The 72089-nt window shown below is 29.3% G+C and overlaps 1 pseudogene; it reads right to left on the minus strand.

Annotated features, from left to right (window-relative positions):
* Positions 1-3549: 3549 nt before the first annotated feature.
* On the minus strand, positions 3550-15667 carry LOC149516424 (uncharacterized; annotated as a pseudogene).
* Positions 15668-72089: the final 56422 nt, after the last annotated feature.

A 72089-nucleotide genomic window follows, 5' to 3' on the forward strand; every position in this document is an offset into this window, starting at 1 on the left:
GTCTATGTACCTATTTCAAAAAAAAAAAAGGATTATCTATAAGTCATCTTGTGCTAATACTCCATATCATAATGGAGTGACAAAGAGGAAAAATAGCCATTTACTAGCCACAAGCCGAGCCTTCTTTTTTCAAGCAAATGTACCCAAATGAAGAAGTTGTTCTTACTGCCGCACACATTATAAATAGGTTACCTTCAAGGTTTTGGGATTTAAAATTCTTATAGAACTACTCTCACAATTCTATCCCAACTTTAATACCACAAATAACCTCACACCTAGGATATTTGGTTGTATATCATTTGTTCATGTTCATAGTCATAATAGGGGAAAGTTGAATCCAAGAGCAATTAAGTGTATCTTTATGGGGTATTCATCAACTCAAAAAAGGTATAAGAGCTATCATCCTCTTACAAAAAAAATTTATGTGTCTACAGATGTCCCTTTTGAAAAAAATAAACTATTTTTTACTCAACCTTATCTTCAGAGGGAGACATCATTTATGAAAGATAAGGATAAAGACTTTTTTTTGCTTGACTTGTCCTCTTCCAAGACAATTTCATCCATCAATTCTTTCGAGTCTAAACCTATTTCTTCTGAGTCCAAGTCAAACAATGAATCTAAGTCTAAAACCATTCCAAACACAAAAGCTATGACTAAGGATAATACTATTCTTGATTTTATAAAAGAATTATAGGTATACTCAAGAAGGAAAGTTTCAGCTCTTAAACTGGTGCAAGTTCAAGAACTTGATCCTAACTTTGAAAATGAAGTAACTACAATCTCTGACTTTATTTCTCAAAATGAGCATGAATCTCTTAAAACTAGTGATTATGATTTGCCTATTGCCATTAGAAAAAGGCACCAGAGAATATACTAAACATTCACTATACCCAATCTATAATTTTGTGTCATTTGAAAAATTCTCACCATCCCACAAAAATTTACTTGTGAGCCTAAACACTATTTCTATTCCAACCACATTATCCAAGGCATTATCCAACGAGAAATGGAGGCCTAAGAGAAAAATAAGACATAAGAACTAGTAGAGTTGCCTACAAGAAAAAATTCAATTGGGTGTAAATGGGTTTTCACTATAAAATACAAGGTAGATGGTACAATTGAAAGGTATAAGATCAGGTTGGTGACTAAAGGCTACACTCAAACTTATGGAATGGATTATGAGAAAACTTTTGCTCTAATTGCCAAGATGAATGTAGTTAGGATTTTGTTATCCTTGGTGCAAATTACAATTGGTAGCTTCAACAATTTAATGTAAAGAATGATTTTTCACATGGTAACTTGAAAGAAAAAATATATATGAAAGTTGCACCAGGATTTGAAGGTCATCTAGAAGCAAACAAAGTATACAAGCTGAAAAAGGCTTTATAAGGCCTTAAATAGTGTTTGGCTAGAGAATTTGAGATAAAAGAGCTAAAGAGATCTAAGTACTTCCTAAGAATTGAAATAGCTCACTCACGGCATGGTATTTTTCTCTTATAATAGAAATATGTGATGGATCTTTTGAAAGAAATTGGGAAGCTCGCATGTAAACCTACAAATACCCCTATAGATCCTAATCACAAACTTAGAGAAGCTAATAAAGATGCTACTGTAGATAAAGAGATGTACCAAAGATTAGTTGGAAAACTCATTTATCTCTCACATACTAAACCTAACATAGTGCATGCTATGAGTGTGATAAGTCAATTTATGCATAGTCCTAAAGAAATGCACCTACAAGTTATCTATTATGTACTACACTATTTGAAGGCTAATCCTGGGGAGGTACCTTGTTCAAAAGAAATTCGGGACTAGTACTAGAGGCATATACAAATGCTAATTATGTAGGTTCGGTAACTGATAGAAGATCTACCTCAGGCTATTGCACTTTCCTAAGTGGTACTCTTGTAACTTAAAGGAGTAAAAATAGAATGTGATGGCAAGATCAAGTGCTAAAGCAGAGTTTAAAGCAATGGCTCAAGGAATTTGTGAACTACTATGGTTAAAAATTATCCTAGAAGACTTGAAGATCAAATGAGATGGACCAATGAGACTCTACTGTGATAACAAGTCTACAATAAGCATTGCACACAATCCTATACAACATGACAGAACAAAACACATTGAAGTAGACCGGCACTTCATAAAGGAGAAACTAGATGGTGGGTTGATTTGCACACCGTATGTATCAACCAAAGATCAACTTGCAAATATGTTGACTAAAGGTCTTAGCAATACAACATTTTAGTAAATTATTTCCTAGTTGGGAATGGAAAACACCTATTCACCAGCTTGAGGGGGAGTGTGGGAAAACACTTAGTTACAATTGGTTGCAATTTGTGTAGCTGATTGTAACCTGTATATATTTGTATCCTAATATTAAAAATTTATATCTCTAGAATTAAGGATAGAATATTAAGATAAATAATCTCTTAATTAGAGGGATCAAATTTAGGAAGATTTAGTTTCCTAGTTTACTCTCTAGTTAGCTATATACAAACCTATGGTATTTGTATAATTCAACAGAGAAGTTTTCTATATACTCAGTTTTTCCACAAAGTTCTTCCACAAAATTAATTGCAATAAAAAGATGAAGACTAAAGCTTATATGAAAACTGTAATCATGTAGTAGGGCTTACTTTGTAACTTAGCTTTTTCTGCTTTTAATTTCTAGAAAAATGAATTTGAACCATATTCTTTTTTTATTGAAACTAGAACCATATTCTTTAAAATACACAAACCAGTGAACCAAATGCTCATGTTGAACGATAGAGAATGGTAATTGAAAAAATTTTAACAAACACCTAACTTGAAAAAATAACTTAAAACTATAAATTCATGCATTTTAATAGATTTAATGAACTCCAAATCTAACTTTAGAACTATTCCCAACATGCTTTTAGATTTAAAATCGAAATTGAAACCTAACGCAAATACAGGTTGCTGAAACAGAACATTAAGATTTCAACCTAAAGGAAACTCAAAACTTGATCTCAACTTTAACCTAAAGGTAACTCAAAACCTAACCTCAACTCCACAAATAGACAGTAACTGTTTTTTTCTAACTCAATCACCTAACACAAAAATGGTAAAATTTTGGTGAAAATAGGTTCAAGCCACATTTTTTGTTCAAATTCATTCTGTTAAAATTGTTCATAATATCATCATCTATTTTACAACAGATCATGCACGTAAACTACCATCAGAAGCAGGGCAATTAACTTATTCCACATCACTAGATAAGTTTTAACTCTCACAACCAACACTTCAGCCAACAAATCTTTCAATGATAAAAAGAAAATGTGTGAAAACAATGACAAGTGGGAAGGTTCGCATAGGGGGACAATGGCAAGATCAAATAAAATTTTGTAAAAATCCAAAAGAGATGCTGTTCCCAAACTGGGAATTGTTTTTGTTTGTTAAAGGAAAACTGAATTATTTTGTTCGTTTAAAAAAAACTAAGAAAAATATAAGCATTGAGGAAATAAAAGACAAATAAATAAATAAATTAAAAACTAAATATGGTCCTTTAATTGTAAGCCAATGATTTATACAAGTAACCAAGCACATGGAGGAAGACTTACTGGATTTCTAGTGTGATGGACAGATCCTATCTCCTCAGTATCCTTTGTATTGAGTCTGGCTGATGTTTAGCATGTTGACCATGAATTGGTCCACTAGGTGGCATTGGAGCAGGTGCATTCTGAATATGTGATACATTAAGACTTGGAGAATTCAACAAGGAAACAAGAGGTAGTGGTGGGACAGGATAGCATAACCCTTGAAAACTTGTGAAGTTTGGAGCAGAAATAGAAGGAAGCATCAGGGGACCATGGCATGTTGAGCTATCTAAACTATGAGAAAAAGGAACAATATAAGGAGCTTGTGGAGTAAAATGAGTGGTTAAATGACCCCTATTTTCACCAAAATCTTGCCATTCCCACTGTCTATCCACTGGATCTTTCCCTTCCCATCCAATGGTTTTCACCGAATTCTCTACAAGGTGGTCTGTAACCACTTCCCTGAATTGCACTCCTCCCCTCCTTTCCAAAAGCTGTGCACCTTTCCACTGCTTTACACCCTTTGACTTGTTCAAGCCTGCAAAATGCTTCTTCTTTGTTTGATGGGAGTCATGATGAACAACAAGCTGTGTTTTACTTTGATTTTTTGCTCCTATTAGATCTTCTGTTAATTGCATCTTCTTTATTTGTTTAGAGTTATTGGGGACAGAAAGCTTAATTGAACTTTTATCCAGATTTATAGCAACATTATCACCTATACTGCACTTAGTATCTTTACCAAACAAAAGTTCTTTTAGCTTAGATCCCTGCATCTGGCCTTCTGAAAAAGCCCCAAGGTACTGAAGCGAATGATGGATGCAGCTATATATTTTTTCAAATCCTTGCTTTCCAACTGCCCTTGCAACGTTTTGAGATTGATCTGTGAAATCCTCAACCTGCCATAAATAAATAGTCATTAATATTTCAACAACTTACATACATAAGCAGAATATGATGTCCATGAAACAAAGTAAAAAACAAAAATGGAGACTTACATACATAGTGCAAATCACAGAATCCCAAGCTTTAGATATCTAAAATCCTTCACATAAGCTAGCACAAAGCCCTTTGTGCCAAAGCTTTTCAACTGAAGTAACCTGTGGCAGTGGCAAGAAATGCTAACTCTATAATTATTCATTATGAGAAATGGGAAATTCTTGTGCCATATGGTGGCAAGTGCCGTTATAATATATAATTATCACATGGCTACTTTTTTTGGGTTATGAAAATGGTTTCTTTTTGAGGCTTCTGGTATGGGGTCATGAAAACAGCAGTTATAATATATTTGTGATTTAAGTGGTTTGATTGATGTATTCTACCTTGGTGTGTGGACAAAGAGATGTGATTACAAGTTCTTGCCTGGGGTGTGGAATCATTCTTGGATATTGCTTTTATGGTCTTTTTGGTGAGTATCTTTTGATTTCGGTCTTGTATTTATTCTCTATTTGGGTCTAGGGTGTGATGATGCATCACTTCTGGTATCTTTATTTCTCACTCATGCTTATCTTGTCAGGTGTATTCTGGTAGTAATGCAACTATGTGCCTTTTTCTGCTAGGTTTCAGCTAGTTTTGTAATATTTTGATTGCCAAATAAAATCTTGGCTTAGCAAAAAAAAAAAAAAAGTGGCGAACGTGAAGGCTTTGCTTTTCTTTCTTGACTCACCAAATCTTCTAACTAAAATAGACCTTACCTTAACCAATAAAGTAAAAAAAAGCTCAGCTAAGGATTCTGTATTCCTTTCACCATAATTCAAGTAATTTTGGACCATCTTCATTACAGCTTCAGGATCATTTCCATCTGAAACAATGTCAAGGCCAGTTAAAAGTCAAAGAAAAAAGAAAGACAACACAGATAGACCTGCAATGATATAACTACATAAAATGACTGAAGAATGCATAAGTTAAACAAAAATAAACTATGAGAGTTGTCAATAAATAGGTTAAACGGAAGACAAGTGGTATTAAAAATTATTCAAAAGTCTAGCGAATGATATAGGACTATAATATTCATCCTTGGCAGTAGAGAGAAAAAAAAAAAAAAAAGAAGAGATGCATCTAAGCATCCAGTATTTCAGGCAAGCAAATGCAAACAATAAGCATCCAGTATTCTGCTTCCACCATCCCTCCAAGTTAATTATAATTGAGCTACTAAGCAAATTCTACCTGCTATTCCCTTCAACTTGGGCATTCTTTTCAACAATTCAAGACATTTTCAAACAATTTCCTACATTCAGGCTCTCGTTTTTTTAACAAATATGTTATCTCTTGATAACTCAGGAGAACCAACATGGAGGCTAAAGCCTCCATAATGGCTAAACAGCATACATATATTCATTACAATGACGTATATGTCGTTTTGCAAAACAAAGAGACAAAAGGAGAATAGGAAAATTAACACAAAATCAAAGGAATGGATAAAAAAACCTGCATAAACTCAATCCAAAATCTGTGAATGCTAATATATGCAGGCCAGTAATACTTTTATATCGTATAAAGTAACAGAACTGAACACCTAGTTTCATTGGGTTCATACGACTTTTCTCTCAAATTTTCATCCCAAAAAACCACAATCGTAATTACTTAATAATGTTAAATATCACTATAACTTTTTATGCATTATAAAACAATAAGGTAATCATGATATTGTGCCGGTAGCTTCAGTTAACTCCTAATTCAAGGGTTTTTCGAGCCACTATACTCCCTGCCTTTTACTGAAAGGTAGAACCAGTTTACCAAATCCAAAACAATACAACAATGAATGGAACCCATGCATAAATGCAAAATAGGATAGCCTTAAAATTATTGCTGCGGGTTTTTGATCAAACAAAATCACTCCTCCAGAAAGCAACAAAATTTAGGCCTCATTTGGATCAGCCTGCAGTGCTAGTGAGGTGCAAATTTTGCTTTGAATCTCACCGCACACTCATTTGGCAAACACTGCTGTGTCACGGTGAAGCATAATCTACCATATTGGCTCCCTTTTTTTCAATAGGACCTTTAAGGTCCAGTGTAGTTTTATTTTTTCAACCACAGCTCTCCTTCCTTTCATACCCCTTTTATCTCCTTACAAGAATTTTTATAATTATAAAATATATCATTTATATAATTTATATAATTATATAATAAAATTATTAATAAATAAATAGATAAAAATAATAAATATATAAACAAATAATCCATTTTTATAATCAAATAAATTTCTAGTAAATATTAAAAAAATATTTTTTATAATTAATTAATTAAAATAGATAACTAAATAAATAATAAAATAAATTAGTATTCTTAATTTTTATTTTGGGATGTGTAAATACGTTTTGTTTTGTTTAAATAATAATAATTTTTTATTAACATTTGAATATTTTATTTTGTTATATATTTTTAATTTAATATTATATTTATAATTGTAACAAGTATTATTTTTTGAAACATTAAATATTTCAAATAACTTTTTATACTTAAAATTTTAATTATTATTTTAATATAATTTAATATGTGTCAATATTTTGATTGAATAAATTTTTAATATATTAAATGTTAAATAATATTAAAATATAGGTAAAAATTAATTTGTTAGTATACTTTTACACTAATGTTTTTAATGATTATTTTTTTTTTTTACTATAATTCATCTCATCGTCACCATTGTTTTTGCATCCAAATGCATATTTCACCATTGATTTTAATTTTACTGTTATAGTATCCAATCTTACAGCTACAGTAACTAATCTCACCTTTACCGTTGTTTTCAATATCACCACCTATCTAAATAAAGCCTTAGTCTATGATATGAATGATATGCCACACATACAGGATAAACAAGATAATTTTCGCATCTATAATCTACAAGGTAACCACCTTTAAATAAAGCAGAAAATGTAGGTAATATGGGAGGATCCCGAGTCTGTAAGAACAAAAATTGATAAGGAAAATGAAAAGAGAAGGATTCGATTAGAAAAAAATACAGTATCAGATCTTATTTCTGAATTGAAAAAAAAAGGCAGGTGCAATCTATAGCGCCTTGCCAACATGAGAGACATAATGGTCAAACACTAAAAAATTTGCCAAATATATCATCTTTGCCTTCTTATATATCTAAAATATCTTTGTTCAAGTTCCCGAGTTCTAACTGAGATAAAACATCTGATGACATTCAAACATCCTAGGAACCTACTAGTTCTGGTTTGACTTGTAATAAATTCTTTATTATAATGACTGAGACACCACTTTAGAAGCTAGAAGCACCGGGAGTCAGCGACCACATTTACCTCCCACTAAGGAACAAAGAAAAACCCAACAATAGCGGGCAAGGCAGGGTGCCAATCCTACAGGGAGGATTCTGATATCCCATATTGACATCAGTCACACTTGGCTCGGCATTAACCAGCCACTCATGACAGGTACCAAAATCTCGGATGTTGAACATTCAACTTAAAACCAATTGGTCATAGGTCAGGAGGCCCAAGCTGGATACAACACCATAGCAAACTCTAGCTTAAATGATGTAGAATAAAATCATTTAACACTCTGTCCCATGCAGCTTAATACTAACAACTAAAAGAAACGGATCTAACACGTGAACAGAAAAAACAATGTATAACATAACAAAAAAAGAAGCCAGTAAACAAGTAATCCGGGCTTTGGTATCATGTTAAACACCCTACCTAAAATCATTTGACACTAGGTGGAAAGTCTCTATGTAAATATAAGGCTCGAATAAACTTAAAAGTTTTGGGATAACACCACTTAACAGTGGATTCAAACACAGGCATACCCTCCTGCCCAAAAGTTCCCTTCAATAACCACAAAAACAACAATAATAGCATCCAACAACAAGATATGCATGAGGAATTCTGATATACATTAACTGCTAAGTGGGCATCATATACCATTAATATGTTGTCAACAATTAGTTTTCTACATGCACAATTTTAATATGCTCAAATCCTTTTGTGTTCTCATTTTTTCTGGGATGAAAAGTATGCATGTCATCTTTGACTATTTTTTGGGTTAATATCATGAATGGTCCCTAAACTATAGTGAACTGTTCACTTGAACTTAAAAAATCTCTAATGTATTACTTTAATTATGAATTTGTTAATTAATGTGATACTTAGCCCTAATATGGCTAGCTTCAAATGATGACATGTGCCAGACAAACAACCTTTTAAATACCACATTAGTTAACAAATTTATAGTTCAAATATCATATTAGAGATTTTTAAAATTTAAATACCACATTGAACATATCACTATAGTTTGAGGGCCATTTATGACATAAATCCTTTATCTGTTTGCATACTGCAGTATTTATCAAATCTTACTCCAAGAAAAAAGCCTCAAACACATGCTATGGACACAAATTAGGCTTCTGAATCAATGATGCAGTAAAACTAATTAATCTCTATATTGAACAAAGAGGTGCCATTAAAAGCCAAGCCTAACAGATTATTTCTAAAATCCCTCATCAAAATTTTTAAAGATGTTTGTAACAATGATTCTTACTTTATTGTATAACAGATATTACTTATTGCTCTTTCACCATCTTATTCAAAGAAGACTGATCATCAAATTTTCAGCTCAATTACCACCCTCTCAACTACAAGCCTTTCTCTTTTTGGGACTCAGAATTGAAGAGATCATAACATAAAAGGATTCCACAAATTGTATTAGACTTGGTGGTTATGTAGTTTAGAAAACTGGCTGAAAAGTTGTAGTTTGGAAAACCATAGTGAAAAAAAAAAAAAAAACAGTTTTGCTTTTCTTCTAAATATAGACTTATTTGATATGATTAGTTCCCAATGTTAAAATACTAACTTACAGGGAAAGAGCTTTCTAAATGCCAAAACAATATCTACAGATAAATACCACTCCCCACCAGTTTAAACTATCCAACCACACAAATACAAACACCAATCTATAGATTCCGGGAGCATTATTCAGCTATTCACTTTCCCAATTCTTTGAGTAGAAGAGGGAAGGCAATATAATATAGAACATTTTCTGTCCCTTAAAAGTAACATCCAAAATGAGAATTAACATAAGCCAAAACCAAGATAATATTGTTATGGAATAAACTTTTAAAACATGCTGCATCCCATTCCCCCTCAGAAGTTTAGGAAAAAAGATTTGGTGTATATGTGGAACCAAGGCACACAATCACTAAAATCTAGCTAGTCCTTGTTAGGGTAAAATCAGCGTTTGCCAAACATTTGGCTTATTGACACTTTAGACATGTAGATTGGAGAAGTCAAAAGGTTCCTTTGATCTTTGTACTCATCTACACTAGATGACTTAAAATTCTATTATTTAATCTGATAGAAATTATTGTTTACTAGAAAGAAAACTGTGTAATCACAGCATATCTGAAAAGGTTGAATACCTGCAAATGAAAAGCAACCAATGATATTAAGGATAAAGAGTTCAGAGTTTTATCCTTGGAACTGTTAATATCGTGTGCTTTGGCCCAAGCTTTCACCTGCACAACGAAAAAGAACATATCATTCATTTTCTGCTTACGTGCTCTATGATAGGTTCAATAATTCCTACATTATGCAAATCCTAGAGAAAAAATTTTAACAGTCAAGGTGGGAAGATGGATGTGAAATTAACAAAGATGTTATTCAGACTTCATACCATCATTAACTTCAAATGTGATTCTTCAGAAACTCTTTTTACCAAAAGACATCTCACATTTTGAATGCATCATATATACCCATAACACTACAATATGCCTGGTATTACATTTATCTTTTGAAGCTTCAACTGGAAAAATACCTATAGCATTATGTATCAGCTACAGATATCCCAAATGTCAATTAAATTTTCTCTATTTTCTCCACTATTTTTGCTCTGTTATGCAAGATTATGCTGTTCTTTCAACTAATACAAAAGTATGTATTCAAAACATATAGTTTTTTTAACTATGGTGCACATTACCTAACTAGAACTACATAAATTTAGGGTCAATGGCAACATTCCTGTTTTAATTTTCATTTTTCACTCAGAATTCCAAATTAGTTGCCAATTATTCAATTTTGGCAGCGTCAATCCTGTAACTTTTATTGGTGATTAAATGTTACCTTGTCATCAGTCTTTGTTAACAAATAGATAATTCATTATGCCTCTTGTAAGACTCATAGTGTCCATATACTCCTTTATTTTGACAGAACAAATAATCCCTTAATCTGACCCATTTCTTGTTCGAATATAAAACCACTTTCCTCATAATCGTCATATATGACCATACATATGAGAAGTATAGTTTAATGCTCATTTTGATCTCACTTCAGCTTGATATCAGAAACTAATATATAGAGATTAAACATTGTTTACATGATCATTTGAACTGAAAAAAGGGGCCAAAATTTAGAGAGGAGAAATTAAGTAAAACTAAAGTGAAAAAGAAAATAATGAGTTAATAAAGAACACAGTTCTTAAAGGATTGGGGCATTTATGACAATTATGAGTATGATGATGCTAATTGAACTTGGTTTTTTCTAATTGTAATATTGCTGATATTTAAGTGCCTGCAGCAAAGAAATCAAGTAATGAAATCTTGCACAGGTTAAAATATGTAGCATGACTTCCTATACATCCTTTGATTAAGCAGTGAATTATGTGAAACAGCAAACTTCAAAACAAAATAGACTAGTCCACTGCAGAATGCTAACTTTATCGACTTATCTTTTGGTCATTTTTAACTTTTAGTAATAAAGGATCTTGGTAAGAAGATCGGTGGAATATAAATAACTTCAAGCCAAATTGAGGACATGCTTGACACTATTAGAACAGCAGATTGCAGCAAAGAAATCAAGTAATGAAATCTTGCACAAGTTAAAATATGTAAAAAGAGTTGCCATATATCCTTTGGTTAAGTAGTGAATTATGTGCAGCAGCAAACTTCAAAACAAAATAGACTAGTCCGCTGCAGAATGCTAACTTCCTTGACTTGTCTTTGGTAAGAAGATCGTGGAATACATACTTTTAATGTCATCAAGAATCTTGGTAAGAAGATCGGTGGAATACAAATAACTTCAAGGCAAATTGAGGACATGAATGACTGTATCAGAACAGCATATTTGACCAAAATCAGAGCAAAGGACAAAACTAGACATGGTCCAAAGCATGAAGTGATACTAGAATACAATGTAAGCTTGACAGAGCACTTGTTAATTCATCAAAACTAGTTAAATGTCTACATTGGAGACTAAAACGATCTTCTGGTAGTTCAAAAGTTGAAATTTTATCTCTTAAAACAAGAACTTCTATAGGAATATTACTGAAAAAGTTGGGGGAAAACACTTATTTACAGCTGATTGTAATATTGTAATCTGTATATTTATATTTGTATCCCTAAAATTAAGTATTTGTATCTCTAGAATTAAGGACAAAAAATTAGGATAGACAATCTCTCAATTATAGGATCGGTTTTTAGGAAGATTTAGTTTCCTAGTTTACCCATTAGTTAGTTGTATAAAAACCCAAGGTGCTTGTATAATTCTTTATGAATGGTTTTTCAATATACATTCAGTTTTACTCTTAGTTTTTCACAAAGTTTTATTTCTTAGTTTTTCCACATGGTATCAGAGCTTTAGGCTCTTCTTGGAAAGCAAAATTTTCAACCTTCATTGCTAACTTCTATTTTAGGCCTTCATTGCTGAACCCTGTTAAGACCTTTTTAACCATTTTATTTTTTCCTTCTTTAGCCGTCATTGCTAAGAGTCATTTCTGGTTATATCTTAAGACTTATTTCAATGCAAAGAAAGATATCACTACCACCCAATTTGAGGAAATGTCAACTGAAAAAATCACCAGAGTACTACAGTTGTCTCGGAAACAAGGAGAGTTGGACAAAAAAGAGACTGAGAAGCTAAGAAACTAACTGAAAACCCTTGAAATGCCTATTGGGGTATATTTCTTGAGTAAGGTCTTTAGTTCAAGTAAAGCTTCTAGTTCTCACGGATTAATTGTCACGGTTAAACCTATTATGAGTTCTTGGATCATTGACTCAGGAGCGACAAATCATATAACACATTACTCACAAAAGTTTAGTACATATACCATGTGTCCTAATAATAAAAATTGTTGTTGCAGATGGTTCACTTACTGCAGTAGCAGGATTAGGAGATGTTCAAATTAATCCCTCGTTTGTTATTAAAAATGTTCTTCATGTTCTTGGATTGTCTACTAATCTGATATCTATATAAAAACTTACCAAAGATATGAACTACAAAGTGACATTTTATCCCTCTTATTGTGAATTTCAAGACTAGAGTTCAAGGTAAAAAATTGGACTTGCTAAGGAGAGTGATGGACTATACTATCTTGAGACGTCAAACAACACAAGTAATATCAAGAATAATTTACCTTTGTCATTTTTTTCTAAAAAATCTCCCAATAAAGACAAAATCTAGCTTTATAATTTTCATCTTGGACATCCTTCTTTTGGAACTTTGAAAAACATGTTTCCTTCTTTGTTCAAAGGATTAAATGCCAAAAATTTCCATTGTGATGTTTGTGAACTTGCAAAGCATAAACGTGTGTCTTTTCTAGTTAACAATAAAAGAAGTTCTACTCCTTTTTACTTGATTCATAATGACGTATGGGCCCCTTCTACAATTCTTAATATTTCGAGTGCAAGGTGGTTTGTTTCTTTCATAAATGATTGTATCAGGGTCTCTTGGATATTTTTACTTAAATCCAAATCAGATGTGAATAGCGTGTTTTTAAGCTTCCAAAACATGATCCAAAATCAATTTGGAGTGAAAATCAATGCAAGAGACTATTTCAACCAAAGTTTATCTACCTATTTCCAAAAGGAAAGGATTATCCATGAGTCATCTTATGTTAATACTCCACAGCAAAATGGAGTGGCAAAGAGGAAAAACAATCATTTACTAACCATAACCTGAGCTTTACTTTTTCAAGCAAATGTACTCAAATCTTACTGGGGGAAGCTTTTCTCACTACCACACATATTATAAATAGGTTACCTTCAAGGGTTTTAAGATTTAAAACTCTTATAGAACTACTCTCACAATTTTATCCTAACTTTAATATCAGAAACAACCTCACACCTAGGATATTTAGTTGTACATAATTTGTTCATGTTCAAAATCACAATAGAGGGAAGTTGGATCCTAGAGCAATTAAGTGCATTTTTGTGGGATCTTCATCAACTCATAAAGGGTATAAGTGTTATCATCCTCTTACCAAAAAATTCTATGTGTCTGTAGATGTCACTTCTGAAGAAAGTAAACCATTTTTTACTCAACCTTATCTTCAGGGAAAGACTTCATTCATGGAAGATAAGGATAAAGGCTTCTTTTTGCTTGATTTGTCCTCTTTTTCAACATTTTCACCCATTAATTCTTCTAAGTCAAAACCTGTTTCTTCTGAGTCCAAATCAAACATTGAAATTGAGCCTGAACCCATTCCAAACATAGAAGATGTGACAAAGCATAATATTGTTCTTGATTTTATGAAGGAATTATAAGTGTAATCAGGGAGAAAAGTTTCAGATCCTAAATCAATGCCAGTCCAAGAACCTGATCTTAACTTTGGAAATGAAGTAACTACAGTCTTTGACTCTATTTCTCAAAATGAGCGTGAATCTCCTAAAACTATAACTAGTGATTATGATCTGCTTATTGACATTCGAAAAGGATCCAGAGAATGTAATAAGTATCCATTATACCCAATCTCTAATTTTGTATCATTTGAAAAATTCTCACCATCCCACAAAAAATTTTTTATGAACCTAAACACTATCTCTGTTCCAACTACATTATCCGAGGCATTATCCAGTGAGAAATGAAAGCAAGCCATGAAAATAAAAATGGAGGCCTTAGAGAAAAATAAGACATGGGAACTGGTAGAGTTGTTTAAAGGAAAAAATCCAGTTTGGTGTAAATAGGTTTTCACTGTAAAATAAAAGGCGGATGGTACTGTTACTAGGTTAATGGCTAAGGGCTACAATCAAACTTATGTAGTGGATTATTGTGAAGACTCGCACCCAACCTACGAGGTATTATCCGCTTTGACCCGAAAGTTTCACGATTTTATCCCACAAAAGGTGCCTCACAAGTTTGGGTTTAGATCTCTACATATATATCATTCCTTATCCACACATCATTTCTAATGTGGGATTGGGGACGTTACAATCTCTCTACCTTTAATGCTTGACATCCCTATCAAGTCGAGTCCATCAACAGGACCAAGATCACACCAGAGTACCGTGTAGCACTTAGTGACTCCCACGGCCACCAACTGATGACTGCTCTGATACCATTTGCGAAGACCCGCACCCAACCTGCGAGGTATTGTCTACTTTGACCCAAAAGTTTCACTGTTTTGTCCCACAAAAGGCACCTCACAAGTTTGGGTTTAGATCTCTACATATATATAATTCCTTATCCACACATCATTTTCGATGTGAGATTGAGGGGGTTACAATTATCATGAAACTTTTGCTCTAATTGCCATGATGAATACAGTTAGGATTTTGTTATCATTAGCTGCAAATTACAATTGGCAACTTCAATAATTTGATATAAAGAATGTTTTTTTACGTGATGATTTGGAAGAAAAAATATATATATGAAGGTTCCATCGGGATTTGGAGCTCATCTAAAAGCAAACAAAGTATACAAGTTGAAAAAGGTTTTATATGGCCTTAAATAGTCTCCTAGGGCTTGGTTCGAGAGATTTGCCAAAGTTGAATCTAAAAAAAAATAAGAAAAAGCATAAAAAGTTAGGATTAGAATCCCCAAACTTATTAAAATTAACTACAAACTGACAAAACTTCATTCAAGTCCTAGAATTGAGAGGGCATTAAGAGCTTTCTTTTCGCCAAAATGAAAAGAAAAAAAATCTCGAATCATGCCCTTTGTAACAGATTTTAACATTGGAAATTAATCTCCCAATGATAAATAAATCTACAACTATAAGTTGGAAACTGATATCGAAAAAAAAAACAAGATTCCTTCTAAAAGAGGTTTTCTGATGCTCGATTTAAAAAACCTAGAGCAGTAAAAGACGAAAATCAAACTTACAAATAAAGGGTGTCCATTCCGGTTTGGGAAATTGTATCTCCCTTCTGCTTTCATTTCGACTAGAATGCTGCCTCACTTTGGCAACTCTCCTATCCCCACAATTCAGTCTCGCTTGTGTCAAAAAAATAACTCACAGACCCCCGACCATGGGCGGGGTTTTAAAAAAATAAAAATGTATAAATAGTGAATTTTTTTCTCAAAAAAAAAACTTACGGGTGGGTAATTTTGTAATTTTATAAACATAATATTTTATAAAAAATTAAAAAAATAAATATCTTTTATTTTATATTTATTATATTCTTTAATTTTTGGAAAGTTCATTAGGAGAGTTATATCACTTTATACTCAATTGCATCAAAAACTTTAATAATAATAGCATAGATAAATGGAAAAAAATTGATTTTGAGAAAAAAATTACATGATTGAAAAGAAGTTATATATGAGCGAAGTGAGTAGTTTTTTTAAATAAAGAAAATAAAAAATCTTAATAAATAAATAAGAATATTTATTTTTATCATGTTTTAATTTTTTAAGAAATCTTTTGAATTGAGTTAATCATATATATATATATATATATATATATATATATATTATAATACAAATATAGTTATCAGATAGCAATTATTGATGTAGCTATTTATATGGACAGTTTTTTTTTTACAGATAAAATAATTTTTAAAACTTCTTATTATAATGATACATAAGATATTTATTAATTTTAAATTATTTATAAAAAATATATTTTAAAAATTATTAAATTATTTAAAATTTTAAAATTTAATCAAAAACCAATTTAAAATTTAGTGAAATTTTTTTCTCCTGTAAAATACCTCATCTCAATTTAAAATTAATTTTAAAATAATTTATTTTTTCTAATTTATCAGGAGTTAACATGAGTATTTAAAGTTATCACAACTTTTAAAAATATTATTTAATATCTTTCATATTTTTTATAAATAATCATTGCATTATATTCAACTTTTAAATATATTTCGCAAAGAAAATGCAAAAAAATATATAAATACTAAAGCAATTTTAAGAAAGCTTTTCTTATACATCACCTCATTTCAATTTAAAATCAATTTTAAAGTAATTTATCTTTTTCAATTTATCTGCAATTAATATGAGCATTTAAATTTATCATAACTTTTAAAAAATATTATTTAATATCTTTAATGTTAACTTTATGAGTGAGATGATGATCAAGAGGGGGGTGAATTAGATTTCTCTAAATTCTTCCCAAACAAATGATTTCAATATAATTTGATGAAAATTAAAACCAATATCAAAATATGATACAAACAATAATGAATTGATGAACTATAAGCAAATATGAACTATAATCAAAATAAAGAGATAGTGATAGAGAAATTAAATACAATAACTTATAGAGGTTCAGTCCTTCTTCATAAGGTATCTATGTCCTCTCTCTTGGTTGTCCACATTAAGGATTCAATTTATTAATTGAAGAAAAACTCTTACAAGATACAAACTTATCTTGTACTAAATCTCTATCTTTTTCTCAAAGCTTAGATAGCACAATATCAAGAGGATACTTCACATCTTACTTACAAGATAACCCAAATAATTTTTGCAAACTAAAATACCTCTCAAGATTGAGTGTTTGCCTAATGAAGTAGAAAGAAAATGATGAATGAAACACAACAATATTTTGGATACAAGAAATACAAAAGATATTGAATTTAAGTTCTAAAAACTCTTGATTGTAAGAGAAAATAAAAATATAACTTGTTAGCACTTGCTCTCTTGCTTTGTCAACCTTCTTGGTGTGTTGAAGTGGCCAATATATAGAGAAAATGAAGAGCTAGCCATTAGAGATGCTTGGGAGAAGAAAATTGTCATTGAATGCTTGAGAAAATAGCCATTGGACATATCCTGGGCATGACCAGATCGATCCCTTCCATGAGAGGATCGATTGGTTCATGTTTTGGAACTAATTTACCTTTGAAAATCATGACTCGATCGATCCCTTTATGTAAAGGATCAATTGGTTCAGGGGGTGATCGATCCCCTATATAGGGTGATCGATCCCTTCTTGCCATTTCAATAAAAAATTCATTTCTGGGTAAAAAAGCAATCGATCCCTTCCCTGAGGAGATCGATCTTGTCCAAGCTAGGTGGTTGTTTTCTATTTTGCACTATATTCACTAATTTGATCATATCTTAAGTTATACAAAGCCAAATTACAAATTGTTTGAAGATTTAGAAATTAGACTTAGAGGGCTTTCTATCCATATAAAATAAAATTCATAACCTAATACTTTGTGTACGAATTATAGTAAATTTTCAAATCTACCCTTTGTGTAGTTTTTAGACAACTATAAAGTGTCTAATAAAAATTCAAAATCTTTTCTTAGAAAATTTAGATTTTTTATTTTGTTTCATCCATTAGAAAGAAGACTCAAAGAGCTTTCCAACCATATAAAATTCAAATATAAAAAGCTCGTGAATTAATACAAAAGAATAAAATAAGTTCAATGTTGGAAAAACTTTATTATTGTAAAACAACTTTCTTAAGTTAATCTATTTCTCAAAACCAATATTATCAAAATTGTATTAAGTCCAAACTGAATAAGTTCACTTTAAAAACAGCAATTGGACTTTCATTTAAGCCTAAATAAATAATCTTTAAAGATAGATTTAGTTTGAGAAATATGAAAACAAAGAAAGGTTTGTTTAAGCTTTGAAAATCATATTATTTATTTAATACCAAAATATAAAACTTAAGAACATGTACTAAATAAATCTTTTTCAAATTTTTGATCAAGTTTATTTAGCTTTAATGTTTTGTTATTTCAAAATAAGGATCAATTCAAGGCTAACAATCTCTTCTTTTTTATATGACAAAACTTAAAGATAAATTTGCTTGATAAAAAAAAACTTTTTTTAAGACATTTAAGATTTTGAAAAACATTTTGAAAAACTCCTCCTTAAACAATGCAAGGCAGAAATCCTTTTCAATTAATGCATCTTAATCAATACAACTCAACAAACATATGTTAGTCAAATATATGAAATAAGAACAATAAAACATATGCATGGCAAGCACAAGTAAATTTGTCCATATGATATTTCGCTCCCTTTTTGTCATAGCAAAAGGCATGAGCATATTAATAAGCAAATAAATACAAAGATGCATTATTAACAAATATATTCATGAAACATTTCTCCTTCCTTTTGTTTATGCTCTTTATACCAAATGTTTAAACTCCTATATCAATTGCAATAAGCATACAAGAAGAAATATCTCTAAAATCTCTCCCCTTTTTTGTCATTTCAAAAAAAGAGAGATCAATTCAAGGCATAAAACAAAATGCTTGATACCAATAATATCAAGAGTATTTTGAATACATGTATTCAAGTGCAATATGCACAATGAAGTTCACATACATGTATTCAAGCATAAAAGCATAAATGTATCCAATTTTAGCATTTTAGCACAAGTCATCAAATTTATTACATGAAATTTATAAGCAAAAGGGTAATGAATGATATGCAATCTATTCATAAATCATGCTATCATAAGATGTGCTTATAACCTAAAACATCAATAGCAATTAAGCATAAATTCAAGCACATGCATACAAGCTCATACCAATTGTTATGGATACCAATTGTTAAAGATATGTTATATAAAGCATACCAATTGTTATCACAAAACAAATCAAACCAAATTGTATTCTAAGATTTCTCCTCAATTCAAAATAAGGATTAATCAATATAAGGCACATATAATTTTGCATAAGAGGTACAAGTTATATCAAGGATAGGCACATAAATAAGCATCTATGAAAGTTAAAAAAAATCTTTAGCAATTTTGATATCAATTGTTACCAATTGTTAACAATTTTATTCAACAATTTTCATAGAACAAACATACTTTAAGCATATGAAAGATTCATTTAATATACGCATAAATGATAATAGTAATCTTTCATAAGCTATCCTATCTAAATAAGAACCAAAAACTCATATGTATATAATAAATCATAAATACTGATGAACAATGAGGTTTAATCATCATGTCCTAACAAAGATTATATAAACATGATTTTTCAAATGTGATAAGCACATATACTATAGCAAAAAAATAATGAAAGCATAATTATTCAATTATAATCCAAATTATTTCAATGCATAGCAATGTACTTAATCTAAGCATATACAAGTAATTAAACATATATTTATTTCAAACAAAATCAGACAAACATATACAAGAACATTTCAAAACATGTATAGCAATATACCAAAAAAAATGTAAACCTTTAGACACAATATGGTATAGGCTATTCAATGGACTCAATCAATGAACATGTTCAAAGAAATTAATCTACTTAACTCATATCCATGTCTAAAGATTCAAACAAATATTCATGCAATAAAAACTAGTAATCAAAGCAATCAAGAACTAGGCATGAATATTAATCAATCCAAGCACTTAACAAAGTTAAGATAAATTCTATCAAGTAGCTTCGTGATTAATTTGTGCAAAGTGTTCATATGTTCTAGCACAATATCTCATTTTTGCACGCAATCAAAGTGAACATGTATAGACATAGTATAGAGTCAATACAATTACCTCCATCCTTGTCAAGCTATGTTGTTTTGATCATTATAGTTGAGTGAGGCTTTAAATCCTCCATTCCACATCATTTGAGCTAGTCTTTGATGTATTTGGGCTTGATTGATGAAGATGACTTGCTTTGCTTATTCCATTTGAAATTCAAAAAATGTAGGCTCATTCATGCTCATTTCAAGTTCTCCTAGCATAGATTTAAAAAAAATTTTTGACAAAAGATTTTCATTAGAAGCACCAAGAAAATCAATTGATAAAAATTATACAAATTGTTAGAAAACAATTCCATATTCTAAGTCATTATAGGCAAAAGAAAATTTATTCATTAAGCACAAGTTGCCAACTACAAGGGAGATATATACTTAAGCTAGAGGCCATATATCAATTTAAACATCAAATAGCATAAGAATGACACTAAAGCAAATGTTCTCATGTAATGTGCAACAATCAAACCTTTTAGATCATTTATGAACACAAAATAGTCATATTTAATATTCATATATATTCAATAAATCACCAAAGAATATGTAAAAATATATTTTAGGTCATATGAAAACTAAAAACTCAAGGAATATATATTTATCATCAAAAACATATTCAAGAAAATTTTAGCACAAAAGCATAAATATGTGTACACATATTATAAGCCATAATCAACAATGACTTAAGCTAAAAATAAGCATCATAAGAAATTCATTTACTTAAGTCATGTTGCAACAATTTCAAGTCAATAAAAATCACATTTATCATATATGCTTACACTCGACAAGAACAATAGATGAACTAATAACACATATCATTTATAGGCAAGTAGCTCATCATATTCAAAATCACAAATCAAGAGATATATCAATTGAGCACAAAGATCCAAAATATTTCACAAAATTAATGAATCAATTTAGCACATGAGCAAGTATATTTAAAAATATTTTTAAAATAAAAATTTTTTTAAGTATTTTCAAATCATAAGCATTAAGATGAAGTTGAATTAATGATCATATGACCGCATATCTTGACCAAAAACATAGATGAATAATAAATCAATATATATTACTTAAGCACATAAAGTTCATCAATTTTTAAAATCACAAATCAAGAATTAAAACAATTGAGAATAAAATAATCAAGTTTAAATAATATTTCACAAAATCCAAGCATTATAAACAAGTTAAGCAATTTTAAACAACATGGTCATATAGGCATGTTCAACAATTACAAATTAACATGCATAAAAATCACAAAATCATTTCCATCATGCTAAAATCATTCAAACAAATATATTTATGCAAATGCCATAGCATAATCCATTCAAAGCTTAATATGTCTAGGATTTTGATTTTTGCACTTTAAAACTCATTTTTGCTTGAAAAATACCTTAAAAGATCTCATAACTAGTGAAGCTTATTTTTAACCATCTTGAACCATTTCAACAATTTTCAAATGACAAAACAAAGTTGTTCAAGTGGTCATTTGGCATTAGAAACAAGGAAATAAAAAATGTCAACTCTTAATCCCATATTTCCTTGAAAAAAGACTATTAAAATGGGCAAATATGTTTAAACAAATTAAACTATTCAAACCATTTAAAAAAGTTTTATATCACACTTTGAAAAAGTCCAAATGGTTTTTATGGCCATAAATGTTCAAAAACAAGATTTGATATTTTAAGCTTTAACATCCTTTGAAACTTGCATGTAGCACTTATGAAAATTTTAAACCATTGCAAGTTATCAAGTTGTATTTGTTTGAACAAGTTTAAATTATTGAATTCAAGATATTCAAATTCATTTTACGATAAAAAGCTTGTTAAAATAAAATTTCATATTTTATGGCTTGACTCTAGCAAAAATAATTTTCAAAGCAAAACATAAAGTCTCAAAATCATTAAGTTTTGAGTGCTCCCCTAAGTTTGTGCATAAATATAAAAAAAATTTAACACATAAATAATCACACCAAACACCAATAACAATTTTACAAAGCATGCATGGTATCATCAATATCCAACATTCATACACACAATTATGCATAAGCACAAGTTCTCAAGAATGTTAATTTCACAAATAATATCAAAATATCAAGATCATTTATGCAATCTCAATATTAAGAGCATTCATATGTAATTCCACAAATTCATTAGAGTATTCATGAATTCTCCTAAAAATATATCTCAAGCAAATAAGTATGACACACAATATCAACAAGCATGTGAAATATATTAAAATCATAAAAAAAAATGCATACTCAATTTAAGCTTACATTTTCTCAAGATTATGTAACCTATGTCTTGTAATCAATGTCAACCAAAATTTTCATAATCAATCAAGCATTCAAATTTCATCAAGAATAAGTAACCAAATTCAAATTCTCTTCAAATAAAAATTTAGAAGGTATCCATCTCCATTATGTGTCTACAGTATTCAATCTTCAATCTCGCATTATAGCTCATTGCTCTAGCATATCTACAAGAAACAATCTCATTTGAATTTTTGTATCCAAATTGCTTTGGGTCCTTGAAAGTTAGTGACTAAGTCTTTTGTTCATTTAGGAACCTATACTTGCCTAATTCTAAATGAAACTTTTCTTCTAATAAGACAAGTATGTACAATATGACCATAAAAATTACAAAAATTGCATTCAATCATTTTTGCACTTAAACTTTTATCTAAAAACTCTTGTTTTTCATTCATCAAAACATTAAAAAAAATTTTCAAATCAAAATTTTCTTTTTTAAAAATTTCATACCTATTTTGAGAGGTTTCAAAATCTATTTTCAATTTTGCATTTTCTTTTTCCAAAACATTTTTTGCATTCATTAAAAAATCATTCTCTACATTCAACTTTGAAACTATTTTCTTATATTTCCTCTTCATTGATTCACATTCAACATATAGCTTATTATAAGTATCTTGTAATTCATCAAAAGCATATGAATTTGAACCAATAGAATTAAAGGTTACCTCCAAATCTTCAAGAGCCATAAGGCATGATGTATTTTGGTTAGATTGTTGTCTTTCATATATTTTATCCAACTATTCTCATATCTCATTTGAGGTTGGACACTTTGATACCAAATTGAATTTGTGAGAGTTAAGAGCTTCATATAATAAGCACTTGGCCTTGGCATCATCCATCACTTGCCTTATGTAGTTTGCATTATTTAAAAAGAATTTCAAGTCCTTTTTAAACTACATTCCAAGCTCTAAAATCTTGGGCCATTAAGAACATCTTCATCATCCTTCCCTAATCACAAAATTTAAATTTATCAATGATAGGAGCTTTGAAGACTTCCTTACCATCTTGAAATCAAAATTGAGCTATAAGATCTTTACTCAAGGTGGTTAAACCTACAAAAAAAGAATAAAGCTTTGATACCAATTGTTAGCTTTATAGGTGAGATGATGATCCAAGAAAGGGGTGAATTGGATTTCTCCAAATTCTTCCCAAATAAATGATTTCAATATAATTGGATGAAATTAAAACCAATATCAAAATATGATGCAAACAATAATGAATTGATGAACTATAAGCAAATATGAACTATAATCAAAATAAAGAGATAAGGATAGAAAAATCAAACACAAGAACTTATAGAGGTTCGATCATTCTCCACTAGGCACCTGTGTTATCTCTTTTAGTTGTCCACACCAAGGATTCAATCCACTAATTGAAGAAAAACTCTTACAAAATACAAAACTATCTTGTACTAAATCTCTATCTTTTTCTCAAGGCTTAGATAGCAACCTCTACCCTTACATTATCAAGAGGACACCTGACATCTTGCTTACAAGAAACTCAAATAATTTTTGCAAACTAAAATACCTCTCAAGGTTGAGTGTTTACCTAATAAAGTATAAAGAAAATGATGAATGAAACATAACACTATTTTGGATACAAGAAATACAAATGATATTTAAGTTAAGCTCTAAAAATTCTTGATTCTAAGAGAAAATGAAAATATAATTTGTTGGCACTTGCTTTCTTACTTCATCAACCTTTTTGGTGTGTTGGAGTGGTCAATATATAGAAAAAATGAAGAACTAGTCATTGGAGATGCTTGGGAGAATAAAATAGCCATTGAAAGCTTGAGAAAATAGTTGTCGGACACATCCTGGGCATGACTCAATTGATCTCTTCTATGAAGGGATTGATTGGTTCATGTTTTGGAACCAATTTACTTTTGAAAATCATGACCCAATTAATCCCTTTATGTAGGAGATCGATTGGTTCAGGGGGTGATCGATCCCCTACATAGGGTGATTGATCCCCTACATAGGGTGATTGATCATTTCTTGCCATTGCAACAAAAAATTTGCTCCTAGGTAAAAAAGCAATCAATCCCTTCCCTAAGGGCATTGATCTTGTCCAAGCTAGGTGGTTGTCTTCTATTTTGTACTCTACTCACTAATTTGATCATATCTTGAGTTATACAAATTCAAATCATAAACCGTTTAAAGATTTAGAAACTAGACTTAAAGGGCTTTCTATCCATATAAAATTCACCACATAATTCTTTGTGTATGAATTATAGTGAATTTTCAAAGCTACCCCATATGTAGTTTTTAGACAACTACAAAATGTCTAGTAAAAATTCAAAATCTTTTCTTAAAAAATTTGGATTTTGATTTTGTTTGATCCATTAGAAAGTAGACTCAAAGAGATTTTCAACCATATACAATTGAAATATTAAAACCTTGTGAATTAATACAAAAAAATAAGACAAGTTCAATGTTGGAAAAACTTTGTTCTTGTAAAACAACTTTCTTAAGTTAATCTATTTCTCAAAACCAATATTGTCAAAATTGTATTAAGTCCAAAATGAATAAGTTCACTTTAAATAACAATTGGACTTTCATTTAAGCTCAAATAAATAATCTTTAAAGATAGATTTGGTTTGAGAAATATGAAAACAAAGAAAGGTTTGTTTAAGCTTTGAAAATCATATTTTTTATTTGGTACCAAAATATAAAACTTAAGAACATGTACTAAATAAATATTTTTCAAAATGTTGATCAAATTTATTTAGCTTTAATGTTTTGTTATTTCAAAATAAGGATTAATTCAAGGCTAACATTTAATATTTTTTTATAAATAATCCTTATATTTTCTTTTGCTTTTAAATATATTTTGCAAAAGAAATGTAAAAAAAATATATAAATACCAAAACAACTTCAAAAAAGTTTCTTTTATACATTAAGTTTCTCTTGTATATCACTTCATCTTAATTTAAAATCAATTTTAAAATAATTTATTTTTTCTAATTTATTTGTAATTAATATGAGTAGTTAAATTTATCGTAACTTTTAAAAAATTATTGAATATCTTTAATATTTTTATAAATAATCCTTGCATTATCTTCAGTTTGTAAATATATTTCACAAAGGAAATGTGAAAAAATATGTATAAATACAAGAACAACTTCAGAAAAGTCCTTATTATTGATAGTTCTTAGTTATATAGCTTTTCCAATATCCAATTAAGCTAAACATATTTCTCTGTATTATTAATTAGTTTCTCTTTTTATTAGTCTATTCTTACTATAGGAATTAACATACTTTTTCTAATGATAGGTACTATTTCACTAAATGTACTATTCATTCCATCAGGTAGGATTTTTTTTCAAATCAGCTATATTTTTTTTTATCGGTGTTGTTGCAAACTTTTTTTTTTTTGTGGATTCTTCACTCAATTAGGTAATATATTGTCTTCTAACTAATTATTTATTCAATATTCTCCATTCATATAAAATAAAAATGATGCTCTGATTAATTGATATAATAGAGTTATGTACCCTAAATAGAAACTTATGTGCTAGTTGTACATTCAAAAAGTGAATAATTTCTAAACTCATATCGCCATTGTGAAACATATAACACAATTTCAAATTAAGAGATTATTTTTCATAAAAAATAAAATTAAAAAAATAATTTAGGAATAATCTCATCAGTAATATTAATTTCAAATTCATTTATATCTTAGCTTAAAAAAACTCAAAACCATAAAAGATTTCACCAAGATTCCTGAAAAAGAAGATATGAATTCTATGATAACTCTGTAATTATGGAACAGAGAATTCCTTATAACCTTCAGCAAAATTTAAAAAGAAAACCTTATTTTTATTATGATTTGATATTTTAATTATATTATTTATATGTTACGTATATTTTGAATATATAAATAATTCAATAATATTAATTTTTATTTTTATTTAAATTTAAACAAAATAAAAATAATATGTGCATCATACGGGTAACAAACTAGTGTTTATTAATATGATCAACAATTTTATCTATAAAAAATTAAGCACGCTTAATATGTTCATGAAAAAAATATATGTTTTGAAAGAGAGTAATATCTAAAAGTAAAAAGTGGATAGTTTTTTGTTTAATAAGAAATTCTTTTTTAAAGTAAGAAGAACTGGAAAAAAAGTGGGCAGTTTTTTTTTTTTGGTAAATTAGTAGTTATTCTTTTAAAGTGAGAAGACCTAAAACCGAGTGGGTAGTTTTTTTAAATGAGTACGTATCCTTAATTTTATATTTTATATCTTATATTTTACAATAATCTTTTAAATTTTTTCACATAATGGGTAATCAAATTCTAGTTTTATTTGGTCTTTTTATAAATTTCTTAATTGAGTTGATGTGACTTAACTCATGACATAAACTTAGTCAAGCATTTTATACAAAGCTCGACAACCATTATATTGGTGGAATAAAAAAAAACTACTATTTAAATAATATGAAAAACTAAAAAATTTATAATTACTTTTAAATGTGAAAGAGGAAAAAAAAAAGGAATAGCTAAATATATACATTTGGCAAGAAAAACTGAACATAGATAAATGGTTTTAAAATGAAAGGAAAAAGTGATTTTGAAAAAATAATTCTTGCTCTACTTTAAAAAAAAGTAAATCACTATTATAACTTATTAATATCTATTTATAACTTTTTTATAATTTTTTTTGTCAATTTCTCATTTTTTTTTATCATTCATGGGTTTTATAATTAATATAGATAATACAATATTTCTAACTTCTATTTTGATTACTTTGAGATAGATGATTAGAATTAGAATTATTTTTTTAAAATAATTTTATTATCACGCTTTTAGTTTAATTAATAATATTGTGCTTATAATTGTGGTTTAAATGTTGTTTTCATTACCTATTAAATAGTTTTTATTTTTACTAGATTAATTTTCTTTCTTTCTTTTTTTTTTTTTTTTGTTTTTTGCAATTACCATTTGTTATCTTTTAAGTGTCACACTATATTTGGATTAAGGGGAGGGGAATGAAAGGAAAAAAAAATAAATGAAAGTAATGGAAACAAAAAAACCCTTTTTTTGTTTAGACAAACTTTTAATTTAAAGGAAAAGAAAGATGTGAAAACTCAATAACATTTGATTTCTCTTGTAATTCTCACTTTTTTAATACCCAATTTGGAAGAAAAGCTAAGTAAAGGAAAGTTGAAAAAATTTTATTTTTATAAAATGACTATTATATCTATATTTTTATTGACACTTCTTTCAAAAATAATTTTTTTATGAGTATTTTATATAACATCACAGTTTATAAATATTTTATAATTTTTTAAATTTTAACAATAAAACAAGCCAAATTACTATTAGAATAAATTAAAAAGCTAAATTAAATACAAAATTAAGAGTAAATCAATAATAAGCTAATACATCTTACCATATTAAACATGCTCAATTTTTTTAAAAAAGATTTGTTTATACAAGTTAGGTAGTACAAAGATATATTTGTATATTGTATGTTATTTTATAAAAAAAAATGTTATAATTGGAAAAAAAAATTGTAATTAATTATTTCTTTTTTTTTTCATTATTTATCCAAATAATGGTTGTTAGAATTCCTTTCATTTCATTTTCTTTATTACTTTTAATTATCCAAACGAGGGATACATATATCCTTTCTTTTCCTTAAAAAAACTTTCATTTCATTTTCTTTCCTTTCATGTACCAAACATAGTGTAAACACCTATTTGTGTCCAGGCTTAATTGGATTGATTTCCTTTGTATTTTTGTTATTATAGTATATATTATAGGGTATTATGTTATATCATTATTAATGTCACTATTATTATTATTATTATTATTTTATTTTCATTTTCTTTCTTTGGTATTTTTGTATATATTATAATATAGTATTATTAATGTCACTAATAATAATAATATTATTATTATTTTATTTTTTTTCCTTTTTTCCTTTTTTTTTCTTCTTTCTTTTTTTGTTTTGATCAGCACGTGAATAGGAGAGGGAATCAGGATCAGAATCCCTTGGTCAAAGTTTAATCAACAAGTGCTAAAATTCTTGATCAAAAATCACGTTTGACATAATGCAATCCTAGGATTCAAGCCTAGGATTAGTTTTGTCCATTGAAATTGATCCTAAAAGTACTTATAAATTGGACTAGATTTACAAAGGACAAACACATAAAAATTTTGAAGGAAAAGGGTCTGAAAAATTTTGGGCAATAAGGGCATTTTGGGAGTTTGATTTTGGGTTTTTGGGTTCAATATGAATTTATGGGTTTGATTTTAGGTTTCTAGGTTAGAAATAGGGTTCTGGATGATTATGGGAGTGATCGGAGCAAAATTTGAGAGAAATCTGAAAACATTGAAAGAAATCTAAGTTTTTTTAGAAATTTTTGGGTTTTTCTGAATTGGGATGAATTTTTCGATAAAGGTTTAAATTTTTCGATGAAGTTTTAAGTGACTGATTAAATTTTTCGATCACATTCTGGCCAATTTTCCAGAAACCAATGGGTTTTCCAGTTTTCAGTTGAATTTTTCGATGATATCCCAAAAACCAATGGAATTCTTAGTTTCTGGTTAAATTTGTTGGTAGGTTCTTGAGGGATATTTAAAAAGAAAGTAGAGAAAATTAGGGATAAAGAGAGAGGGAGTAAAGGGTGTCTGAGGAGAAACACTGAAAATTACTTTTTATATTGACCCGAAACGATGTTGTTTTGGATACTCAGAATCTGCGCGTTGACTCGGTGACTTGCGTGTTGACCTGCGCTCCAACCCGACCCGATCGCAGGTTTTTTATTTTATTTTATTTTTATTTTTTGATTTGATTTTATTTTTAACCCATTTTTTCTAGTTTTATTTTCTATTTCTGCCATTTTATTTCTAAAAGTAAATAAATTTTCTTTAAAAGAAAAGAAAAAAAAAAGAAAAAAATGATTTTATAAACCAAGTAAAAAAAATAAAAATTCTTTTCAAATAAAGTCTTAAAAAAATAAAATATCCTTTCAAAAAAAAATCATTTTCAAATAAAAGTTCTTACAGAATTAAATTCATGAATTCCACCAAACTATTGGGGAATTTTCAAGGATTTACTTTTTAAAATGGAATCCACCAAGCTATTTGAAATTTTCATAAATCAATTTTCCAAAAAATAATAAAAGAAAAAAAAATTTATCCTATAAACTATTGGAGGATTATTTTCAAGTTTTACCAAACTATTGGAAGACTTTACTAATTATTTTGATTAAAACTATATTAATAAATTTGATGATAGAGCCTTTTCAGAATAGGACACTAGTATTAATGAATACTCTTGAAGTGAAAAAATTATCTTAAATTGCTATCAAACTATTGGGACAATTTTAAGACTAATTTTCAACATTAAATTATTTGGTAAGTCATAAAAATGATCAAGGCTTGGATAATATGAAATCAAACTGGTATCATTTTTTGGATGGTTGTTGTGAAGGTGCTACAATCTTTCTCATGCGCAATTGACTCTCAAACCTAACACATATTTTTGTAGATCAGAACATGTTTCAAATGGATAATCGCACTTAAATAAAAAAAATTGGTGGAGACTCCTCTAATCTATGTCTAGCAGTAGGTCCATGAATCTATATGTTATGACAGTTTGGTGACTCCACTGGGGACATTAAGAGTCAAGCTAATAAATGATTTCTTATTATCCAAGCCTCGCTTAATAAATTTGAAATTATTCAATTCCCTTTTATTGCTTATATCTACTTTATTATTTATTTTCTTTTTCATTATGTATACCTGCTTATTTATTTGTTTTTCTTTTTATTCATTGCTTATATTTGCTTAATTATCTATTTATTATATATGTACCTATCATTCATTTACATATGCATAACATAAACCCTCTACCTGGACTCTACGTTTTATGAGGGAGTGAACTACTTATGCCCTCGTGAGATTTTATGTCTCTGTATCGGCATACAAAACATTCTCACTCAGATTGAACCTTTTTCGCTTGTAGCTTATGATGGATGATGATTAGGTCTGTGATGGACCATGATGTGAGGAACAATTGGGGAACCTTGTAGAATTAACCTAACCCACATATAGTTAATATTAAGAGCCCAACCAAAGATAAAGCCTTATCTTTCCACCCTTTATAGTCAACCTAAAATTTAAGGTCATATTGTTATCTTACTTGCTATATGATGTTTACTCTATGTTTTATTGAAGTGACTAACTAATTTCTTTGTCTTCTTTTATTTCTTCTTATTTTGTGCACATTCATAAACATGTTTACAGATTGCATAGTATTCTTTCAACAAAAGACTTTATGGACTCCACAAAACGTCAGGTTTGCGCCTTATCTATACTGTTCAAATGTGACTCCCCTATATATGTGAAAATAGAATCAAAGAAGAAATAGCTAGAAGAAGGAGATTGTTTACCACTTGGTTATATCTCTACACTACCAAAGGAAGTTTGCCTACTTTTCAAACAGAATGATTTGAAAAACCTAGCAGATATATAAAACAGTATGACTCCTCTAAGGTAAGAAGCTTTCTATAAGAAGTTTGGGCATATTGTATATCTCTTATCAGTGGATGTTGATAACCTGCTTATTAAGGCAATGATATAGTTTTGGGATCCTTCCTACCATTACTTTATCTTTAATGAGGTTGATTTGGTACCAACTATAGAGGAATACTCAACTTTAATAGGTATACACCTACTATATCCGGACAGAATATATATGAAGAAGCACAAGTTAGGGAATTGTAAAAAATTAGGCCAGATTCCAAAAGTGGGAAAAGAGATCATAGATTTTTATATTCGAGAAAAAGAGGAGCATAAGAGTATTCCATAGAGATTCTTCGAGATTTTATTGTTAAGCATCTAGATGATGATCAAGGAATGAAATTATTTGCTCTAGCCATATATAGGTTGGTCATTTTCTCTAAGGTTTTGGGTCACATTGAGATAAAAGTGGTTGATCTTTTTGAAGATTGAAAAAGGGTGTAATCTTTTTCCAGTTATCTTGGCAAAAACCATTAGATCTCTACGCTTTTATAGATAAAATGACAAGGTAAGATTTATAGGATGCATATCACTTTTATATCTATGGATGAAAAGCCATTTCGAATGCAAAAAGAGTGCCTTCTCCAAGCTTTATTTTTATATCCAAAACCTAATTAGGGAGTTCTGTTAGAGCTGTTGGCCAAAAACAAAGACTCAGAAAGAGTGGAAAAATCTGTTGCAAGAACTCATAGTTGATCAAGTAAAATGGTTAGTTCTATGGATGAACAGGGAACCAATGTTATATCAATATGGAGATGAGATAGGGGTTCCACTTTTAGGATTATGAGGGTGAACAATTTATACACCACTAATGGTAAAAAGATAGCATAGAGCTGAATAGTTTACTCCTAGGACATATAAGCTTAGCTAGTTTGATTGTTCATATAAGGAGCCTAGAACTTTTCAAAAGATTGATAGTGTGATCAAGGCCTGGAAGAAGCCTAAAACGATAAGCCCTAGATCATTTATTGATAAGGCCACTCAAAAGTATCTAATTTGGAGAGAAAAAAAGGGTCAAGAAGTGGCATTTATACCTAAAGATCATTACCAATTAGTGGACCGTGAGACTGATGATGTGTTTTTAAAATCAGAATCCATAAGGAAAAAATATGAAGTAGAAAAAGAGAAATCAAAACAAGAAATTTTGAAGCTCTAGAGAAAAAAAGACTAGTGGCAAAATAAAGCAAAAAAATTAGAAATCCAAGTTCACAAGATTTCTAAGGAATACAACAAGGCCGAGAAGGTTGTTGGAGAATGGGATAATACCTTTAAGGAATTAAAGGAGCTACAACAAGAGCACAAGAGGTTGCACATACAAGTGTAGGCCAAAAAAATAAACAACATAGATCTGGCTCATGAAAACGAAGAGTTAAAAAAAGAATGTGCACAAATAGAAGATGATTTTGATGAAGTTCAGTAGGAAAATGAAATGCTTTCAAAATACATTCTAACCTTGACATTGAAGTTAAATGAACAAAAAGATCATGTCAGACCACTCATAGAGAAGCACAACGAGTTATCCTATCAGGTATAGTGCGGTAAAAGAGAAAGGCTAAAAAGACAAAGATACATAGAGCACTTTATAGTTCAAATAGGTAAAGTAATGATCAAAGCAGGTGAGATGGTAGAAGAGATTGAAGCATTGAGAGCTTTAATTATACTAGTAAGAAAGCATGGACAGAGACTGTTAAACTTCATTGAGGAGGCTAAAGACTAGTATGAGCAAGTTAAGCATTTTTATAGGGAACAATATTAGATTTGATGTAAAACAAAATCCTGTGAAATAAATGAAAGTTCATTTTTGTTGGATTTTTAAGGGGTAAATATTTTTCTTTTCTTTTCTTTTTCATGCGTTTGTATCACATTCATTCATTCATTATCATAACATTATCATTGAATCTTTAATTGTGGTACTAAGGTGCAAAAATAGCTACACATCTATACAATACTTAGACTAAAGCCAAGAAAATGGAGCAAGACAATACAAGTCATCTTGAAAGTATAGAAAAGGCTCAAGAGGCATTAAAAAGAAAGTTGAGCAAGATTCTAGAAGCTCTGAAAAAAGTAAATAGAAAAAAAAGAATAGAAGGAGATGTTTTACTAAAAGCTACTAAATTAACATATCCTTTAGGTTTTGGTCCACAACAGACTCAAATTGCCCCAATATTCCAATATCAATAGATAGCTTTGCCAAAGTACAATTACCCGGGAATGACTTATGCACCCGATAATAAGAATGTCCAAAGTTATGACAATCCCGTTTACGCTAAAAAGGTAGTTAACCCTATTCAACCCCCTATTACAGATAAGGTAAAAGCGAAAAAAAAGTTACAGATAGCTGTGCTTTTAAAAAATTCTAAAACTGATCAGGTCATGAATAGGCTTGAGAAAAGATTAAGGGCTGTAGAAAGAATTGATTTTTACATATCCATGGATACAATGGGGCTTTGCTTAATACTGGATGTGGTGATGCTCTACTGAGAATTGCATGCCTTTTAAGCATAGGATACAAAATCTAATCAAGGAGAGGATGATAAGCTTTGATACCAATGAAAATTTAGTACCCAATGTCAACAAAAATCTCTTACATAGCAATACGATCAATGCTTTGGATGTGGACAAGAAGCATGTGAAAAAAAGGGTAGAGAAGCTTAAGATGCCATTTAACCAACTGTATAAAGCCTTATGTAAAGCTGGAATGATACAACTAGTAGCTCTATGCACTTATATGGAAAGATATATCTTAAATCAAATATTTAAGTATCACAATTGGGCTCAAAGACACTCAATTGATGTTTGTAAGCAATTTCACGGTAAAGTTCAAAAGCTGATGAACTCTTACCAAATAAAGTTATATAAGCAGTCAAGAGCTTCAAAAGACATTGGGTGGCTATGATAGACAGGTGGGTGCTAAAACCTATCACCATACACTATAAGGAGAAGCCACAATCAGTTGAAAATAAGTTTATTCCCAAACCAGTAGCTTTCAGAGTCCACAACCTTTTCTTATAGAGATGAAAAAATAATACCTTGGAGATATGAGTGTGAAATAATGATCAAGGACAATAAAAGGATATGTCAAAAGCTAAAACTGCCAATATAATGGGTGTAGGGTGCATAACTAGAAGTGGAAGATGTTATACTCCAATGACTTTGGAAAAAAAAAAGAGAAGCAAACTAAACCAGAGATTCTAGAAAAAGATATCTCAAAGTATGTGCCTAAAAAAGAGGCTTGTAAGTTTTTAAAGCTAGTTAAGCATAGCAAATATTCTATGGTAGAGCAACTGAATAAGATGCCAGCCAAAATTTTTTTACTATCATTTTTGCTGAACTGAGAACCATATCGCAATGCCTTGTTAAAGGTATTGAATCAGGTTTATATGACCCATAATGTATATATAGAGTATGTGAATCATTTAATAAGGAATCTAGTGGTGCCACATCACATCTCTTTTAGCAATGATAAGATTATGCCTGAGGATAGAAGGAGACCAAAGTATTGCACATCACTGTTAAATGTAAATGCCATATAGTAGCTAAGGTTTTTATTGATAACAGGTCAACCATTAATGTTATGCTTGTGTCCACTTTCGTTAAGCTGCCTTTTGATATGTCTTATATCCAAAATAGTCAGATGGTAGTCTGAGCATTTGATGGGATTAGACGAGAAGTTTTGGAAGATGTTGAATTACCCATACAAATTGGGCTGTGTGTCTTTAACATAAAATTCAAGTCATGGATATTTTTCCATCATATAATTGCTTATTGGGAAGGCCATGGATCCACAAGGTAGGTGTCGCTCCTTCTCACTACATTAAAAGATTAAATTCAATGTTGAAGGACAATTGGTGATTGTGGTTGGAAAAGAATATATATTGGTGACCCAATCCATAAATGCCCTATATGTGGAAGTAGTAGAGGAATCATTAGAATATTTTTATAGACCTTTTAAACTTGTTAATAAAATAGGTGAAAGACTCAAATTCAACTAAATTATGATCAATCAAATGATCAATAAGAGTTAGAATATTGGGTTTAGCTTGGGCAAAACCTTCAAGGGATAAGAGAGCTTCCTAAGATTAAAAATTACAGTTGTAAATCAAGATTAGGCTATGATACAGATGAAATGCAAACCAACAATAGAAGGGAAAAGAATGGACTAATGATCTTTCCCTATTTAAGTGAAACTTTCATTCCTAGAGGGTAAATGCACCCGAAAGCTAAAGAGGACGTAAAAAAAGAACCAAAATAGGAGAAAGCTTTTGCCAAGCTATCCATTCATATGGTGGATAATGAAAGTCAAAATGAAAAAGCTTTGGTTTACCCCTACCCACCTAGAAATGAATTACAGAATTGGAGAGTCATCCAGATGCTTATTATTTTTTATTTTTCTTTAATGTAATCACATCTCCTGATTGCTTATGCCTAAAAGCATTGGAATGAACTCTTTATGTTTAGGACTTTTATTTTTCATTATTTCAATAAAAGTAAGAGTATGTATTTTGTTCATTTTTTCCATTTTATTCATTATCCCATTAAAGTTTCTTGTCAATATTTCCTATTCCATTAACTTTCAGGTCCCCAAATGAATGCGAAGGTAATCATGACAATGATCTCGGGTTTAATTTTGAAAATTCAATTAATATCGATGAACTTGATATTGGAAAAGATTATGAGGAATACATTTTGTCTTTGAATTTAATGAGGCTAATTAAACAAGAAGATAAATCCATTGAGCCTTATCAAGAAATTATTGAATTGATTAATTTAGGTGATGCCAAAAAATAAGAAAAAAGTTAAGATTTCACTCTCAGCAGTTAACCGACAGCAGTTAGAAGATTTACTTTGAGAGTTTATGGATGTGTTCACCTGGTCTTACCAAAATATACCTAGACTGAATACTAAAATAGTGGAGCATAGGCTACCATTAAAGCCATAATGCAAATCTATATAATAGAAGTTGAAAAGAATAAAACCAAAGATGCTGTTGAAAATCAAAGAGGAAGTAAAAAAGTAATTTGATGCAGGCTTTTTGTAAGTGGCCAAATATTTTAATGGGTGGCTAATATAGTACCTATCTCTAAAAATGATAGAAATGTATGAATGTGTGTAGACTATCGCGATCTGAATAGAGCTAGTTTAAAAGATAATTTTCTTTTACCTTACATAAATACACTAGTAGATAATGTGGCTTGACATACAGTGTTCCCTTTTATGGATGGATTCTCTGGTTATAATTAGATAAAGATGGGTCAAAATGATATGGAAAAGACCATATTTATCATTATATAGGGATCGTTTTGCTACAAGGTCATACCTTTCAGACTGAAAAATGCTAGGGCAACCTATCAAAGGGCTATAGTAACCTTTTTCCATGATATTATGCATAAGAAGATTGAAGTATATATGAATGACATGATTACTAAATCCCAAAAAAGAGAGGATCATGTAACCAATCTCAAAAAATTATTTGAGAGATTGAAAAAGCTTTAGCTTAAATTGAATTTGGCCAAATATATATTCGAAGCCAGGTCAGAAAAGCTTTTGGGATTTATAGTCAGTGAAAAAGGAATAGAAGTTGACCCGAACAAAATTTGGGCTATTCAAAACTTTTCTCCCCCAAGCACACAAAAGGAGGTTCGAGGTTTTTTAGGCAGATTGAACTATATCTCCTGATTCATTTTTCAACTCATTTTTAAATGTAATCCTATTTTCAAACTTCTTCGAAAGAATAGCCCAATGAGTGGAATGAACAATGTCAAGAAGCTTTTGATAAGCTTAAACAATACTTATCAAACCCTCTAATATTAGTACCACCTGATATGGGAAAACCACTGATCCTATACATAACGGTACATGAGGAATCAATGGGATGTGTGCTAGGCCAACATGATGAATTCGGTAAGAAAAAAAGAGCTATTTATTACCTGAGCAAGAAATTCACAAAGTATAAGTCTAAGTACATGCTTTACCATACAACTTGGCTCATAACTAAATTGAATCCCATCAAATACATCTTTAAAAAGCCATCACTATTAGGAAGAATTGTAAGATGGCAAGTGATGTTCTTAAAATATGACATAATATATGTGAGCCAAAAAGCAATAAAAAAAGTGTCATTGTTGAATTTTTGATAGATAGAGTTGCTGATGACTCCAAACCTATAAAGCTAGATTTTTTAGATAAAGAATTAATGTTCATTTCAGGGTCAGAAGAAGATAATGGTGAGAAAAAGATATGGAGAATGTATTTTGATAGGGCTACCAATGCCATAAGGCATAGGATTGTAGTAGTTTTAATATCTCTAATAGAACATTACCATCATGTTGCAATAAGATTGAACTTCAATTACACTAATAATGTAACTAAATATAAGGCTTGTGTTATAGGACTGCATGCTGCTTTGGACAAGAAAATTAAAGTGTTAAAGGTGTTCGGGGATTCAGCTCTCGTCATTTATTAGCTAAAAGGTGAATGAGAAACAAGGGATTCAAAACTCATCCCTTATCACAAATACATCTTAAAGCTATGCAAATAATTCAAGGTAATTCAATTTAAACGCTTACCTTGTGAAGAAAATTAGATTGCAGATATTTTGGCTACCTTAGTTGTAATGGTACAGATTTGTAATACTGCTAAAATTCAGCCTATCAAATTATATATCAAGGATATGCCAGTACATTGTGCCAATTTGGAAGAGAAAGAAGATGGCTACCCCTGGTATCATGATATTATGTGATATCTAAAAATCAGTAATACCTAGATCAAGCAACAGAAGGTGATAAGAGAGTCTTAAGAAGTTGGTAATAAGATTCTTTTTAGATGGAAAAATTTGTACAAAAGAGGCAAAGACCAAATATTATTACATTGTGTAGGTGCCTCTGAGGCTAAAAGGATCATTGAAGAAGTTCACAATGACGTATGTGAAGCACATACAAATAGGTATATGATGGCAAGATAAATTATGCGAGCCAGATATTACTAGTTAATAATAGAAAAAGATTACATCAATTATGCTAAAAAAATATCATAAATACCAGATTTATAGTGACAAGATTCTTGTTTCACCTAGTGCTTTACATGTTATAATGCCACCCTGGCCATTTTCCATATAGGGAATGGATGTCACTAGTCTCATCACCCCAAAGGCCTCAAATGGGAATAGATTCATTTTTGTGATGATTGATTACTTCACTAAATAGGTTGAAACTACCTCTTTCACAATTGTGACTAGATCAGTGGTCTATAAATTCATCAAAAGAGAAATAATTTACAGATATAGGCTTCCAAAAAGAATCATCTCAGATAATACAAACAATTTAAATAATAAAATGATGTAAAAAGTATGTGTTCAGTTCAAGATCAAACACCACAATTCAACTCCATATTGTCCAAAAATGGATGGGTAGTGAAAACTGCTAATAAAAACATCAAAAGGATTTTGAAAAAGATGATCAAAACATACAAGGACTAGCATGAGAAATTACCTTTTACCTTACATGCATATCAAACTTTCATACGTATTTCTACTAAGACAACTCTTTTTTCCTTGGTTTATAGGATGAAAGCTGTATTGCCAATAGAAGTAAAGATCCTATCCCTAAGAGTTCTAAGGGAAGTGGGATTAGAAAAAGCTGAATGGGTCCCAGAGCGATATAAGTAATTAAACTTCATTAAAGAAAAAAGATTAACGGCACTCTATTATAGCCAATTGTACCAAAAGAGAATAATGAGAGCTTATGACAAAAAGGTTAGATTCATCAATTTTGAGAAGGAAAATTGGTATTAAAAAGAATTCTTCCAAGTTAGCATGATGATAGGGGAAAATGGACTCCGAATTGGAAAAAACCATATGCGGTAAAGAGAGTTTTTTCGATAGGAGCCTTAATTTTGTCAGAAAATAGATAGAGATGAACTTCCTAATCCTATTAATTCTAATGCCCTGAAAAAGTACTTTGCTTGATCCCAAAAAAAAAGGGAAGTTTAGGTTGAAAACCTGAAAGGAGGGCTTCAACCAAAAAAAAAAAAGTTCAAGTTAAAAACTCGAAAAGGTGGCTTGAACCCAATAAAAAAGTTTAAGTTGAAAACTCGAAAGGATGGCTTGGACTCAAAGAAAAAGGTTCGAGTTAAAAGCCTTGAAAGGTAACTTGAATTGAATGAAAGCAAATTTAGATGAATAGAATATGGCATCATTTGAGGCAATAGATTTCAAAAGGCTTTGAGGTGTCAGAGCATTGTATTTTGGTTGAGTTTTTTAAGGAGATCCAAGATTTGTTGTCATGGTTATTTGATCATTTGTCTTAGGGCATTGCTACCCCAAATAGTCGCCCTTGTATATTTTTTTGTTGTTTCTATACCATCATTTGTAATTTATTACTTATCTGAATAAATCTTATTGTTTTATACGTTGCCAATTTATCCTTTATCTTTATACCTTGCCATGAATGGAAAAAGTGCATAACTTGTATCCTACGCTTTGAAATTGGGATAATGATTAAAATTTGAGCAAAGTTATAAAAAATTGTGTGTTACTTTAAAAGACTAAAGGAGACAAAGGATCAAAGAAGAATTCCTCCAAAATAAGAGCAAAATAGCTTCCATAGTTAAATATTCAAGCTAATGAAGATGGTTTCTTTGCCAAAAGTGTGCTGAAATAAGAATGCGAAAGCCTTAGTACCATAATCAATGTTTCATTTGCATGGCATGCACTTACATCTTTCCTTGATCTTGGCTTAGTTCAAATCATTTCTCATGATTTGTGATTTCATCCCAGTCATTTTTTACCTTGACTCGATCTTGATCACTTCATTTTGACTCATGATTTTGTCTTAGTCATCTGATCTTGGCTCAATATAGATTATTTCTCATGATTCATGATTTTATCTTATCATTTTTTACCTCAATTAGGTATTGGTTGTTTCATTTTTACTTATGGTTTCATCTCTATCATCTGATCATGGCTCAATCTAAATCATTTCTCATGATTCATGGTTTTATCCAGATCATTTTTTACCTCGATTAGGTCTTGGTCACTTTATTTCGACTCATGGTTTCATCCTGATCACTTGATCTTAGCTCGGTCCAAATCATATCTCATGATTTGTAGTTTCGTCTTGGTCATTTTTTATCTTGACTCAGTCTTAGTCACTTCATTTCAACTTATGATTTCATCTTAGTCATTTGATCTTGGCAATCCATATCATTTCTCATGATTTGTGGTTCCGTCCCGATCATTTTCGACCTTGACTCAGTCTTGGTCGTTTCATTTTGACTTGTGATTTTGTCTCGATCACTCAATGTTGGTTCAGTCTATATCATCTTTTAGATTTGTAGATAATTTTTTATTTGACTCGAATAGAAGGGGTGTCTAGGTCTTTGCAACATCCCTATCTAATAGAGATGTGGATGTGTAAAGAAGGGCAGCTGTATACACCCATTTGTGTCTACACCTAATGGACTGATTTCCTTTGTATTTTTGTTATTATAGTATATATTATAGGGTATTATGTTATATCATTATTAATGTCACAATTATTATTATTATTAATATATGATTAATAATAATAATATTATTATTACTATTTTATTTTTTGTTTCTTTCTTTGGTATATTTGTATATATTATAATATAGTATTATTAATGTCACTAATAATAATATTATTATTATTATTATTTTAATTTTATTTTCATTTTTTCCTTTTCTTTTCTTATTTTTTTTTGTTCTGATCGACATCTGAACAAGAGAGAGAATCAGGATCAAAATCCTCTGGTCAAAGTTCAATCAACAAGTGCTGAAATTTTGGATCAAAAATCACATTGAACATAATGTAATCCCAGGATTCAAGCTTAGGATTGATTTTGTCTGTTTCTAAAATTGATCTTAAAACTACCTATCAATTAGACTAGATTTACAAAGGATAAACACATAGAAATTTTGAAGAAAAAGGGTTTGGAAAATTCTGGGTAGTGAGGGTATTCTAGGAGTTTAATTTTGAGATTTTGGGTTCAATATGAATTTGTGGGTTTGATTTTAGGTTTTTGGGTTAGAATTAGGATTTTAGATGATTTTAGGAGTGACCAGAGCAAAATTTGGGAGAAATCTAAAAAAATTGGAAGAAATTTGGGTTTTTCTGAAGGTTTTTGGATTTTTCTAGGCTGGGATGAATTTTTTGATGAAGGTTTGAATTTTCTGATGAAGTTTCTAGCGACCGGTTGAATTTTTCAACGATATCCCCAAAAATCGATGGGATTTTCAATTTTTGATTGAATTTGTTGATGGGTTCTTAGGGGATCTTTAAAGAAAAGGCGTAGAAAATTGGGGGTAGAGAAAGGTGAACAAGGGTGTCTGAGGAGAAATGTTGAAAATGACTCAAAACTACGTCATTTTGGACACCTAAGATCAGTGTATTGTCTCGGTGACCCGCGCTCCAACCCGACCCGATTGTAGGTTTTTCTTTTTTCATTTTATTTTTATTTTTATTTTTTGATTTGATTTGATTTTATTTTATTTTTAACCCATTTTATTTGTTTCTAGTTCTATTTTCTATTTCTGCCATTTTATTTCTAAAAGTAAATAAATTTTCTTAAAAAAAAAGAAAAATATGATTCTATAAAAAAAGTAAAAAAAAGAGAAAATCTTTTCAAAAAAAATCTTTTTCAAATAAAAGTCCTTATAGAATAAATTCATGAATTTCATTAAACTATTAGGGAATTTTCAAGGATTTACTTTTTAAAATGGAATCCACCAAACTATTGGAAAATTTCATAAATCAATTTTCCAAAAAATAATAAAAGAAAAAAATAATTTTTATCCTTTAAACTATTGGAGGATTATTTTCAAGTTTTACCAAACTAATGGGAGACTTTACTAATTGTTCTGAATAAAAGTATGTTAATAAATCCAATGACGAAGCCTCTTAAGAATGTGATACTAGTATCGATGAATACTTTTGAGGTGAAAAAATTATCTTAAATTGCTACCAAACTATTAGAACAATTTTAAGACTAATTTTCAACATTAAATTATTTTTTAAGTCATAAAAATGATCAAGGCTTGGATAATATGAAATTAAACTGGTACCATTCTTTGGATGAGCGTTGTAGGGATGCTACAACCTTCTTCATGTGTAACCGACTCCCAAACCTAACACTTATTTTCATAGATCAGAACATGTTTCAGGTGGCCAATCACACCTAAACAAAAAGATTGGTGGTGACTCCTCTAATCTATATCTAGCGATAGGTCCATGGATCTACACGTTATGACACATAGCATTAAAGTTTCTTAGATGTAACAATATTTTTATATTTACGTGTATATATAGGCATTCTTTAGCTGTTTTAAAAGGTACCATCATTTCAACGCTTTTCATTTTCATATAAAACGTTAATCTATGTTTAGATTTCAACGCTTTTCATTGTTATCTTTGTGTGTATATATAAACCTTTTTATCTACACATTTCATAATATTGATTTTTTATTTGATCGTCAATAATTTAGATTTGTGTCATTTATTATAGATAATTTATGTTTATTGAAGAATTTTTTTTTGCAAGGTTTAACGTTGATACACGTCTGAACAATCTATGTCAATGCTTTTTTTTCTTCCTACCTCATATTTTTTATGCTAAGTAAAAATGTTATCACAGTAATGATTCTTTTTTGTAGAAATTAGTGTGCAATTCCTGTTATTGGAGATTAATTTTTTTATTTTAAAATATAAATTATTTAATTTTTTATTTTAGTAAAAATTATAATTATCTAGTTCATTTGATCATTTAGTTTTGATTATTTTTAATAAAATATCATATGTCAAATTTTATAAAGCAATGTCAAGAATACTTAAAAAATTTAATAAGTGATTAATTTTATATTATGTTAAAATTTAATATGTAATTTAATAGTTGTGTTATAGTAATTTTGAAGCAAAATATCACATGTCAACTTCTTATAAATCATTCATAAGGACATTTACGTAATTATGATATAAGAGGCGTTATAGTAATTTTAGCCAATTAATAGGAAAGGCATTTTCATAAGAATGGTATGAGAGCTATTATAATAATTTTGACTAAATATGGTAGAAGAAATATTTTTATAATTATGATAAGATGGCATTATAATAATTTTGGTCAATTAGAATAGGAGGATAATTTTGTAATTATGGTAGGAAGACATTATAATTATTTTGGTAATTATAAGAGAAAGAATATTTCCATAATTATGGTAAAAATTCATTATAGTAAATTTGAATAAGAGTATTATAATAAATTTTAAAAAAAATTCAGATGTTAAATTTTAGCCAGTTATATTATGAGAGGTACTTTTGTAATTATTGTAAAAGAGTATTATAGTAATTTTAACTAATTACAAGAAGAGAAATATTTTCGTAATTATAATAGAAATGCATTGTAATAAATTTGGACATATCGATATTATAACAAATAAATAAAAGAGTGTTACATGTCAAACTTCCTATTAAGTATTCACAAACGCATTTGCATAATTTTGATAAAAGGAATACTATAATAATTTTAATCAACTATGAAAGTATTTTAGTAATTATGATAGAAAGGTATTATAGTATTTTTGATCAATAATAAGAGAAGTGTAATTTTCATAATTCACTAATAAGTGAAGGGGTATTTTCATAATTATGACATGAAGGTATTATAGTTAATAATTATAAGAGAAATGATATTTTTATAATTATGATATGAGAGCATAATAGTCAATTTTATGAAAAATAGGTATTTTTGTAATTATAATGTGAGATTATTATAGTAAATAATTATAAGAGAATAGATATTTTCAAAATTATGATATGAGGACAAAATATTCAATTCAAACATATATCATTTTCTTATCAAATAATAGGAAAGATAAATTGATAATTTCCTTAGGGATTCTTTTCTATACATGTATAGATATTTTTCAAATTTTTTTCTTAAACTTAACTACTCATAGATTATGGAAAATTAATTAAATTGTCATTTTATTCAAAATTTTTTATTTTATTTTGTGTGTGTATAGTGGAATGTTTTTTTTTTTTTTAATTTGAATGCATTAATATATTTAAATTGTATATGTATATATTGACAAATTTACGAAGGATTTGTTAAAATTAATTGTTTATATAACGTAGCACGAAAGCATTTTTAAAGTAAAATTAAAAGTAAACAACATGAAGATCATTAGTAGAATATTTGTTTGGTTTGATTGAGATGATGAAACATTATATATCACAATTGGTAATTTTTTAAAATTAATTGTATATGTATATATTGACAAATTTACTAAGGATTTTTAAAAATTAATTGTTTATATAACATAGCAGGAAAGTATTTTGAAGTAAAAGTAAAAGTAAGCAACATGAAGATCATTGGTAGAATATTTGTTTGGGTGAATTGAGATGATGAAACATTATATATCACAATTGGCAATTTTAAATATGATACATAAATAAGATGAGAGAAGATATGAAAATGATATGATTTGCAATTTTAGTAAAAATATATTGTATATGAGTTTGACAAAATATAAAAACTTTGATTTGTATTTGATTTGTTGACACAAATTTGACATAGTAATTTTTCGTATTTTACGCTTATTTGATGTGACATGAACATAATACAGATACATAAATTGTCATATCTAAATATTTTTTATTTTATCAAAATTAAATGTTGTGTGTTAGAACATGTTCCGTTTGGGAATTAAAATAACAATACATGCATATCCACTAATATTACCATGTAGCCCTCGTGAAAGAAAACATCTCTTTCTTTCATCAATATACCAAATTATGTTTCACACAATAATTTAACATACCCCATGTTAGTAAGGAAGAGTTTTCAAAACTTTGAGGTTTTAAGTTCCTATTTCATTATATGTAGATTTGATTCAATTTTACGTTAGATTTGTCTAATTATATATTAATTCATTAATTTTTTTGTTTATTTGATTTAATTTATTAAAATTTTTTATGAATGTAATATTTTATTATGATTATACTTAAAAAAAAGTCACATATTGGTGCATTCAAAAATTATTTTACTGTAATAAAAAAGTGTATAATGTCCAAATAAAAGATTTGAAAACTGGATTTGGTTTACTTTATACTTTTTACGTGACTATAGGAAGCTCATGACTTTTAAACTGTAGAAAATTAAGTCACAAATATAATTTTATATTGCTCTCTTTATATCTCATAAATAATGTTTTAATTTGACTTTTAAGGGTAATTTTTTTTAATTTTTACTTTATTTTTCTAAAAATATATTACTAATTAAAAAATGAAAAAAAAAAACCTTTTCTAAAAATCTTGAATGAAAAAGTCTCTAAATATAATTTTATAAAAATTAATTTAATAAGATATTTAAAATATAGGGTTAATGGGTAAATTTACCCTTAAACTATATTAGTTTTATGATTTGGTACTTGTAGAAAAAATTCATGATTTGGTACCTTAATTTTGTTTTCGTCAAGCACTTTGAACCATTGACTAATAGTGTTAGATAAAATGATGACGTGACACATATTGGCCAATAAAAACATATTATATCTAGTGATTTTATTCTTTGATTTCTTATCACATCAACATATTATTAACAAAGTTGATTTTTGGAACAAATTATATGACAAAACGAAAGTTCAGTGCTAAATTGTTAATTTTTTCTATAAGTATGAAATTGTGAAAAGTGCTATGATTTAAGAGTCAAATTAGATAAAATTTAAATGATTAAAGTTGATAAATTTTTATTGTAAAAAAGTCAAACAAAACTTAACTTATCAGAGAGAGGGAATACTATTTTTTACAAAAATTACTAAGTTATTATAGGAGACAAACAAATTTAACTAATTTTATTAAAGATTCAAAGAACAATATCTTGAGTAAATATGACATTTCTTGTTGGCAAATAATGTTGATTTACATGACTCAACTTTTTTTTAGTTTTTTAATTGAACTTAACATTATAAAATTTGAATGTATTTAACATTATCATGATTAATTTTCTCATGAAACATAAATTAATATCCAAATCTAAAAAAAAACTCTTGAAAAAAGTTATAATAGGATAATCTTCATGGAAATAACTTGTTTTCCATGGTATTTGTCCACATTATCATGATATCCTAATTTCAAATGATTGACTAGTAATTACTCCCCCACAAAATTCTTAATTATTTTTAGTTTTTTTTTTTTTTATCAAAAGCTTGTGTTCTTTTTGTACTATTGTATTACGCATTATTTGGTTTGTCAAAACATAAAAGGGTTGACAAAAACACCATTGTTGAAACACCTATAGGACAACTAACAACTTTTTCAAACAAAAAAATGCAAAGAATAATCTAACAAAACATATATCCAAATTGTCAAAACGAACCTTTCAACACTTAGCAAAATGAACCTTTCCGAACTCTTCTACTTCAACAAATATTTCAAACCCTTCTTCTTCAATGATTCTCTTTCAATTATTTAAACCTTTACTCAAACAATCTCGCAAAACCAACGAATATTAAATCACTTTGCAATTTTTTAAAAACCTTTACAAAATCCCTTTCAATTTCTTCAAATCACCTTGAAAATTCATTGATTTGGGTCGGTTTTTATTAATTTTGGGGGAAAATCAATTAGTAAATATAGGCAAGAAAGAAGAAAAGGAAAATGCCATCATGATTGGTGTAAAAAGAAAAAGGGGAAAAAAGTGGAAAACGTTGATGTGAAAAATTGCCATGTAGTAAAAAATGTGCTATTTTGTCATTTTTGTGACTAAGTGGACAAAAAAAATTGACTAGTAAGTAAATCAATAGTGTAAGCCAAAAAAATGGCATATCATCAATTTATATGGAAAAAATTTGAATTGTTAATAATTTACTAAATTCAATAATTAATTGATGTAAGAAGATCTAATTTGAATAAATTATATTAGAAGGACTAATGTCACCATTTGACCAAAATATAAGGACGGACAGTACAATTTGACCCAAAAACCCTTGTAATAGCAAATACATAAATAAATAAATTCTTATGTAATAAAAATAAAAAAATTTTCTGGATAGAACATTGCCGACATTAACCTCATACTCATATCTTCATGAAGCAATGCTCTTCTTTTGTGCATTCTAATTTAAACTTCTCTTCTTCTTAGTTTAAAATCAAATGAAATAAATGATCTTTCATGAAATATTCATGGTTCATCTCTAAATTAATCAAAAGTTCAAAACATTAGCAATTTAACACTTGCTCTTTTAATTTAAATGATCTAAACTCAAATAAACACTGCTAAATATAAACATATTCAAACAATAATTGTGTAAACAAATATGAAAAATACACAATAATTATCATGATAATATTTAGTACTTATATATTATTAGTTTCACTTTTTTTTCATCTAAATTCTATAACTAATCATTTTATTTTTTTATGCCAAAGCTAAGACAACACCCTTTGTTTATTTCATCCAAAAGGTTCGAATGCATTAGCAAGGTGTGATTTAAAATTTTTTTCCATCCTTAGTGTATCATATAAGTGAAATTTCAAGTTAAATCTCCCTAATGGATTCATGACTATGAGCAAAGTGAGTTTGAAGACTATAAAAATTAGGGCTTTTCATAGGTTAACTTTGCCTTAAATTGTGAAAATTTTTGTGATCTTTGATTAATTTTTACCATTTTTTCTTTAATGTGCTTAAGTTTTTATTTTTATGGGGGATTCTAATAAGGATGATCATTTTATGGATAAACCTATAGTGGTAAAACTTTCCAATTTTGTGAAATAACTTAAGGTAGATTTTGTGGGAGAGGAAGAAATATTAGAAAATGAAGAGCTCTTAAGATTCGAAAAATAAATTTTATAGGGTTTTAACCAATGGCACTAGAGGCCTCTGAAAACATTGAACCTTATGAGGAAGACCCTAAGAAGGAAAATGCTAAGATGAAATATAAAGAAGATCCTGAAGAATACATTGAAGGGTTTGCTAAAGATGGACAAATGCTATTGCAAGTAAGGAGAGCACTATTAAAAAGCATTTAGCTTGAGCCTAAAAAGGTAGTTCAAAAGACAATTCAAAAAGGGGCAATTGAAGAAGCAACTCAATCAGAAGAAAAGCAATAGGAAAAAGTACAAAAAAAAGTAACTCAAAAGGAAGAAAAGACAATTCAAGAGAAAGAAAAGCAAGTTAGTTCAAAAGCTAATTTAAGAAGGGGCAATTGAAGAAGCAACTCAAGAGAAAGAAAAAAATAGGAAAAAGTATAAGAAAGAAGTGCAAACAAGGCTAAAGATGACTGTAAGAATTTATAGGCAGTATTTCAATGTAGCACCACTCTTCCCAAGCCCTATTCAAAAAGAGCTACCTAAAGAATTGAAAAAAATTCATATTTTTAGATGATTACAACTCTTACCTACGAATCAAAAAGATCCAAAGAGCTTTACTATTTTTTACAAAGTTAGACATTTAAAATTTGATGATACTCTTTATGATCTTGGCTCTACCATAAACCTAATGCCTTTAAATATTTTTATGTAGCTAGGGTGTGAAAAGATGAAGCCTATAAAGTTCAATCTTAATTTATTGATCAGTCTACTAAGCTACCACAAAGGATGTTGAAAAACGTACATGTAAAAGTTAGTAAAAATGTATTCTCGGTAGATTTTACTATTTTAGATATGAAAGATGATAAAGCTCCATTATTATTAAAGAGTCATTTCCTATTAACTACCAAAACTTTAATAAATGTTTACAAGTTTACCTTTGCTCTTAGATTTAAAAATAAGAGGCTATAGTTTGTGATTGGAGGGTATGGTGTGCGTAGAGAGAAAGATAATGCAGTTAAGGTAATAGAAAACCTTAGGGAGTCTAACCTAATAGATAAACCTCTGACCTTTTGAACCATTTGGCAACCCTTTACTCCAATAATGCCAACCCTATAACGAACTCAATCTCTGTTTATGTTATTCCTGCTAGGAGAGTTAATACACTTTTTAAAACCAGTTCTATTTATGTTATTCCTCAAAGAATGAGGCAACAATGTAAACTTCCCTCTAAAGGGATAAAATAAGTCATAGAATTAGGTATGGTCAAGCTTGACCAAAACTAACGATGTTTGGAAGGCAACAAAAATTTTTATTTTCATGGCTTATGTTTTCTTTATTAGGATTGGTATGTTTTAATGATTTTATTTGAGTTGTTTTTGTAGGAATGAAGTGAAGCAACGATGATGCCTCATGCAAATAAAAATTTAAGCTTTAAGTAAATTTGGAGAGTATTTTTTTTTCGTTATTTTTTCTATTTAATAAATTGTTTAATTTAACTGGGGGGAAGAAAACTTTTTAAACTTAAATGCTATTTGAAAATTATGATCCTATTTTTGCTTTCAAACCAAATTAACATATTATATTTCATTATTGTACATATTTAAATGAGTTTACATATATTTTTCAAGATTAGCTAAAGTATGATATGAGTTTGATTATGAATATGGGGGAACTTGAAAAAAATTCTTACATATGTTTCTCTTTGGATATGATTTTTGTGCATATGCTTCATTCTCTTTTAAGAAAAGTGCTTTGATTTTTGTGAAAGTCTATGAGATGTGGATTTGTATGAGATTTGAGGATATGAATAAATGCTTTAGAATTCATCTACTCAATCCTTGAGGCGAAATCCTAGATTGTATTTGACTTAAGAGATGATCTAGGTAGCTTTTTAGATCGTTTAAGCCTTTTTCAAGCCTACCTTTTATGCTGCATCTCTAGTACCTTTATTTTGAGCTTATTATATTATTCTGTTTTCTTTGTTTATTTAGCCACATAACAAGCCTAATAAGCCTTTTCTTTGATTATTATCCCTTTTTTTTGTTTTTCCTAATCCAATTAAGCTTACTTGTGCATTATGGACATGATTATGACTTTGAAAGGAAATGAGCAAGGAAAGAGAAAATAGCAAATGCAAAGGCAAAGCCTAATAAAGACAAAAAATTGCTATATTTTTTTCAAAAAAAAAAAAAGAGATGAGATAATGTGAATGAAGAATAAAGTGATACCTCAAAAGTCAGTTTCAAAAGAACTCTTAATTTTTCAAGGTTCAAGAAATTCAAAGAAAGTAAGCTTAGAGTTTTTAGCCTAAAATTTCTTTTTTCCTACTTTAACCCAAGCCTTACATTACAAGCCTAAAAGACCTTTTGATTTTGAGTCATGTATGTAAGTTTAATATTAGTGTAGATGGAAGGAGAAAGTGAGCATATAAAGTCTATTATATCTTTGAGTTGAAATATGTTGAAATATTTTATATTCTTTTTACTTGAGTTATATGCATGAAGTAAAGATTAAGTAGATGTTTATGTGTAAAAAGCATAAGATATTGAGAGCTTATTTTTGAAGGAATTTCTTGTACATATGTGTTTATAGTTAGCTTTGTATTATGTAATAGTACATGATAGGAATTTTTTTTTTAATTTTAACTTTGTAAGTATGTATAATGATGTTTAGTTTTATTTATTTAAAGATTTTTGCTTAACGACAAGCAAAGATTTAAGTGTGGTGGGGTATATGATAGCACCTAAAAATATAGCATTTTTACATGTTAAAATCGGTGCAACATTTTAAATTTTGGTTAATTTTGGTGCCTTAATGCCTATTTTGTGATTTTTAGGGTTTCAAGCTTATGAAATTCATTTTCATGCAACCATGCATGCAACCATGCAAAGAACACTTTCAACCTAATTTTGGAAGCCTATAGCTGAACCGCATTAGATCAAAACCATCCATCTATGCAATCATATGGCAAAGAAGGAAGATTTAAAGTGTTTGAATCATATAAGGACATTTCTATTTCCTCAATTCATTCGACCAATTCAAAGATTAAAAGAGGATAATGTGTGCTTGAAAGAGTTTGCAAGCTTAAAGATTCTTATGCTTTATCTTATTCAACCATGTCAACTTACGAGAAGATAGTACTCATTTGAAGAAGTTGTATTTATGAAAGGCTTTATCCTCTTGTGGCAATTCAAAATTCAAGAAGAAGATAATGATCATTTGAAGACTCAAGCTCCCGTGGACTCTACATTATTAGGCTAAAGAGTTTTGCTCAAATGAGGACTTTATCTCCTTGAACTTTAAAAGTTTGGATAAATAAGCAGTTATCTTCTTTTGAAACCCATCTTAGCCGAACCCAAAGAGAACATTTTATCAAGTAAAGATCAATGGCCAAGATCACTAACATATTCGGCTAAGGAATTCAAGGATAATGAGTCCACATTGGACATGCCTCATTTAAAGATAAAGATCAACCTTATCATGTAGTATTTGAATTTGAAAATAATTATTGTAATTTTATCCCTTTTGACCAAATCCCTCACTATAATATGAAGGCCACTCACCTCATTTCATCATCCTTTATCCAATTCCTCACTTTTCTTCTCTTTTTTTAGTTTCTAGTTCTTTTCTTTATTTAGTTTAATTTATTAGCTTAGGTGATAGATTTGACAATAATAAAAACCTTTTATTCTTTAAATTGTTATTCTTTCAATATAAGAAGTATTTTTCAATATCTTTTCTTTATTATTTTAGTTTCAAATCTTGTTCTTACTTTCTCAATCTTGGCAAGTAATCTTTTTCGTTTACAAGTTTGATTCAAGCATTCTTACTTTAATCCTTTACAAAATTTGGCATACATATTCTTCTCTTCCATTGCTTTTTTTTTCAATGCAATCTTTGTTTCAAGACTGCTACAAGCATTCGACAATCTCACTCTTTCTTTTTTCTTCAAGATTTCACTAATTGTTATTTTATATTGTGGCTACTCTATTTTATTTCCTAAGCCACAGTTGGTGAAGTCAAGATCTAAGCCTACACTACTTTTTAGTCTTTTTTTTCTTTATTTTGCAATCAAACCCTAAATTTTCAGTTGTTTAGATATAAGATTTTAGGCTTTCACCTTTAGTATTTATGAGCATCCAAACATTACAATCTATAATTTCTTAGGAAATGATACTAAAATACTTTCATTTTATTACTTGATCTGTGCACTTGTAGGCTATACGAAAAGCAGTAATCAACATAGACTAATGGCTATTATGGAGGAGTTTCAAATCAAGTTGAAGAGGTAATATACCTTAAAAAACTTAATTTTTAGCTATGGTTAAGCTTGATCAAAGCTAGCTCTACTTTGGAGACAACTCAAGTTTTATAATTTTTATGTTATTTTCTTATTTTCAAAATAGGTATGCTTTGATTTTGTTTATGTTTTGTTTTAGTAGGAATAATGAGGGTTTGAAGAAGTTAAAGAAGTTTAAAGGATTTGACCTCAAAAGAATAAAGATAAGAAAGTATCTTTTTTTCCTTTAACACTTAACTTTTTAAGTTGACTTTTTAAAAATAATGTGTAATTCTAGTGTGGAGAAGGGAAGTTTTTGACCAAAATTTTTCAAACATTTTTCAAAATCATCTTTGAAAATCTTTGTTTTCACACCAAATTGATGTGCTTGTAATCATTTATAACGCTTTCTTAGTCAACGTTTTATAAGATGATCATGATCATCTTAAGTATGATTCTTAGACAAGTATGAATGTAGTGAAAGCATAAAATGATCTCTTGAGTATACTTTTCTTTTGCTTTCTAATTTCCACTATGTGTGCACTATGTCTCCACTATGAAAAGTCATGTGACTATAAAGTTGCACAGAAATTTAGGGCATAAGTGTTACTTTAGAATTTGACTAATCATTCAATGCAAAATTCTAGATTGTACTTAATTTAGGAAATTTAAGCGATCTTTGGATAGTTTGTGCCTTTCAAGTTGACCCATGCATGATTTATTCTTAGTCACCTTGTTTTAAGCCTATATCATCTTTTCTTTGTTTTAAGCCTTTATTGATTTATCTATCTTTTTCTCACTATGCTTATGGATGCTAGGGACACATGTAAGACAACTATATTTATATTTGGGAGGTAGGGAGGTGTAAAAAAAGAAAAAAAAAAAAGGTTGCAAAAACAAAAGCCAAAAATGGCTTTGCAAATAAAAATCCAAATGAAGAAGGTGACTTAGCCTTGAATAATCTTAAAAAGTTATCAAGTCCAAGAAAAATCTAAGAGTAATGCATAAGTAAATGGTTCTCAAACCTAAAATGTCTTCCATCATACCCTTAACCCAAGCCTGATATTACAACACAATAAAGACCTATTAATCTTGAGTTAAGTATGTAAGTCTAGATTAGGGGAGAGGGAACGAGGAAAGTAAACTTATGAAGTATGCTTTTTCTTTGAATTAATATGTGGTAGCATTATTTACATACTTTTTGTTTAAATTTCATGCATAGATTAGAGATATATTAAAAACACACACATGAAAGTTGCAAGAAATTGGGATCTTATCTTGAATAAGTTTTATGTTCTATCTATGTTCATAACTATTCATAACTTATACTATAGTGCATGATTGAGAACTCATGAGACTTTGACTTTAAATGCATATATTTTGGTTGTAACATGATTAATTTAAGATTGTTTTACTTGAGAACAAGCAAAAAAACTAAGTGTAAAGTTGTGATGATTGTAAAAATTAGGGTTTTTTATTGGTCAACTTTGCCCTAAATTGTGAAAAAATTTGTGATCTTTGATGAATTTTGAATGCATGTGCTTAATTTCTTGTTTTTTAGGTGCACAAAAAGAATTCAGGCATTCTAGCTAAAATTGGACCGAAAAGGCCTTAAAACTTGCATGTTCTACATTGTTACATGAAATTCAAAAATCCATGCAAAGATGGTGGACTAGTATTTGGTCAAAGTTGAAGGAATTCTACATATCTAACTGGCCATCCATGCTTCCAAAAGATTAGGCACATTTGACCATACGTGCAAAAGAAGCAAATCCAAAACCATGCAAAGGTGACAAGCTATGAAATGATCCAAATCCACATACAATGCTAACCTAAAAAGCCCCAAGCCATGCATGATATTTGGCCAAGTCAAAGAAAAGTGATGTATGGGGAATCTTTCAATTTTCAAAAGAGTTTGAGCTCAAAAGAAAGAGATCAAGCAAGATCATGAAAGAAAATTCAAAGTAGCCGAATCCCTCTCATATCTTTATTAAAAATTCAAACATAATTAACATGGCATGCACACTTAAGCAAGGAGGCACAAGTGGACCAATCTAAACTTGCCATTCAGCCACACAAGCATCTACCTCAACAAACCAATTTCCTAGTTGGCGTTTCAATCTTGGTTAAACAAGAACACTTTTTGAATTTCAATGAGTTTTACCTAGAATTAAATATTTTAGGTTCATCCCTTTTACCCATGGCCTTGTACGACAAATAAACCCCTTTAGCTCACTTGTAAACCATCCCTATTTTCTACATTCTTTTCTTCTCTTTTAGTTTTAGCCTTAACCTAAATTTTCTAGTAGTTTTTAGTCCAGTTTGACTAGGGTGACACACTAGCCAAATCCCTTTGTTTTCAAGTTTTCCCATTTATAATACATGTTATTTCTAGGTTCTTTCAAGCTATTTCTTTTTACTTTTTATGCAATTGTTGAAGTTCATTTCCAAGTTTATGCATTCCCTTTTACTCTTTTGAAGCTTTTGATTTTTTTGCTTTCCATTTCATTCACATTTGTTGCAAACTTGCTTTCTTATTTTTTTTTTTTTTATATTTGGCCGCACCAAGTGCTAGCAAGTAATCATCTTGTATAACATTTTAATCGGCCTCTATAGCATCATTGCTTTTGGTTTTATATTCCTTAAGTTCAACTAGCTTATTCAGCCATTAGTAGTTAATTAGCTTCATTCTTGCCATTTGCTTACCTATTTGACTTACACTTCATTTTCATGCAATCTTAAATAGCCTTTTAGTTTTTGTTTCAATCCAAACTCCACCTAATATGATTTTTCCTAATCTACTGTAAGTGGAGAGATCATATAATTTATAAAGATCGACAATATTCTAAGTATTGTCTTCACAGGGATGGGGCTATCTAATTTAGGAATAACTATTGTTTTTACACCTATGATATATTTAGCCACCAAAATTTTTGTTTTCTAATTATTCTACTTGAAATTAAACATTACCAAGTAATAAAAATCTAATTACTGCAAATTATAAAAAGGGCAACTAATTAAGAACTAAAGCTTACTAAATATAGAAATTACTAAAAATGAAAAGTTTCTAAAAATAAAAAATTAAAAAACCAAGCAAAAATAGCTAGGGAATGAAAAAAATTTTAAACAAACTTAATTTGGAAATTAAACATGAAAGCATAACAATTTAAATGTAGGAAATTAAAGTGAAAATAGAAAATTAAACTTGAAATTAATTAAACTTAAGTTCCTACATAAACTATTTACCTATTTGTTACCCTAGCATGCATGAAAAGTAAATAAACATAAAAACAAATTGTACTAACATAAGATAGATTTGAAATGAAGCAAATGATCTATAGGAACCTATTTGTGAAAACCGAACATAGTGGGAATTAAATGGTATGCAAAAACCAAAACATGAAATGCAAGTCTAATGCAACCTATGACCTAAAATGTTATGAAAATATAAAAAAACCTAAACGAATTGTAAAAACTAGGTTCATGGACTTAAAATAGACTTGAAAATAAAACAAAAACATGTAGGAAAACATAATGTAAAACTGGATAAAAATAACAAAAATAGTGAGCTAAAATGAAAATGAAAGCTAACTTATTTTAACTAACCTAGTAAGCTAAATGCTATTAAAAGTAAAGATACCTAATTGCTACATGAAAACCAAAAGTACAAAATTAAAATTGATTGAAAAATGAAGGGAAAATGCATAGGAAACACCAAGCAAACATTGAATAAAATGTAAATAAAAATTGGATTGAAAATGAACATGCAAAGCTATCTTAACCTAATGACCTATCAACCTAAATGCTAGCTAATCTAAAAATTTCTACATAAAACTTGAAAACCAATAGTAAGAGCTTAAAATAGAGTCATAAATGAGCAGAAAACATTCAATAACACTAAACAAAAGCTGAACAGAGGATGAGGAAAAATTAGGTAGAAAATGCATGAAGACAATGTGAGAAAAATGCAAGAAATAAACATATATGACTAAGGCATTAAATCAAACGTGTAAAGAACTTGCAAATATAAAATAAGAGCAATAAAACAAGGTCAAAATAGTAAATAAATAGCTTGCAAATGTAAATAAAAGAACATAATAAAAATTGGTAGAAAATTGAATAGCATCAAATGTAAAGATTAGGAATTCAAAGCATAGAATGATCAAGCTCTAAGAGCCTTATGATTAGACCATCACATTAGCATCCAAGGCCATCCTTTCTAAGCTTCAATGAGCTTAAGAACAAGCAGTAATTGCTAAAAAATTAAAAAGAACCAAAAGGTGAAATCATAAAACAAAATCTTGTAGTAGTGAAAAGAAGCTGAACTTGTATTTAACAAAGGTAAAAAAAAATACAAAGTTTAAAGGTTGCAAAGGAAATGTAAATAAACAAGCTAAAACTAATTGAAAAACAATACAAAGCTGAGAAAATAACTATAAAAGAAAGTAAAATAAAGCTTCATTAGAGGTCTGATCGATCAATAAGTATGTTTCCATCAAACCTTAGAAGCTGGAAAGAAACTTTAAAGAAAAATAAAAAACCAAAAAACTCCTAAGGTCAACTATTGGAGTCCTATTTATAAGGAAATTTGGGGACTCTTCCAACTGACCAACAATCCATAATGCCTAATCTTAGCCTTTCAAAAATCTAGCTCAAAAAAGAAAGATTCTAGACTGGTTTGGAAGCTCTCAAAAATACTTAGCTGAGCTGGAAATGCCAGCTGCCTTCTCCACCATGTGAAGCTTGTCTGATTACGAAATTTCTATAGGTGAATAGATGGTTCAAGTAATAATAAAGACATAAGGTCTAGATATATTTTTAATGAGGATTAGCTAAAGAAATCTTAGTCTAATTACCTATTATCCCCCACTCCCTCTAAAGTTGTTACAATTGAAAGGTACATACAAGACTAAGCTAACTAGAAATGTTGAGTAAAAGAATGAACAAAACATAACTCTAGCAAAAAGTAAATTTGCAATATGTAAAATGAGCAACTTGGAAAAATTAACTAAAACAGTAGGTAAAATGGATTGAATTGAACTCAACATAATGTGAAATGTAAAACTAATCTAAGGATTGAAAATGATAAGATCAACTAATAATCAATATAGTAGCCTAAAGGCTCAAACCAAAATAACTAACTATTAACCAATTTAGCTATTTTAACTACCTTACAACTTTTAACAAAAGAAATATATAGAAACTTCATAGAAATTGATTCAAATAAACTATAAATTGCAAAAATATAATGTAATTAAAGATGAAAACAAATTTGAAGAACAACTAAAGTAGCAAAAACATAAAATAAAGCATGAACAAGCAAAATCAAAAATAGAATTTATATCTAAAAACTACTGAAATTGTAGTAAGAAAATTAGGTCTAGGCTTTTATAAGTTGAATGAACTTAAACAAAACTAAGACAATATGAATATATGAGTTTACTACCTAAATCAACAAAGATATCACCTGAAACAACAAAAAACTCAACTCATTAAAGTAAATCACAAATCAAATGCAAGAAGTGAAAACAAAGGAGTTGCAATAAAATCTAGCCAAAGAGAATTGAAATGTTTAAATTTGAAGGCAATCAAATGAAATTAAACAATTAAACTGAAGGGTTAAAGAGTTTGAGGTGAGAAAAGAAGCAACCAAATGCCCAACTAAGAGAGAAGAGAATTGATGTGTATCACTCACTCAAGCTTCCACTCCACTTTTAGATCTAACTAAAGTATTGAGGAATTTTTTTGGAAATTTGTAGAATGAATTTGACTGTGATTTATTCTACATTTGTAGAACAACAAATCAAGAATCCATAAAAAAAATTTAGATTGAAACTCTCAATAATTAATTAAGTTCCAATGGAAAACTTGGAACTAGGTTAAAAATGTGATTTGCCAAACAGATTTGAGAAACAAGAGAAATTGCAACAAATTCAACTTGAAAACTTAAAGAATATGAACATTTATTGAAAGATCTTAAAGTGCATGTAAAATAAAGGCAAGAAAAGTAAATTTTACTTGAAAATAAATGCAATTTTCTACCAAAAAGCTATTTAAAAGAACAAGGAGAAAACTGTTTAGAGAGAAAATAAAGTAAAATGCAAAAAAAGAAAAATCTAGAAAAAATGGTAAAAGTCTCTAAAAAGTCTCTCAATGGCAAGCCACTCCATTTTATTTATATGCAAATGTTAGGTGTTTCAACCAATCAAAATGCAAGAAAAATCTAGCTCAACTACCATTTTTTTTTTTCTAACTCAACTGACTTGTATCCTTAGCTTCCTTGTTTGCTTCTTCTTGTTTCTCTTCACTTCAAGCTTTCTTCCCTTGATTGAGTAGGTTCCAGAAAGTCAAAATTATGTGCATCCAATAGCGTTTGACCTCAAAATGGCACTACAAGCTTTGATCATTCATCAAGTGCATCTAATGGCATACATTAAATCCTGGCTTCTAATTTTTACTGCCAATCTTGTAACCAATTTTTCCTTTAAATTCCAACCAAATACATACCATTTAGTTTCCAATTTATGCATGAAAAAATTTGGAAAAATCTAAAAAATTCTCAATTCCAAAAATGGCTTCAGACCATACTATTGCACATATCACCATTCTGGCACATGTAAAATTACTACAAATGTGACAAAGTACTAATAAGCTAAAAATAATATTTTATTATGAAAAATATGAAGATTAAAGCTTTAAATAAAAGGTCAATTAAGATCAAGTAAGCTAAGAAAACCATAGTGGAAAAAAGATAAGAAAATCTCCTATGAATGGCAATATAAGCACATGCAAACTATTCATAGCTTTTTACACCAAAATACATCCAAAATGAGTTCAAAAGCTCCAAATTTTCTCTTTTTGTTTTTCATATTTTTACCTACACAATGAATATTTTTTGCATTTAGGAGTATATTTTCCAATTTTTCTAAGAACCAAGCAAATATTTAAGAGAAATTACACTAAAAAGGTGTAATAAAATGCTAAAACTTTAGTGTAATTATTGTCTAGTTGGTCTAATGGTAGTTCTTGAAAGGTCCTCATGTTGGCTGAGTTGTTTTCCTTCTTAAGCTTCAAAGGTGGCATCTTTGGTTGTCCAAATAGGCTAATCACTAGCCAGTATCGAATTAGGATAACCTAGGGTAAATTTGATTTCAGCTTGGGGAGCTTGTTTCTCCAAGTGTTTTAACATCCAATGACCTTTCCTAAGTGGACTGACAATCCCTCAAGAAGATGCCAAGTCAGCTGCTAGTATAGCTCTACTTCAACTTTTTGAAATCCTCTTCAAACTGTGACCTTAAGGAAGTATTGTAGCTTGTAAATTTAAGCTATCTCATTCTTTGTGATCTTTGTGCTATCCTTTTGGCCAATGAGAAAGGATTTTAATCACATATCATCTCTAAATTTTTCAACCCAAAATTCTTTTTAGAAGCCAACAATTATAACAACACAAATTCTCTAATTTAAATCCCATAGGTTCGACTATCATCTAGTGCATGTGCATCCACCAAGTAGTCCATTTGTTGTTACTCCATCACCCTTCATCCTTTTAACTTGATTAAGGTCAAAATAATTCCTTAAGGAGCTTATGATCATTATTGATTTATCCTATTAAAAAGTTAGCCAAGTTAACCCTTAAAAGTTAACTTTTTTTATAATGCACCATGAAGTTTAGGCTTTGCTCTAACTTGGTCCACTTAGCTCATCTTTGATATTTTTGGTTTCATGGTATCCTTAATTCATCAAATTAGTACTTAATGACCTTGATTCTCCTCTTTAAATTATTAACCTACATAAATCACAAAATAAACAAGTTTAGGGTAATTTACAAAGAGTTGTTAAAGAACAAGCTTAAATTAAGTTTAGAATGTTAAAATTAATACAATAAAGCCTAGGATAATTCTATAAATATAGAATTATTGCCACCCAACTTTTGAATTGTCTAAATATATGGCCGAAAGGATTAATTTTGGTACTTGTTTTCTAAGCACCCATCACATAGTCCTTGAAGGAACGATACACTCATCACTATGTTACTTTATAACGACACGTGCACTTATAGGCTTAAAAAGTAGCAATCAAGGTTTTACTCTTGTAGCTTTTGTTTGACGGATAAGTTTAATTTTGGGTGTTACTAATTACATTAAAATTTTAGTATTTTATCATATCTTTTTAGTGCAATTTTTAGTGAATATATGCTTGTTTCTTAAGAAATTTGGCAAAAATAGTCCTAATTACTTAAATATTCAATGCATAGGTAAAAATATGAGAAAAATGGAAAAAATGAAGTTTTTGTATTTATTTTGGATGCATTTTGGTGTAAAAGTCCTTCATTAGCCAAAACTAGTGTGCATATGCTTCAATGCCATACATGGGAAATTTTTCCTACCTTTTCATTCATGACTTCCTTTGATTAATTAAGCTTCATTGAACTTCAATTTAAGCTTTAATCTTCATATTTTTCTTGTTTAAATATCCTTCTTAACTTATTAGTGCTTTGTCACTTTTGTAGATAAGTTGTATGAGCTAGAATTGTGTCATTTGCATTAGTGAGTTTAGGAGTCTCAATTCGAGCTAGATATTTCTAAAATTGTACAAGGCTAAACTGGCAATTAAATGGCTCACATTCGACTGGAATTTGAGGAATAAAATTAGTTACAATTGGTGCCTAAAATTGGAGCAAGGACCTAATCATAACTGATTGATGCATTTAGAGATGATCAAGTGAGTTGGTGCCATTTCTTGGATTCAAAGGGAAGGCCAATAGGTAACTACTTAGTTGGCAATTTGGGAGCTTCTAATTGCTTATAATTCTAACATTTTAGAGCTTACAAGATCAAAGGAAAAGAGCTTGAAGTGAAGAGAAGAAAATAATGAAGCTTATAGAGTAAGATGGATGACTTGGAAAATTCTAGAATATATGGCATCCAAGCTAGCTATTTCTTGCAATTTGATGGGTTAGAACACATCATCCTTGGCCTATAAATAGAAGGGATGGCCAGCCATTTGAAAAGATCTTTTCTAGTTTTTTAATTTTTTAATTTTCCTTTCCTGTTGCATTTTCTTTCAAAACAGTTTCCTCTTTTTTTTTAGAGGGATGTTTGGAAAAATATCACTTTAATTTTCAAGCAAAATTTACTTTTCCTGGTTTTATTTTACATGCACTTTAAGATTCAATCAATAAAAGTTTACTTTTTTTAAGATTTCATGTTCAATTTTGTTAGCTCAAAGATTTGGAATAAACCAAGAAGGGGGTGAATTGGTTTTAATGAAGTTTTCAAAAACAATATTCAATAAGCACAAAATTTGCTAAACAATTAAACACAATAATTGAAAGTAAATAAGAGATAGAGATAAAGAAAATAACACCGCGATTTATAAAGGTTCGATCATTTCTTAGGCACCTACGTCCTCTCCCTTAGCCTCTCTTGCCAAAGAGTTCAATTCACTATAAGTTTGAAGATTACAACCAAGCTTCTCTAAGCTTTACAAACTCAACACAATATACTCTTAAGGGGTATCCTCCCCCTTAAGCTTACAAACTCACAAAACAAAAAAATGAAGTGTTTTGCAAACTGTAAGAACCTCACAAAGGTTGGGTGTTTGCTAAGTTGAAGTACACAAAAGTATAGACAAGAGAATGATGAATGAATAACAAAAATAGTTTGGATACAATAAATACAAAGATATAGACTTTGAAGCTCTAAAAACTCTTGATTATTTAAGAGAATGAAAATATTACTTCTTGACTCTTGCTCTTTTGATTCCTCTGACTTTTTGGTGTGTTAGAGTACCCCCTTTATAGAGAAATTGATGAACTAACCATTGGGGAAGCTTGGAGTGAAGAAATGCCCGTTGAGAGCATGAAAAAGTAGTCGTTGGAGCATTCTGGGCAAGAATCGATCGATCCCTTTCATGAGGGGATTGATTGGTTCATGTTTTGAACCATTTTTCACTTGAGAATTGCCTAGCCAATCGATCCCCTATGTGGGGGGATCAATCCCTTTTCTGAAAATTCAGTCCTGGGGCATTTTAGTTGAAAACTAATCGATCCCTTTTAGAGGGGATCGATCCTGTCCATGCTGGGCAGTAGTTTCCTGTTTTATACTCTACTCACTAATTTGATCATAACTTGAGTTATACAAATCCAAACTACAAACCGTTTAAAGATTTAGAAACAAGACTTAAAAGAATTTCTATCCATATAAAGTTCATCACTAATTCACTGCATACGAATTATAGTGAATTTTCAAAGTTACCCCTTATGCAGTGTTTTTGACAACTGTAGAGTGTCTAGTAAAAATTCAAAATCTTTTTTTAAAAGATTTGGATTTGGATTTTGTTTGATCCATTAGAAAGTAGACTCAAAGAGCTTTCTAACCATATAAAATTCAAATATTAAAACTTTGTGAATTAATACAGAAAAATAAAATAAATTCAATGTTGGAAAGCTGTGTTCTTGTAAAACAGCTTTCTTAAGTTAATCTATTTCTCAAAACCAATATTGTCAAAATTGTATTAAGTCCAAAATGAATAAGTTCACTTTAAAAACAACAATTGGACATTCATTTAAGCTTAAATAAATAATCTTTAAAAGTAAATTTGGTTTGAGAAATATGAAAACAAAGAAAAGTTTGTTTAAGCTTTGAAAATCATATTATTTATTTAGTACCAAAATATAAAACTTAAGAACATGTACTAAATAAATCTTTTTCAAAATCTTGATCAAGTTTATTTAGCTTTAATGTTTTGTCATTTCAAAATAAGGATCAATTTAAGGCCAACAATCTCCCTTTTTTTCGATATGACAAAACTTAAAGATAAATTTGCTTGATAAAAGACTTTCTTTGAAACATTTAAGATTTTGAAAAACATTTTGGAAAACTCCCCCTTAAACAATACATGGCAAAACTCCCCCTCAATTTTTGCATCTTAATCCAACACAACTCAACAAACATATGTTAATCAAATATATCAGATAAGCATAATCAAACTATGCATGTCAAGCACAAGAAAATTTGTCCATATGATATTTCTCCCCCTTTTTGTCATAGCAAAAAGGCATGAGCAAATTAATAAGGAAACAAACACAAAGAGGCATCATTAACAAATATATTCATAAAACATTTCTCCTCTTTTTTGTTAATGCTCTTTATACCAAATGTTTAAGCTCCTATATCTATTACTATAAGTATACAAAAAGAAATATCTCTAAACTTTCTTCCCCTTTTGTCATTTCAAAAAAAAGAGAGATCAATTCAAGGCATGGGGCAAAGTGCTTGATACCAATAATATCAAGAGTATTTTGAATGCATGTAATCAAGTATAATATACACAATGAAGTTCACATACATGTATTCAAGCACAAAAACATAAGTGTATCCAATTTTAGCATTTTAGCATAAGTCATCTTATTTACTACATGAAATTTTTGAGCAAAGGATAATGAATGATATGCAATTTACTCATAAATCATATTATCATAAGATGTGCTTAGAACTTAAAACATCAATAGCAATTAAGCATAAATTCAAGCACATGCATACAAGCTCATACCAATTGTTAAAGATACCAATTGTTAAAGATATGTCATCAAGAAGCATACCAATTGCTATCACAAAACAAATCAAGCAAAATTGTATTCTAATATTGCTCCTCATTTCAAAAAAAAGATTAATCAATTTAAGGCACACACAATTTTGCATGAAATGTATAAGCTATATCAAGGATAGGCACATAAACAAATGTTTATGAAAGTTAAAAAAAAAATTTTTTACTAATTTTGATACCAATTGTTACCAATTGTTAGTAATTTTATTCAACAACTATCATAGAGCACCCATACTTTAAGCATATGAAAGATTCATTCAATATATGCATAAATAGTAATATTTCATAAGCTATCCTATCCAAATAAGAACCCAAAAGCTCATATGTATATAATAAAGCATGAATGCTAATGAGCAATAAGGTTCAATTATCATCATGTCATAATAAGGATTATTCAAGCATTTTTCAAACATGATGAAAACATAAGCTATAGCAAAGAAATAATAAAAGTATAATTATTCAAATATAATCCAAATTATTTCAATGCATAGCAATGTACTTAAGTCAAACATATGCAAATATTCAATCATATATTTCAATCAAAATTATACAAGCATATGCAAAATATATAAGCAATATACCAAAAAAAAATGAAAGCATTTAGGCACAATTTCGTACATGCCATCTCAATGTCAATCAATGAACATGTATGTGAATTTCAAGTTTATAATTCATAATCTATGAGTCAAAGCAATTGAAAGATCAAGAAATCAATATATTCAACTCATATTCATGTTTAAAGATTCAAACAAATATTCATACATTAAAAACTAGTAATCAAAATATTCAAGAACTAGGCATGAATATTAATGAAGATGAATTAATCAATCCAAGCTTTAAAAAAAATATTAAGATAAATTTTATCAAGTAGCTTGGTGATTAATTTGTGCAATGTGTTAATATCTTCAATCACAAAATTATATATTTGCACATATTAAAGCAAGCATGTATATGTATTCAAACTCATACATCATATCATAAAGTTGATACATTTACCTCCATCCATGTCAAGCTTTGTTGTTGTGCTCGTTTGGCTTTGAATTCTCTAATCCACTTCATTTGAGCAAAACTAGGCTTGATTGATGAGGATGACATGCTTTGCTTACTATACTTGAAATTTCAAAAATGTAGGCTCATTTATGCTCATTTCAAGTTCTCCTAGTATAGACTTAGACAATTTTCTTGACAAAAGATTTTCATTAGAAGCACCAAGAAAATCAATTGATAAATAATTATACCAATTGTTAGAAAACAAGTTCATATTTTAAGTCATTATAGGCAAAGGAAAATTTATTCACTAAGAACAAGTTGCCAATTGCAAGGGAGATATATATACTTAAGCTAGAGGCCATATATCAAGTTAAGCATCACATATCATAATATTGGCACTAAAGCTAAAGTTCTCAGCAAATGTGCAGAACATGAGTCCTTTCTAGATCAATTAGAAATATTGAACACAAAGAAGACATATTCAATATTCATATATATTTTTTAAAAAATCACCAAAGAATATGCCAAAACAAATTTTAGGCCATATAAAAACTAAAAACTCAAAGAAGACATATTTATCATCCAAAACATATTCAAGAAAATATTAGCACAAAAGCACAAATATGTCTACACAAATTATAGGCCATAATCAACAATGACTTAAGCTAAAAATTAGCATCATAAGAAATTCATTTACTTAAGTCATGTTGCAACCATGTCAAGTCAAGAAAAATCACATTTATCATATATGCACACACTTGACAAGAACAAAAGATGAACTAACAACATATATCATTAAACACAATTAATTCATCAATACTTAATCCCAAACCAAAAGATAAGTCAATTAAGCACAAGTTCTAAAACATTTCACAAAATTAATGAATCAATTTAGCACAAGAGCAAGTATATTTGAAAATATTTTAAAAATTAAGAGATAAAAAATTTAAGTATTTTCAAATCATAAGCATTAAGGTCAAGTTGAACCAATCATCATATGAGCACATACCTTGACCAAAAACATAGATGAACAAAGAATCAATTTATCTTATTTAAGCACATAAAGTTGAACAATTCATCAATCAAGGGTTATAACAATTTAGAACATAACAATCAAGTTTTAAAAAATATTTCACAATATCCAAGCACTATAAACAAATTGAGCAATTTTTAAACATCATGGTCATTCATGCTAAAATCATTCCTAACAAATATATTTATGCAAAATAAATGCATGTTCAATTCAAGCTCATGGTGTATTTAAGATATATCAATAAAGCATATACCAATATCCATTAAGCACTCTATGTCTAACAAGAATAGGCAACCCAATTTTGCATAATCAATCAAGCATCCAAATTTCATCAAGAATGGGTAACCAAATTCAAATCTTCTTCAAATAAAAGTTTAGAGGTTACCTATCTCCATTATTTGTTTAGAGTATTCAATCTTTAATCTCACATTGTAACTCCTTGCTCTAGCATACGTACAAAAGATAATCTCATTCGATTTTTGGTACCCAAATTGCTTTGGGTCGTTGAGAGTTAGTCACCAAGTCTCTTGTTCTTTTTGGAACCCATACTTGCCTAATTTTAAATGGGACTTTTCTTCTAATAGGACAAGTATGTATAGTATGACCATGAAAATTATAAAAATTACATTTAATCATTTTAGTACTTAATGAACTATTTAAAAGCTTTTGTTTTTCATTCATCAATTCATCAAAGTTTTTTTTTCAAATCAAAAATTTCTTTTTCTAAAAATTCATTTTTACTTTGAGAGGTTTTTAAATCTATTTTCAACTTTTCATTTTCTTTTTCTAAAATATTTTTTGCATTCATCAAAAGATTATTTTCAACTTTCAATTTTGAAATCATTTTCTTATGTTTCAAATGCATATTTTCAAACTCAATTACTAAATCATTGTAAGCATCTTGTAATCATCAAAAGTATAAGAATTTGAATCACAAGAGTTAGAGGTTACCTTTGTTTCCTCAATGGTCATGAGATATGATGGATGTTGGTTGAGAATTTATCTTTCTTGTAGCTCATCCAACTTTCTCCATATCTCATTTGAGTTTGAGCATTTTGAGACTAAGTGGAAGTTGTAATCATCTAAAGCTCCATAGAGAATGCACTTGGCCTTTGCATCATCTATTATTTGCCTCATGTAGTTAGCATCATTTGAAGGAGTTTCAAGCCCTTTTTCAATCACATTCCAAGCTCTAAAATCTTGGGCTATAATGAACACCTTCATCATATTTCTCCATTCGTAAAATTCAAATTTATCCACCATAGGAGCTTTGAGGACTTCCTTACCATCTTGGAACCAAAATTGAGCCTAGGATCTTTTTTCAAGGTGATTAAACCTACAAAAAGAGATCAAAGCTCTGATACCAATTGTTAGCTCAAAGATTTGGAATAAACCAAGAGGAGGGGTGAATTAGTTTTAATGAAGTTTTCAAAAACAATATTCAATAAGCACAAATTTTGCTAAACAATTAAACATAATAATTGAAAGTAAATAAGAGATAGAGATAGAGAAAATAACATTGTGATTTCTATCCATATAAAGTTCATCACTAATTCACTGTGTATGAATTATAGTGACTTTTCAAAGTTACCCATTGTGTAGTTTTTCTAACAACTGTAGAGTGTCTAGTAAAAATTCAAAATCTTTTCTTAGAAAATTTGGATTTTGATTTTTTTGATCCATTAGAAAGTAGACTCAAAAAGCTTTCCAACCATATAAAATTCAAATATTAAAACTTTTTGAATTAATACATAAAAATAAAATAAATTTAATGTTGGAAAATTGTGTTCTTATAAAACAACTTTCTTAGGTTAATCTATTTCTCAAAACCAATATTGTCAAAATTTTATTAAGTCTAAAATGAATAAGTTCACTTAAAAAAAAATAATTGAACTATCATTTAAGCTCAAATAAACAATCTTTAAAAGTAAATTTGGTTTGAGAAGTATGAAAACAAAGAAAGGTTTGTTTAAGCTTTGAAAATCATATTATTTATTTAGTACCAAAATATAAAACTTAAGAACATGTACTGAATAAATCTTTTTCAAAATCTTGATCAAGTTTATTTAGCTTTAATGTTTTGTCATTTCAAAATAAGGATCAATTCAAGGCCAACAAATTTCGTGTAATTTCATTTGTTACTTAAATATGTTTGGCTAAATGTATTGATCTTATTCAAATCTTGTGAATCTTGATCCAAATTTTTTATGCATTCCTAATTCATTTTTTTTTATATATCTAAAAATTTCATGTTCAAATTCAGTCCATAAAATTCTACAAAAATCTAGAAAGTTGTAATTTGGATCCAGCAGCAGAGTTGGCAATAGAATGAGTGATAGCACTTGAAGGCTCTTTTTTCCTAGTTTGGCGATCGGTCCAATATTTTCTCACTTTGCACTTCTTAATTCATGTGTTTACTTGCTTAGATTCATTTGCTTGACTTTAATTCCATCCCTTTTGAGATTTTTTGGAAGATTTTCCATTAACTATATTTTGTTCTTCATTGCACTCAAATTTTGATCTAGTTTATTAAGCTTGATTTTTCATTTTTTTCTTTAATTTCTTTGTTGAATTTGATAGTAATCTTGTAGATCTTTTTGTTTTAGCTTAGTTTTAGTTCATTTGATCTGTAGAAGTATAGATCTAAGTTTTTTCACGCATTCAATTAGCTTTAAGATTTAAAAATTCTGTTTTGATTTTCATTGCTCTTGTTAAATCTTTAGATTTTGCTTCTTTAATTGCACTTCAATTGTGTTTAGATCATTGTTTACTTACTGTTCTTGCAATTTAGAAGTTGTTTGGATCAATTTTTTAGAAGTTTCTAGAGTTAAGTTCATTTGGAAGTTAAGAGGTAGTTATTTTGGTTACAAGTTAGTTATTTTCGGTTACTTCATTCTAGTTACTATTTGGTTGTTATTTGAGCTTTCTAATTTTAGCATGATAGTTTAGAATTACATTCAAAGCATGTTAGATTTAATTCCTAGCAATTTAGCTATTGTTTTGATTCATTTTTCAAGTATGTTTGTTTCATATGTTCTAGATAAGTTCATTGTTAGTAACATGTTTTCTTTATGGTTTTTCATACTTGTTCAGGCTAGCTTACTTTTGTATACTCTTTTGGATTGAATTAACTATAAAAGGAGTGTGAAGATAATAGGTAATTAGACTAAGCCTTTTTAGCTTATCATTGTGGAATAATATCATGACCTTTGGTCACTTTTATTACTTGAACGGTTTGTACGCTTGTAAAAAAATATCACAATTAAGTTCTTAGCACCATTGCTTGGGATTAGGAGTCAAGAGTCTTAGGCTAATATCATCCTTCAATATGCTCATCTATAAATTAATTCGCCTTTAGTGTACATAAGTTATTCTAGTTACTAACTTGTCTCGATTTTGTTTCCTCAGTTGTACATAGCTTAACTTCCTTATTGTTGCATCCTACTAGTTGTACATATTTAGATTTTTCCTTTAAAAGCCTTTCATTTGGTTTTGTTATCCTTGTAGCCAATTTATGCAGTCAACTAGAAGATGTGAGTTGATCCCTCATCCTGAGATTGAAAGCATATTTAAGAGAATTAAAAGAGAAAGACAACCCAATCTTATTAACATAGCTAAGTAAGACACTAGAGCCCTTAGAGATTATGTTATGCCCAATCTTAATGGTTTTCAATCTAGCATTAAGAGGCTAGCTATTCAGGCCAATAACTTAAAGATTAAAATTGCAATCATCTAGATGATTTAAAATTTAATGCAATTTAGTGGTCATACCAGTGAAGACCCCAATGCTTATATGAGGGATTTCTTAGAGATATGTGATACTTTCAAATATAAAGGTGTTATTGATGATGCCATTAAAGCTTAGGTTATTTCTTTTTTCCCTTAGAGATAGAGACAAGAATTGGTTAGCCTTGATGCCACAAGATTCCATTACCACTTGGGATGATTTAGTTTAAAAGTTTATAGCTAAGTTTTTTTCCTCTAGCCAAGACAGTCAAGTTGGGAAATGATATTACTACTTTTGCCCAACATGACTTAGAGAACTTGTATAAGACATAAGAAAGATACAAAGAGCTCTTGAGGAAAAGTCTACACCATAGACTACTAAGATGGCTAGAGATCCATATTTTTTATAATAGGTTGATACCTACCACTAGAACTATTCCAGATGCTGCTACAGGAGGTGCCCTTATGAGTAAGACTTTCAATATTGCTTATGATTTGATTAAGGACATGACCATCAATAACTATCAATGGTCTAATGAAAGACAACATCATAGGAAAGCTTCAGAAGTGTATGAACTTAATAAGTTCAATGTTTTAAGTGCTAAAGTAGATTCTTTAGCCAAATCTTTAGAGTTCTTAAATCTTAAGGCTAAATCTTCTAAACCTAGTCCTAGTCAGCATTGGTCAACCTATAGCTTAGTTTTATGTTATGAAGTTTGTCGGGTAGGTCAAATAGATAATTCTTATTTTAGCCAATATGAGAGTATCCAATACTTAGGACAGAAAACTAAATAGCCTAAGAACTCTTATGTTTCCATTTATAACCCTAGTTAGAGGAATAAACTGGTTTTCTTATAGAACCAGTAGTAAAATCTTAATTTTATCCCTTTTCAACCTAATTATGCTTTTCGGCAACTTCAGTTCACTATACCTCATAACCCCTATGGTTTTCACCCTATACCATATTAATAGTAACACCTATATCCATACACTTCTTAATATCAACCTGTGCCACATTCTAAGAAAAAAATCCTCAGTTAAGGATCTTTTGAGTTCCTTGATCAAAGATTAGACTTTTTTCATGCAAACACAGAATACCATGTTCCATAACTAGATTGCATCAATTTAGAGCTTAGAGATTTAATTAGGTCAGTTAACTACTCTTTTTAGTACCCGACCCCAAGGCATTTTACCCAATAATACTAAAGTTAACCTTAGAAGGGAATGGAAAGAGTAATGTAAGGTGGTCACCTTTAAAAGTGGTAAGTAAGTAGCTAGTGACCCTATCCATGTTGTTCCTATAGATGTAGTAGAGGAGTTTGAGGATAAGATAGAGGAAATCAAGTTCAGGAGGAAAAAAAAGGTAAAAAGATGGATAAGATGGTAATACCTACCCAAACATTGACTTAGATTTCAGTACTTAATTCTTCTAGGCTTGCTTCTTTTAGAGTTAAGCCATTTAGGCTTTACATTTCTTTCCCTCAAAAAATTTATAAGTAAAAAGAAGAGAAGTAATTCTTCAAATATTTAAAGATGTTTAAAAAACTTCACACTAACATCCCTTTTACGAATGCATTAGAGCAAATGCCTACTTATGCCAAGTTCATGAAAGACATTACCTCCAGAAAAATAGATTAAAATATATGAGATAACAGCACTAACTAGTGAGTGTGGTTCATTGATATAGAGAGGACTACAATAAAATTTAAGAACCCTGGTAGTTTTACTATTCCTTACACCATAGGTAGGGCTTTTTGTGATTTAGGTGCTAGCATCAATTTGATTCCCTAATAAATTTTTAGGAAGCTTAGCATAAATGAGGTGAGGCTTATCTCTATTACTCTTCAGTTGGATGATCGTTACTTGAAGTATCCTAGAAAAATAGTAAAAGATGTTTTGGTAAGAGTAGAGAAGTTGATTTTTCTTGTTGATTTTATGGCATTAGTTATAGGGTTGATTTAAGGTCCCAATCATTTTAGGGAAGCCTTTCGTAGGTAATGGTAGAGCTTTGATAGATGTGCAAAAAAAAAAAAGTTGACTATGAAAGTGTAAGACCATGAGGTTAAATTTAATGTTTTTAAGGCTTTGAAATATCTTGATGATTTTGATGATTGTGCAAGGATAAAGGTGTTTAGTAGCATAGATGATGATAATTTTCATATTGAGCATCTAATTTCTCATTTCAAGAAACCCACTATAATTGATGATGTAGTAGATATACATATAGATGATGATGATCAAGACATAGTCATGGTCTTTACATGTCAATTTGTGCCTACTAGTATTAAGCTTTTAGAGGTTTTTGAGTCTATCCCTAAAGTGATGAAGCCTTTCATTCGAGAGCCACCTGTATTAAAGCTTAAACCATTACCCTCACATTATAGATATGCCTACCTGTAAGAGGATGATAAATGACCCATGATCATTTCAGTATCCTTAATAAGAGGCCCATTTGTTGTTTGTTCTGAGAGAGCATAAGTTAGCTTTAGGTTGGTCCAATGTTGACGTTAGAAGAATTAATCCTTCTTGTTGTATGCATAAGATTTTAATGAAAGATGGATATAGATCGACCATTAAGATGCAATGTCATTTGA

Source organism: Durio zibethinus, chromosome 10, assembly GCF_047325235.1.
Source record: "Durio zibethinus cultivar Kanyao isolate XHJ-2024 chromosome 10, ASM4732523v1, whole genome shotgun sequence".
NCBI lineage: Eukaryota > Viridiplantae > Streptophyta > Magnoliopsida > Malvales > Malvaceae > Durio > Durio zibethinus.